The sequence below is a fragment of the Saccopteryx bilineata genome, chromosome 8 (assembly GCF_036850765.1).
Source record: "Saccopteryx bilineata isolate mSacBil1 chromosome 8, mSacBil1_pri_phased_curated, whole genome shotgun sequence".
NCBI lineage: Eukaryota > Metazoa > Chordata > Mammalia > Chiroptera > Emballonuridae > Saccopteryx > Saccopteryx bilineata.
Genome location: NC_089497.1, coordinates 90,311,236 through 90,383,324, shown reverse-complemented (window position 1 = coordinate 90,383,324; position 72,089 = coordinate 90,311,236). Strand labels below are relative to the sequence as shown.

At 36.5% G+C, this 72,089-nt stretch overlaps 1 protein-coding gene across 1 annotated transcript; it reads right to left on the bottom strand.

The window, feature by feature from the left end:
• Window positions 1–25,543: 25,543 nt before the first annotated feature.
• SERPINI2 (serpin family I member 2) lies at window positions 25,544–63,820 on the bottom strand. Its single transcript, XM_066241076.1, has 9 exons — window positions 63,703–63,820; window positions 61,107–61,361; window positions 55,712–55,942; window positions 54,119–54,313; window positions 53,847–54,039; window positions 47,128–47,225; window positions 43,471–43,557; window positions 40,404–40,493; window positions 25,544–25,799 (listed from the first exon to the last, which is right to left on the bottom strand). The coding sequence occupies exons 2-9, from the start codon at window positions 61,351–61,353 to the stop codon at window positions 25,723–25,725; spliced, it is 1,218 nt and encodes a 405-aa protein (XP_066097173.1). The 5' UTR covers window positions 61,354–61,361; window positions 63,703–63,820; the 3' UTR covers window positions 25,544–25,722.
• Between the last annotated feature and the right edge of the window lie 8,269 nt (window positions 63,821–72,089).

Here is a 72,089-nt window from a genome sequence, read left to right as displayed (position 1 = left end):
GGGAATACAGGGAACATAACTCAACATGATAAAAGCAATCAATCTATGACAAACTCATGGCCAACATCATACTCAATGAGCAAAAATACAAGCAATCCCCTTAAGATCAGGAACACAAGGCAGGGGTGCCCCCTTTCACCACTCTTATTCAACATAGTCCTGGAAGTCCTAGCCACAGCAATCAGACAAGAAGAAGAAATAAAAGGCATCCATATTGGAAAATAAGAAGTAAAACTATCATTATTTGCTGATGATATAATACTGTACATAGAAAACCCTAAAGTCTCAGTCAAAAAACTACTGGACTTGATAAATGAATTCAGCAAGGTGGCCAGCTGTAAAATCAATATTCAGAAATCAGTGGCATTTTTCTACACCAACAATGAACTGCCTGAAAAAGAAAATAAGAAAACAATCTCCCTCACTATTGCAACAAAAAAATAAGGTACCAAGGAGTAAATTTAACCAAAGAGGTTAAATACTTGTACTCAAAAAATTATAAAACATTGTTAAAGAAAATCAAGGAAGATACAAACAAGTGGAAGCATATACTGTGTTCATGGATAGGAAGAATAAACATCATTAAAATGTCTATATTCCCCACAGCAATCTATAAATTCAATGCAATTCCTATTAAAATACCAATGACATACTTCAAAGATATAGAACAAATATTCCAAAAATTGATATGGAACCAAAAGAGAACACGAATAACCTCAGCAATCCTGAAAAAGAAGAATAAAGTGGGGGGTACCACACTTCTTGATATCAAGTTATACAACAAGGCCATTGTACTCAAAACAGCTTGGTACTGGCATAAGAACAGGCATATAGATCAATGGAACAGAACAGAGAACCCAGAAATAAACCCACAGCTTTATGGACAATTGATATTTGAGAAAAGAGGTAAGAGCATACAATGGAGTAAAGACAGTTTCTTTAACAAATGGTGTTGGGAAAATTGGTCAAGTACTTGCAAAAAAATAAAATTGAATCATCAACTAACACTATTCACAAAAGTAAACTCAAAATGGATAAAAGACTTAAACGCAAGTTGTGAAACCATAAACATCTTGGAAGAAAGCATAGGCAGTAAGCTTTCCGATATCTCTCGTTGCAATATTTTTGCTGATTTATCTCCACGGGCTAGTGAAATAAAGGACAAGATGAACAAATGGGACTATATCAAACTAAAAAGCTTTTGCATAGCAAAAGACACTATTAACAAAATAAAAAGACAACCCACACAATGGGAGAATATATTCTCCAATACATCTGATAAGGGGTTAATAACCAAAATTTATAAAGAACTTGTAAAACTCAACACCAGGAGGGTAAACAGTCCAATTAAAAAATGGGCATAAGAAATGAATAGACACTTCTCCAAAAAGGACATACAGATGGCCAATAGGCATATGAAAAAAATATTCAACATCACTAATCATTAGAGAAATGCAAATTAAAACCACAATGAGATATCACCTCACACCTGTCAGAATGGTGTCATTAACAAAACAACACACAATAAGTGCTGACGAGGATGTGGAGAAAAGGGAATCCTTCTGCACTGCTGGTGGGAATGCAGACTGGTGCAGCCACTATGAAGAACTGTATGGGTTTCCTCAAAAAATTAAAAATGAAACTGCCCTTTGACCCAGCTATCCCACTTTTAGGAATATATTCTATGAATACCAAATCACTAATTCAAAAGCAGAAAAGTACCCTCATGTTTATTGCAGCATTGTTTACAATAACCAAGATCTGGAAACAGCCCAAGTGTCCATCAGTGGACGAGTGGATTAAAAAGTACATATACACAATGGAATACTATGTGGCTGTGAAAATGAAGAAAATCTTACCTTTCACGACAACATGAATGGACCTGGAAACTATTATGTTAAGTCATATAAGCCCCAGGCAGAGAAAGAAAAATACCATATGTCCTCACTCATTTGAGGAATCCAATGAACAATGTGAACTGAGCAACGAAACAGAGACAGAGGCAGGATCAAAGGGACAGGAGAGAATGTGGTCAGAGGGAAAGTAGAAGAGAAGATGGGATCAGAGAAGGAAAGAGATTAATGAAATTATATATATATAACACAGCATTATAGAGAACAGGACAGCAAATCCTGGAGGGAAGGGGGGAAGGCATTGGGGGGAGGGGGCATGGGGGGCCCAGGGAGAATAAGGGGGTGAGGGAGATATATTTGGTGGGGCACTTGAATCTATGTAAACACAAATTAAAATCATTAAAGAAAGAGTATATGAGTGGAAGTGATAAGTGCTATGTTTACCTCATTGGATTAAAATAAAATTGCTTGCCTTAATACCTGTTGTTTTCCCTTGCCTTGAGCCAGAAAATAGACATGTCTGCAATTCAGCTTTGATCATGCCCATGAAGTCATTGGCTAGGAACTGAGAGATCTTTTAAAGCCTCTGTATTTGAGACCTACTTTTCTTTTTATAACAGTTTAACCTTTACCTAACCAATACAGATGCTAATAAACCAGTGAGTTTTCTCCTCCGTGTTTGCATTTTTAACACAGGCAACATAGAGACCTAGTTATTTAATGACAAGGAGCACTTACTGCAAGGATTCTCAGCATTTCGGCACATCAACCATGCCTGTTACTCTCACAGCACTAATGACTTGGAAGGCTCCAGCTCTAGCATTTAGCACAGGTGTTAGGCAGTGATAAGTGCAGAGTAGATGCTTAAAATATTGGTAATAGGAAGGGTTTGCAGCCTTTAAAATTATGCCTCATAGGCAGCCATGTAACCCGTTTATACACAGGGTGAGCCCTGCAAAGGTTAGGCTGTATGAGCACTAACATTTGTGATAGCTGGATATAATGTCAAGCCTTTAATAAACCATATGGTTAATGCTTCAACATTTTGACCTGCCAGAAAATGAGACAGTTCATCAGAAGATCAGCAGTGAATAATATTGACTTTGCTGACATCTAAACTGTGCTTTAATATTAGGTGTCACAAAACTGCATGACTGTTGAGATACCTACAGGCTTAATAAAAAAATAAAAAAACATTGCAGGATTAATTTACCAGATGAGGGATAATAAGAAATTTGAATTTTTAGCACTAATGCTGCTACTTAGACTCTGTGTGATAGCAATCTTGGCTCTCCCTGGAGCATCATCAAAGCTTTGTTTGTGTATGTTAGGGCACACCTGGGCAGACACCAATCTCATTTAAGCATTATTCACTTAAAGGCACTGCTTAAGAGCATTTCTCAGGCTGCTCTACACACAATAATGAGCTTCAGTTGTATATATGGTCTGCGAAGTCTAGGTATCCATATAAGAACCCTTGAAAGTGATTTTTATTCTGGGCTGGATCATAATAGCAAAATGAGTCATGGAAGAAAGTACCCAATCTATATATTAGGTTTTGTAACCTAATATATGCCCAAGAAATACAAATAATACCTCACTGCTCATTTTCTGTTCCTCTTCACTAAGAAATCATAGTCAAGTGTAGAGAAAATGTCTATCAGGACTCGGGAGAGTGCTCAGATACAAGAATCCCAGAATAGGTGGTTTTAGTCTGCTATTTTCTGAGTCTTAAAGTGAACCCTGTCTCCTCCACTCTCCTTTGTCAGGCATTTCCTTAGATTCACCTTCTCTTGCTTTTGAAGACTGAATATAAAGGGATGAAATGTAGCTGTGTTTGGGAGAGACGTAAACGAGCTGCCCTGCCTGGCTTGACTCCAGTTTAAGCTGTTTTATCATAAGCCAGAGAATTTTGTTTCTGTCTCTTTCTGTCTGGTTCAGCCTATAAAACAAGTACTTTAGAGTTAGGGCAAAAAATCATATAATAGTAAAGTATTTGCATTGTTTCTGGAAACTTCTAACAATCTGGTTATGCTAACCTCGAACATTGGTGGATACCTGAAAAAGAGTAGAAATGATGGCCCACATACCATATGTCTAAGTATTATACAACAAGCCAAAAACTTAAAGAAAGTATGTCTATATCCTACTTCTATAAATAAACCTTTAAAATAACCAAAACTAGGTTTGAATGTAAAATTCTCAAATATGTTGGGTTTTTGTAACAAATTAGCAGTTTAGGGGAAACCAGACCTTTGTTCCTTGAAGGAAGTAACCACTTGTTTTTCTCACATCTATGCCTTTATCTCACTTTGAGAGGGGCTACGTTGCATACCCATTCCAACCTGTACCTCCATTTATGCCTCGGCAAACATCAGTTCTTTAGCCTTTTCTTGGATCTTGGGGTGAGCCCTCTGGTTGTACAATATTTCTTAGGGAGAAGAGACTTTAGGAATTCTCTACAAACCTTAGAAGTAGGCTTGGGGCTGTTTGGGAAGTGAATTCTAGGACTTTGGATATCCAAAACATGGTCAAGAAGAGAGAGGTGCTTTGGTTTTGCAGATTTTTAGATCCTTGAACAGAGGACATTGTCAGAGAAAATTGAAAAGATGAGACCCAGACTCACTCGCCTGAGTCTAAAGGTGACACTGCATCAGGGGCAGCAGTAGGCAGTCAGGAGATTTGGGAGCTGGGTTCTGGTCTTGTTTTCTGATATCATCACCTGACTTCAACCTTTGGGAAAGCATCTTTTTGAGTACATCAATTGTTAACTATGTCATATGATGGTATAAAGATTGATACCATTAAATCGGGTCTCTAGAATCTGTTAAATACTAGGAAAATATTATGTCTGGACACAGTCATGATAAGCATTGAAAATGGAGATTTTAAATGAACGTTTATAAAAAGCTTTATCACTGCAGCATATGTCACATGGCCCTAGTTACTACTAAATTAGCCCAATTAAGATCTGACTTTCCAGAGTCGAGTGTGAAGCTATTGAAATTATTTATCCCCTTTGAGTAAGTGAGTACTTACATAAAGACACAAGTAAAACAGTACTGGTAAGATATAGGCAAGCTTGAATACCACTTCAAATTCCTCCCATTAACTATGGGAACAAAATTCAGTGCATAACCAAAGAAGAGTTAGGGGTTCCATTTCTCAGCACTGTAGGCAGGACTGAAGGGGAGTGGACCACATTACCTCGGGACATTTTTTGGCAGTTCCAGGAAAGCCTCATTATCACATGTTAGACATTGGTGCATGGCCCATTAACTCAGGCTGTAGGAAAGGATAGCATTAGGTCTTTCAGTTTATGATTGCAATCTATTATATTTCCAACATCACCAACTGTGATGAGACATTCTGACAAAGAACATTCTGGACAGAATACTTTAAGAATTGATCCCAATGTTAAAAGTCAACTATATGTTTTCATTGCAGATCTACTCATATCCACAGTTAAGTTCTCAAGTTGCATCAGCCCCCCGTTTATTTATGTTTTGATTAATTTAGGTGAGCCTCAGATTCCCAAAGAAAGAAATGTCATTACAAGATGACATTGCTTAGGGAGCCTCAGGCTTCATAAAGAGTAGTCCAGGAGATTTTTACCAACACAGTTAACCTACAAGAATATGTAATGAGAATGTTTAAATCAGTCACCAAAGCTGCAGTAATTAAGTGCTGAAATCAAGATGGGCTGAGCGGTGGTTAAGGTAACTAAGTTATTGATAGATAAAAAAATCTATTGGCTATATTTACCTATCTAATTTCTAGTGAAAGGCAGTGTTTGTCCAATTCACAAGGCACTTATCAGAGAACTAATTTATTCCTTAGTGAGTATTAGCTTCTAAATACCTCTCCTAGGAAATAGAGGTTGATTAGGGCTAGGCATAACCCAAATTGAGTCAATGAGATTATTTAAGCATTTGAAATGGGAATTTGATGATGCTAACTAGCCTCTGATGGTGTCTTGGCTTATAAACATGGAAACTTACATAGGTTATATTTAACCATATCCATGAAGCAGCAAAGATACCAATCTACAGAGATAAATAAATTTATTAGGATCCTAGAGAGAAGCAAAGATGAAAAACCATAGCATTCAAAAAAGAAGGATTGCAATTTAATAACATCTTGAAGACTTAACGTTAGTTACTTTCAGGTTACAGTCCTTCCTAAAACTTGATCGCAGTCTCTCTCCATAATAAAAATATCTCTGTGTCATCAAATAAATCATCTTTCCTGTTTCAGCATGAGGGTTTCTGTACTCAGAGAAGCTTGACAAAATACTACTTAACTTTATCATTTACCCTGTAAAAATCTCTGCAAACACTGAGAAAATAAAAATGAGTCTCACATTTCTCCTAATGCATGTTCTCTAAAAAATTAGTTGTATGATTTTCTCAAGGGAAAATACGCACACACACACACACACACACACACACACATATATATGTGTAAATATATACTAATTTTTTAAAATTATCATTGATTCTCTGTGGTCCTTCTTGTGTCTATATTCTACTTTATAGTCATACTTTGTAGTCCACCTGTCCTGTAGTCATGCAAAGGATTTTATAGCTATTCTCTTTTCTTTTCTGGTGTGAATAAAAAGTTTTGGGGGGAAGGCGTAGAGGCCACTGTAGTATTTAAAATAGTTGTTTGCATTGTGCAAGTATCTCTGACTGTGATGTGCCTGTTTCACAGAGTAATGCAGTTTTGGTTTCCCAGATTTATGCTTCTATCCTCCCTCCCGTTACTCATCTAGATTTTATGTGTGTATAATATTTGACTGTCTCATGTCAAAATGGTATATATATATATATATATATATATGCACATATATATATGCACATATGTATAGACATAGAGGTTCACAAACTTTTTGGTCTAAAAATATATTTTCACACTTGCAAATCACTGGGCACACAGAAAAGCTAGACATTTATCACATTAGAAAGTAAAACAGTAATTAATACATATTTATATTAATTCACTTTAACATGTCAATAATAAACTTATTTCATGTTAATATATTTTTATTTTACAAAGCTATTTTCTAAATTTTAAAAAGTCACAGTGAAAAATAGCAGTTCTTTATATTTTCATATCTTTTTATATCATATTTAATAGAAAACAGCAATAGACTCATATCTGTCTTTGAATTTAATTTGTTGCAATAACACAGTCTATGGAAACTCCACTGTACACTTATGAGAGACTGAAGGTAAATGGGCAATTAACTTCATAATATTATTATAAAAATGTTTGAATTAATAGCGTCTCAGGCCCTAGAAGTACTATTTAATTTTTATTATTTGTTTATTTATTAATTTATTTCTTTTTCTTACCACATCTAAAAATGTTTAATGATAATTTCTTAATATCATTAATAAGCCAAAATAACATTGAAACTTCCTTCATTTTCTCATACATTATTTCTTACAGCTTATTTATTTATTCATTTATTTTTCTAATTAATTTTTATTTATTGTGTTTATATGGAATCAACTGTCCCACTGAATACAACTTCTTCACACCCCACCTTCATGTCCCCCCACACACCCCTTGCCCCTCTCCCCTCAACACCCTCCCCCATTCCCTCTAGGATTTGCCATCTTGCTATCTATATCTCTGTATTGTGTCTATATAATTTCACGAATCCCTTTACCTTCTCTGATCCCATCCTCCCTCCCTCGTACTGCTGCCCCTCTGGTCCCTGTGATCTCTCCTCTGCCTCTATTTAGTTTCTCAGTTCACTTTCTTCATTAGATTTCACATATAAGTGAGATCATATGATATTTGTCTTTCTCTGCCTGGCTTATTTCACTTAACATAATAGTCTCCAGGTCCATCTATGTTGTCGCAAAAAGTAAGATTTCCTTCTTTTTCAAGGCCGCATAGTATTCCATTGTGTATATGTACCACTGCTTTTTAATCCACTCATCCACTGACAGACACTTGGACTATTTCCATATCTTGGCTATTGTAAACAATGCTGCCATAAACATGGGGGTGCATTTCTTCTTTTGAATCAGTTATCTGGTGTTCTTAAGATATATTCCTAAAAGTGGGATAGCTGGGTCAAAAAGTAGTTCCATTTTTAATTTTTTGAGGAAACACCATACATGTCTCCATAGTAGGTGCACCAGTCTGCATTCCCACCAGCAGTGCAGGAGGATTTCCTTTTCTCCACACCCTCGCCAGCACTTATTGTGTGTTGTTTTGTTAATGACACCATTCTGACAGGTGTGAGGTGGTATCTCATTGTAGTTTTAATTTGCATTTCTCTAATGATTAGTGATGTTGAGTAATTTTTCATATGCCTATTGGCCATCTGTATGTCCTCTTTGGAGAAGTGTCTGTTCAGTTCTTTTTCTCATTTTTTAATTGGATTGTTTACTTTCCTGGTGTTGAGTTTTAGAACTTCTTTAAAAATATTTGTTTTTAACCCTTTATCAGCTGTATTGGTGAATATGTTCCCCATTGTGTGGGTTGTCTTTTTATTTTATTCATAGTGTCTTTTGCTATGCAAAAGCTTTTTAGTTTGATATAGTCCCATTTGTTCATCTTGTCCTTTATTTCACTTGCCAGTGGAGATAAATCAGCAAAGATATTGCTATGAGAGATGTCGGAAAGTTTATTTCCTATGTTTCCATCAAAGATGTTTATGGTTTCACGACTTGCATTTAAGTCTTTTATCCATTTTGAGTTTATTTTTGTGTACGGTATAGTTTCATTTTTTTGCAAGTACCTGACCAATTTTCCCAACACCATTTGTTAAAGAGACTGTCTTTACTCCATTGTATGTTCTTTCCTCCTTTGTCAAATATCAATTGGCCATAATGCTGTGGGTTTATTTCTGGGTTCTCTGTTCTGTTCCATTGATCTATATGTCTGTTTTTTTGCCAGTACCAAGCTATTTTGAGTACAATATAGCCTTGTGGTATACTTTGATATCAGGAAGTGTGATAAATCCCACTTGATTGTGATGTATGATTTTTTTTATATATTTCTGTATTCAGTTTTCTAATATTTTGTTGAGAATTTTAGCATCTAGGTTCATCAGAGATATTGGCCTATAGTTTTCTTTCTTTGTAGTGTCTTTACCTGGTTTTGGAATGAGGGTTACTCTTGTCTCATAAAAAGAGTTTGGAAATCTTCCCTCCTCTTGAATTTTTTGAAATAGCTTGAGAAGGATAGGTGTTAGTTCTTCTTTGAATATTTGGTAAAATTCTTCTATGAAGCCATCTGGCCCAGGACTTTTGTTTATTGGGTGTCTTTTTATAACTGTTGCAATTGCTTTGTTGTGATTAATCTGTTTAGGTTTTCTGACTTTTCCAGATTGATTTTCAGAAGATTATATATTTTAATTAATTTATGCATTTCCACTTGGTTGTCCAGTTTTTTGGCATAAAGATCTTCATGGTATTTTTTACAATTTTTTATATTTCTGCTATGTCAGTTGTTACTTCTCCACTTTCATTTTTATTATACTTATTTGAGTTCTCTCTCTTTTTCTCTTGGTGAGTCTGGTTAAAGGTTCTTCACTTTTATTTACCTTTTCAAAGAATCAGCTCTTGTTTTTGTTGATCTTCTGTATTGTTTTTTAGCTTCTATGTCACTTACTTCCACTCTGATCTTTATTATTTCCTTCCTTCTACTCCCTTTGGGCTTTATTTGTTGTTCTTTCTTTAGTTCTTTTTTTTTTTTTTTTTTTTGTATTTTTCCGAAGCTGGAAATGGGGAGAGACAGTCAGACAGACTCCCGCATGCGCCCGACCGGGATCCACCCAGCACTCCCACCAGGGGGTGACGCTCTGCCCACCAGGGGGCGATGCTCTGCCCATCCGGGGGTCACTCTGTCATGACCAGAGCCACTCAATACCTGGGGCAGAGGCCAAGGAGCCATCCCCAGTGCCCAGGCCATCTTTGCTCCAATGGAGCCTCGCTGCAGGGGGGGGGGGAGAAACAGAGAGGAAGGAGAGGGGGAGGGGTGGAGAAGCAGATGGGCGCTTCTTCTATGTGCCCTGGCCGGGAATCAAACCCGGGACCCCTTGCACGCCAGGCCGACGCTCTACCACTGAGACAACCGGCCAGGGCCTCTTTAGTTCTTTTAATTACAGGGTTCAGTTGTTTATTTAAGATTTTTCTTGCTTCTTAAGGTATGCCTGTAGTGCTATGAACTTCCCTCTCAGGACTGCTTTTGCTGTGTCCCATAGATTTTAAGTTGGTATGTGTTCATTTTCATTTGTTTCAAGAAAATTTTTTATTTCCTCCTTGATCTCCTTGTTAACCCATTCATCATTTATTAACATTCTAATTAGCCTCCAAGTGTTTGAATGTTTTTCAGTTTTCATATTGTAGATGATTTCTAATTTGATGCCATTGAGATCAAAGAAGATGCTTGATATGATTTTAATTTTCTTAAATTTGTTGAGACTTGTTTTATGTCCTAGCATGTGATCTATCCTAGAGAATGAACCATGAGCACTTGAAAAAAATGTATATTCTGCTGCTTTGGAATGAAAGGTTCTGACGATATTAAATCCAATTGATCTAGTGTCATTAAAGGCAACTGTTTCTTTGTTAATTTTCTGTCTGGAGGATCTATCCCATGATGCTAATGGGGAATTAAAGTTTCTTACTATTATAGTATTGCTGTTGATCTCACCCTTTATGTCCATAAAAATCTGCTTTATATATTTAGGTGCTCTAATATTAGGTGCATAGATATTTACAGTGGTTATATTTTCTTGTTGGATTGCTCCCTTTATCATTATATAGTAACCTTCTTTATCCCTTACTATAGCCTTTGTTTTAAAGTCTATTTTTTTCTGATATAAGTATTGCTACCCCAGCTTTTTTTTTTCATTTCCATTTGCATAAAATATTTTTATCCTTCGCTTCACTTTCAGTCTATGTGTATCTTTTGTTTTGAGGTGGGTCTCTTGTAGATAGCATATGTACGGGTCCTGTTTTTTTACTCATACAGTTACCCTATGTCTTTTGATTGGAGCATTTAATCCATTTACATTTAAGGTTATTATTGATATGTATTTATTTATTGCCATTTTATTCATTAAATCTACTTTCCTCTTTTTCTGGATTTTTCCCCTTTGTTCTGTTTACAACATGTCCTTTAACATTTCTTACAGTATTGGTTTGGTTTTAATAAATTCCTAATTTTTTTTTTCTGAGAAGCTTTTTATTTCTTCTTCTATTTTAAACAATAGCCTTGCTGGATAAAGAAGTCTTGGTTGTATATTCTTGTTTTGCATTACTTTGAGTATTTCTTGCCAATCCCTTTTGGCCTCAAGTGTTTCAGTTGAGAAGTCAGATGTCATCTTTATGGGGGTTCCTCTGTAGGTAATTAAATGCTTTTCTCTTGCAGCTTTTAGTATTCTTTCTTTGTCTCTTAAGTTTGACACTTTAATTATGATGTTTCTTGCTGTAGGCCTCCTTGGGTTTCTCTTTAATGGAATTTTCTGTGCTTCTTGAACTTGTATGACTTTTTCCTTCCTCAGTTTAGGGAAATTTTCAGCTATGATATATTCAATTTGGTTCTCTATTTCTTGTTCATTTTCCTCTGCGTCAGGAACCCCCATGATGCAGGTGTTGTTTCTTTTCATGTTGTTACAGAGCTCTCTTAGAATTTCTTTCACTTTTTGAATCACCTTTATTTTTGGTGCTCTGCATCTGTGCTTTCATTTATCTTGTCCTCTAAATAGCTATTTTGGTCCTCTGCTTCATCCAGCCTGCTGTTTATTCCCTCTAGTGCAGTCTTCATTTCTGATATTGTATTTGTCATTTCTGACTGATTCTTTTTTATGATCAGTGTCCTTTTTGATGCTTGCTATTTCCTTATTTAGGTGCTCATTATATCCATCTATTATTGCTCTAAAATCCTTGAGCATCCTGAAAATCATTGTTTAAGACTCTGCATCTGGTAGTTTGGTTACTTCTATCTCATTCAGTTCTTTTTCTGGGGATTTCACTTGTTGATTCATTTGGATTGCATTTCTCTGTCTTCCCATTTTGTCTGTGTATAGACTTCTCCTTTGGGTGTGCTGTTTGTGTAGCTAGCTGAGTCTAGGGTTGGTGTTGTTTGCCTCCAGCTTCTAGTATTGTTGTTTCTAGATTATCTTAGGTTGGCATCAGGTGTTGTTTGTAATCCAATGTGAGCTACTTGTCTGCTATCACTGTTTTTTTTTTTGCTGTTTGTGTGGGAGTTTTCTGTGCCTTAGTTGGGTCAGGTGTGAGGAGTCCCTCCTTAATATATCACTCTAACAAAGGTTGTTAGGTACTGAACTGTGGCTCTCTGCATCTGTCCACTGGATATGTCAGCCCTCTACCTTCCTGATAGGAACATGGTGAAGATCATTGGGGGTCACTGCTTATGACTGGCCCTTAGAAACCTTCTTGGAGCTATAAGTGATCCAGAATTTGTGGCTGCTTCTGCTGTGCCAGGTGCCATTGTAAATATCAGCTGCACTCCTAAGCTGGCTTTTATCTACTCTTGGCCTGGGTAAAGGCTGCTTAAAAGTTCAAGTTCCCCTTAGCCCTACTTTCTGCCACCTTTTACTGATGGCTGCTTATTGGGCTCAGCACAGTAATTCAGGGATTAGGAAGGGTAGTGGATATGGCTTGCCCCTTTGCCTCATATGTCATTCTATCCAAACTTTTTTCTTCAGCCTTCAGAAGGGTGTGGCCACAGAAGTCCAGTGGTTGCGGCTTCTGAGATGCAGAGGTTTGGTCTGCTCACCAGCCCCCTGCTGCAGCTGATGCTGCAGGCACTCAGGTGTGCACAGATGTTGCTGCCACAGACATGGGGACACTACTGTCACAACCATGGGCTCACATGTGCCACCACCACCGCCACCACGGTGGCACTTGGCCACCACCACTGGGCCTGTCCACACTCTGGTGTGTACTCAGCAGTGTGTGGGGGAGCAGAGTCACCCAGACTTCAGCACTCAAAACCTGTGTCCCTGATGTGCCCCTGCTTCTGAGTGACTCTTTGCTCTGACTGGAGCGGGAGAGCCTCCATTGAGCATGGTAATTGCTTCCCTTCATTGATTCTGCTTTTCCCAGGGAAAATAGCCACTTTCATGTTGGGAAATAACTCAACTCCAGGGTGGCCATCTCCCAAAGTGTCTCTCCCTAGGCCTCCTAGTTTACACTTTCTTCTCACAACTCCATTCCTCTCAACTCTGCTCTGCCACTGAAGCAGAATCATAGACACAGAGAAAAGACTATAAAATGCTCTGGGGAAATTTAAGCTAGATCCAAAAAATCTTATATATTAATTTATATAGTGGATTAATTTATTATATTTTCATCATCATGTAACTAAATGAATAAATTAGTAACTAATTTACTTAAATGCTTTAACTAATTAACATTAATATTTCCTTTGAACATACCCACAGATAGAAATAGACTATTCTAATATTTTAATTTTGATATATAAATATTTTAATTCTAACCTGCTGGCATAATACTCATGTAAAAAATTAAATATACTAGCCCAAGCTAATTACATACGTCTACAAATCTCTAAAAGGAGAATGTATGCTGTGGTTGGTATGTTTAAAAAAGCTCCAACACTCCAGTTTCCAAATTATCTTTCTTTAATAATCTCTAGATAATTTGATCAAATAAAATTTCCTCTCTTTCCAACTTTTGAGAATGCACCAGACTAGAATTCACTTAATTAAATTCTATCTGTTCTTAGATTATTAGTTCCAAGCCAAAATCAATATTTACGAAGATATTAAAAGTTGTCTTCTTGTTCTTTTCTCTACTATGGGCATACACAACACTTCAGGGTGAGGTTAAGGGTAGAGAAATCAACTTAAGAAGAAAGGTGCCTGGATTGCAGTGAATCACTGCAGAAGGCACTGGGGGAATAGGTATCTGTTTTCACTTTTGAGTTCTAGTTTTTTGCTGCTTTCTTTCCAAGAGTGACAGCAGGGTCAAGACAAAATGAGAAAATGTGGATATAAAATTAAATATGTAACTAGTTTATTGACTTCCCCAATCAGCAGGAAAAGCAATTGGTCAGCAGTTTCCAGAACTACTTTTAAGACTTAACCCAGTATATAGCTGAATTTTCTGTCTTTGTCCTTTAAAAGTTCAAGCTGATCTGCAGGTAATTTTATCATTGCTAAAATGACACTCAAGTTTCTGTATGGGCATGGAAAAAAATCTGAATTATAGCAACATAGTAACAGTGTTAACAATGCTCAACATCTGATGAGACTGCTATGTGTGAAGGAGCAGAAAATATAATCTATAAATAAAAGGAAAATCAATTAATAAAAATAAACCCTACAATAATAATGACAATAGATCTAGCTGACAAAGATTTGAAATAGCTATTGTAAATATTAAGGATTTAAAGGAAAATTCAATTACAATTTAGAGAAAAGTGGAAAAACCTTTTTAAAATAAAATTTCTAGAGATAAAAAATATAGTATCTAAATGAAAGTGTTACTGGATAGAATTCAATGAAATTAGATCCTATAAAAGAAAAGATTACTGAACTTGAAGATATAATGAAAACTATGCAAAGTAGTGCATAGAAAAAAGCATAAACAAAGCTATAGTGTTCTGTGGAGTAATGCAACATGGTCTAGCATATATGTACTTGAAGTCCAGAAGAGTAGGGAAGGATTAAATTGAATGGTGTTGAATATTGGCTACAGTCTTGTTTTTATTCTTCATGTAATGGGAAGTGTTCATCTTTAAAATTTATTCACCTCCTTTCATTTGAATCTTTAGTGACTCTTTTTTAATTCCTTTTATTTATTTACTGATTTTTAGTAAGAAAGGAAAGGAGAAAAAGAGAGAGAGAGAAACAAGAATATCAATCTGTTCCTGTATGTGTCCTGACTGGGGATCAAACCAGCAACCTCTGAGCTTCAGGACAATGCTCTAACCCAGGAGTAGTCAATCTTTTTATACCTACTGCCCACTTCTGTGTCTCTGTTAGTAGTAAAATTTTCTAACTGCCCACCAGTTCCACAGTAATGGTGATTTATAAAGTAGGGAAGTAACTTTACTTTATAAAATTTATAAAGCAGAGTTACAGCAAGTTAAAGTATATAATAATAATTACTTACCAAGTACTTTATGTTGGATTTTTGCTAAGTTTGGCAGAATAAATTTTTATAAAACAACATACTCTAGTTAAATCTATCTTTTTATTTATACTTTGCTTGCTCCGCTACCGCCCACCATGAAAGCTGGAATGCCCACTAGTGGGCAGTAGGGACCAGGTTGACTACCACTGCTCTAACCAAACAAGCTATCCATCCTGGGAAGGATAATATTTTCTCATAGGCCTCTTTCTTCTTTTTTATTTAATTTATTGTGTTTACATCGATCCTAGTATCGCCCCAATTGCATCCCCCCTCCCCTGTATTCCTCTCAACATATTCCTTGCCCCCCTCCCAGCAGCACCATTCCCCCTTCCCTTCAGGTTTAATTTCATTCTTCAGTTCACGTTTTTCCTTGGATTCCTCAAATGAGTGAGGTCATATGATACTTTTTTTTCTTTGCCTGGCTTACTTCATTTAGCATGATAGTTTCTAGGTCCATCCATGTTGTTGCAAAAGGTAAGATTTCCCTCTTCCTCACAGCTGTGTAGTATTCCATTGTGTACATGTACCACTGCTTTTTAATCCACTCGTCCATTGATGGACACTTGGGCTGTTTCCAGATCTCGCCATTGTGAAGAATGCTTTCATAGGCCTCTTTCTTTATTGAGTCTTACATACTAATGTCTTCTTTTATTTTATTGATTTCCAGATCATTCTGGGTCCAGCAAAGGGACTATTATGGAAGGGAATCTGTCTAGCCTATTTCAGTGGTTCTCTTAGTGTGTTTCTGACCAGCAGCCTCAGCACCACCTGGAAACATGTTAAAAATGCAAATACTTAGAACCCTGCCCAGACTTAAAAAATTAGAAACTTAGGAGGTAGAGCCCAATAATCTGTGTTTTACCAAGCCCTCCAGGTGATTCTGATACTCATCAAATATGGAAACTTTGTGACTGAAAGATGAAGTCTGGAGTAGAAGAACCAGAGTTCAAATACTAATTTTACCATTTATACTCCATGTGTGTCCTTGAAAAACGTTTATTAACACTTTGGTTCCAATTTTCTCATAAAAAGCATGACACAGATGTGAGGATTACATAAAATGGTAATGTATTACTCAGAGATAGTAAGATCTCTATAAATATAAGCTATTAATTACAAAATAAGCACTTAATTGCCAGAAATTTTTACCTATATTTTCATGGCTGAAGGAATATGAATGATGTGATAAAAGGCATGATAAACCAAATAACTCAAACCTAATACATGTACATGATCCAAAAGAAGCTTTGTTCTGGTGTTCACAAAGGTCTGCTGGGAGCTTCTCAGGCTAGCTTTTCATTTTCATTTCCTGTGGAGCATTGTGCACATGCTTTAAATATCACTAGCAAGGCTACATCTTTACCCCTTCAGAGTAAACATAATTTTAAATACTATTCAAAATTCTGTTTAAGCCTGACCAGTGGTGATGCAGTGGTTAGAGTATTGACCTGGGATGCTGAGGTCCCGGGTTTAAAACCTCAAGGTCACCAACTTGGGTGCAGGATCACACCAGCTTAAGCATGGGATCGTTGACATGATCCTATGGTCACTGACTTTAGCCCAAAGATCACAGACTTGAGCTGAAGGTCAGTGGCTTGAGCTAGGGGGTTGCTGGCTTGGCTGAAGCACTCTAGTCAAGGGACATATGAGAAAGCATCTATTCAGGACAAATCTTTAAAGAGGACATCTTCACTCTCCACATGCCCACCTCTACTACATACATGCATACACACACACACACACACACACACACACACACACACACACACACACCAGGAGGCAAAGTGTTAGTCAAATAAGTTTGTAAAATGTGATTTTTGTGTTTGCTCGCTTATAGTTTGCATTGGGGACTGGGCAGCACGAGGTATGTGGTCTGTGACATTGCAAATTACCTTCCTGCTTGGGAGGGGCTATTATTTTGCTAGTGTTTGCTGGAAGAGAGGTTTTCATGACAGAAATTTTTGAAAACAGAGAGCAGAAGGAGAAAGAGAAAGAAGCCGTGTTTGCAGAGTGAGAGAGAGAGAGAATGCTGAGTGCTAAAAAGAAGTCAGTTTTGCAGAAAAAGAAGCCATGTTGTCAAGGAAAGACAAGGTGTGCAAATGGGGAACCAGAGGTGATGGGCTGTGCAACCTCCACTGAAATGGGTGGAGACTTTGATTCTAGGAGAAACTGGAGAAGATTCTCCTGGCTGTAAAACCAGAGAATTGTTTTCCCTGTGTGTTTGCTCATTGGCCGGTGCAAGACTTTAATAAAGGAATGACCCACCATTTTCTGGCTCCACTATTTTATTACTGTCTGTCCAAATTCAATGGTAACCTTCATGTGAATTACCATGATGGCTGTGACTACTGGCCTTACATCTGGCATAGTCTGTGGCAGGATTTGTATTAGATCAGTATGGAGCCTCCACCACCCTTGAGGGATGAGGTAGAGGACTGGTTGCTCTTTTGGTTCCCCATGGATGTCCTTTTGGGGACCATGGGCTGGCTGTTTTTTACATCCCTGCAAAAGGAAACCAAGAGAGCTATGGTAGAGGCTACTCAAGGCCTGCAAACCAAGCAGCAGAAGGAGTTGGATTGGCTACAGGAGAAACAGATACAGATTTAGAACTGGAGCAAACACTGGAGAAGAAGGCCGCATGGGTTTATGAGTTGCAGTTTGCCCTGGAAGTTTAACATTGGCAGAAGCAGTTTTTGGAGAAACAACTGTGGATTCAGCTTCACGAGAGCCAGTAGCCACAGGAGCCTAAGATGGAGCCCTGCTGGTGGAGTGGCTCTGAATCAGCGAAAGCAGGTGTTTTTGAAGCTGCCATCTGCAAACTCCAGAAGATAAAAGCCCAGATGCAAAAAATACCTACTAAGCCTCTGGTAGGTCCTCTGCAATTGCAGAACACAGGGGCGGATGGCTCTGAAGCAAAGGTGGAAATGTTGGCCGCCATTGCCATGTGCGCCTCCTTGGGGCAGCATCCTCAGAGCTGCTGTGATGGCAGTGATGAGGAAGGAGGCCTGAGGACCCACGTGCATGGATGACTTTTGGAGCGGACCAGAGATGGCACCACCTCCCTTGTTGGATGAACATGCAGCTTTGGAATAAGATGAGAGACCCTGGTGGGGCCAGGACTCTGATGGCCCTCCTGCACTGGACAGCTTTTCATCCAGATGAAGAGATGTTCCAAGGACATTTTGCGCTTTGGGCAAAGTGCTCAGAGAGACATTGTGAAGGGTACCTTTGTAATTGTTGAAATTGTATGACCTGTATTATTGTGGTAATTTGTGTGATGTACCTCATTCTTTGCGCGGGAATGACTGTGGTATGAATTGTAAAGTAAACAAAAGAGATGGAATGTTGGTCAAATAAGCTTGTAAAATATGATTTTTATGTTTTCTCACTTATAGTTTGTATTGGGGGTTGGGCAGCACCAGGTATATGTGGTCTGTGAAATTGCAAATTACCTTCCTGCTTGGGAGAGGCCACTGTTTTGCTAATATTTGCTGGAGGAGAGGTTTTCATACCAAAAAGTTTTGAAAAGAGAGAGAAGGAAAAAGAAGCCATGTTTGCAGAATGAGAGAGAGAATGCAAAATCCTGAGGAAGAAGCCAGTTTGCAGAGTGAGAGAAGGTGTGCAGATGGGGAACCAGATCTAAGGGGCTTTACGAACTCCACTGAGACTGGTGAGACCTTTGATTCTAGGAGGAACTGGAGAAGTTTCTGCTGATTGTGGAACTGGAGAATGTGTCAGTGGTATTGGGAGCTCTGAATGAGTGAAAGGGAAGTGTTTTCCTTGTGTGTTTGCTTGTTGGCTGATGCAACACTTTAATAAAGGAATAGCCCACCATTTTTTGGCTCCACTGTTTCTTTACCATCTGCCTGAATTCTATGAGAATTTGCATGTGAATGGCCACGGTGGCTGTGACTACTGGCCATAAATAAAGGGTAAAAGGTGATTTTTTTATAATGAAGAGTCTCAATCAAGAGAACTGTGTGGCAGCCAGAAAAACACCTCATTAGTGGATTTTCTTGATTTTACATTCTTCTCTCTCTTTTTCAAAAAATACATTTTTATCATGAAGTTGAGCAATGTGCATAGAACATCATTCCTGAACTTGTTTCACAGAATTAGGCATATTGAAATAGCATACCAGAACTTTTTCTTAACAGGTGTCAAGCACCAGGATGAAAAAACATCTACTGCAGGCTAATGCACAGAAAACATGTATTAAGAACATAGTTATTTTATTTTGGTGAGACTAGATACTCAGTTTTTATGGCTTAATATCATGTAGTATATATCTTACACAGAGCAGAATGTAGTATAGAAAACTCTGGTCAATGATAGTAAGGTAGAGAATAGGATGAATGTAATCCATTCAGGCATACAGGGACCCAGGTTGGTGAAGCCTCTGCCATCCTCCAGATGCCTTGAAGGCTTCCATGGTCATCCTTAATGTAGAAATATGGCCAAGAGAGTGAACAATAGAGAAAGAAAAGTAAACAAAGTTGCTTTCTAACCACTGTAACCAGAAGTAACACAGCATTTCTGTTCATATTTCATCTTGTAAGAACAGGCCAAGTACTCTACCAAGTTCAGGAGAGATGTAAAATATAGTCTCTGTGTGGGTACTATGTCAGTAAGCGCATGGTTTACTTTCCAAGTTATTATAGGCAACAATTTCTCCAAATATTTCCACAGCTTAACAATCTTTCCTGCCTTCTAGCCTGCTATAATTGTGTTATTATTATTGTTGCTGTACAACTTAAAATTATGCTACATGATTTGTATTTTGCTATAAAAGCACATGTTAAAGGTACAAAACTAACATTCACTCTTGTCACTAACAAACCCCTAAAATTCTAGTGAAAATATAACTCCTGCTCACATCATACTCCAATGCCAGTATGTACTCCTGTTTGGCTTTGATCCAAGCAGCAGAGAGGATCTGTGATGCACAGTGATAAAGGAATCCAGACTACGAGTGGCTCTGTCATCATTTAGGGTTTCTGGGATCACTTTGAGAACACTTGGAGATGAATACTGTTTCTTTCTTTTTTTTTCTGAAGTGAGAAGCAGGTAGGCAGAGAGACAGACCCCCACATGAGCCCAACTGGGATCCATCCAGCATGCCCACTAGGGGGCGATGCTCTGCCCATCTGGGGTGTTGCTCCCTTGTAACTGGAGCCATTCTAGCACCTGAAGTGGAGGCCATGGAGCCATCTTGAGTTCCCGGGCTAACTTTGCTCCAATGGAGCCTTGGCTGCAGGAGGGGAACAGAGAGATAAAGAGAAAACAGAAGGGGAAGGGGGAAGAAGCAGATGGACGCTTCTCCTGTGTGCCCTGACTAGGAATCAAACACAGGACATTCACACACTGGGCCAACACTCTAGCACTGAGCCAACTGGTCAGGGCCAGGACACTGTTTCTTATCATTTGAACTCATAAGTGACAACATTCACATTCTTTTGATGAGACCAATTTATGAGGCTTCATTTAGATAATGTATCTCCCCATGTAAAGGATTCACCTTAATTTGGGGGCCCAAATTAAAAAAAAAAAAAGTATTACATAAAGATATTGAACTCAAGTTTTATTCATCATAAAATCCATACAACTCCTCATCACTGTAAAAACTCCCCTCTATTAACTTGTCCTCATCTGTGTCTGATGACAAATCACTGTCTTCATAGACTGCCTCGTCCTCAGTTCCAAATATGACATTTTAAATGCCACACTTATTAAATGACTTGACAACAATCTCAATCTTGACATTATCCCAGGATCTTTTCACCCAGGTACAAACTTCTCCTATAGTTGGTTTCTTCATTCTTTCTGCTGGTGTCAAATTGTCCCCAGAAGATTTTATCCATTGATTCCATTCATCTCTCATGGCAGCTTTTGGAGCTGAGATGTCAAGCCTCCAGGTATGATGGCAAGTTTTTGTTTTTTTGTTTTTTCACTCTGCAGCAATCTTATTTGTGTTTTTGTTCTGTGTGTCCTGAACTGATCAAGCATCAATAGGGCAGGTTTGCATTAGAGCCCACCCAAACTCCTTCTCCAAACTTTCTAAACCAGATTTTCATCCCATCCTGATCCATCCAACCCTTGTCATGAACATGAACAATCACTCCTCGAGGAATGTTTTCTTTTGGCTTACTTTTGCATTTGAAAATCAGCATAGGAAGCAGCTTGGTCCCATTGGCACAACAAGCTAGAACAACCATATAATGGCTCTTTTCATGTCCACTTGTCTTCACAGTTAACAGTTTTCACACCCTTCTTATCAATAGTTCTGTTACTTGGGACATCAAATTGAAGGGGGACTTCATCCATATTTGCAATCTGTTCAAACTCAAACTGATGTGTCTTCCACATTGAGTGACAAAACAATGAAATTCAAGGACCTTCTGCTCATAGCTTTCAGACATCTTTTGGGTAAGTCTGGTGCATGTATGCATGCTTAGTCCATTCTGTTTCATGAACTGAAGCACCAGTTATATCCTCCTTTGAAATCAGTAACTTCTTTTTCATCAGCAGTTCTTCTTGCCTCATGCTGAACCCTCTTTGTGGACACAGGAATTCCAATTGCCCTTTGCTCTTCAATCCATATCTTCAGTTCCCTCTCTAAATCAGGCCATTTTGCTGACTTGACTCTCATGGCCATCTTCTGTGTGGCATTTTCAATAGAGTTTCTCCTTCCCATAGCCAGTCTCAGATTGATTTCTCAATTGGAGGCCGACCAAACTTGCAACCAGCAGCATAATTTCCATTCACTTTTGCAAACTGGATCACTTTTTACTTGAATTCAGCACTGTATTAAAATCTTTTCAGAACCATCTCTGAGTACAATATGTCAAAATGTAACCTACCGTAATATACCGGTAACAAGTGAGAAACAATGAGCACAAAGACAAGTGCAAAAAAAACAAGAAATGTAAGTAAAAAATCTATAACCACTGTATAAGATCCACTCAGGTTTTAGACCCCAAGTTTCTCAAACAAGGGTGCTTCTTATACATGAGGAAATTCAGTAAATGCAACAGTGGTTGAAATGCAGACTCTGGCCAGGTCTCCACTGCCCAACAGGAAGTCTACATTGTGGAAACCACAGTAAAAAAAAAAAATCTTCTGGTATCTCCATAACAGTAGTATTGATTTATATATACTTTGTTTTTTAAAATTTAATCTCAAACTTATTAAAAGATCACTGTAAATAGTTAAAGATTATATATAAAATGGGCCAAGATCCTAGTGAGAAGTATCTCCTCAATTTTTTTTGTTTTCTTTTATGCAAAAGAAAAAAAAAGTTGCTTATAGACAATAATGATTCAAGTTACATTATTCTAAAAATGTGTATATGTTGAGAAGTACAAAGTTTATAAACAGTATTTTGGAATACTCTAAATAGGATTTATCCAACCCTTCACTATACAGGTGAGAAAATTAAAGCCCCAGAGAACTGAGGTGACAAGTCAAAAATGAATGTTTGACAATGAAAAATATCACATCTTTTCCTTTTTTAACATACCATCAGGGAGGTCACTTGAGGTATCAAAAGGGGAACTAAATTTTTGAACCCTTGGATTGCAGGCTTCAGATACAGAGCTTATCTCATAAGAAGCCAGGAGAAAAGGGGGGAATGTCAAAAATAAAACTCGTACAAGCAAACAAATCAGTGGGCTCAATTTCCTACACCATGTGTAGAGTCAGTCTTGGGTCCACAGCTCAGGAAAACACCTCTTGATACCATGCTTCAATGATTTGAGGCCATGGTGTGAGAAAATATCTTATTTTTAGAGGTCCGAAGCACTAACTTCTACTAAAATTTGCCTAAACTAGTTTCTGTATCTTTCAAAGTTTCCAAATCTTTATTGTCTAATTCAGGAGAATTCTATAAACTTCATGCCCAAAAAAGTAATTGTTTATTGTCCCAGTCCTTGGACCTCTCTAGTGCCATGGCCTGATGTAGCAGACTTCTCTAAAACATACTATGAATTTTAATCATATGAAGTCAGTAAAATCCAATATCAAATTTTCCCCCCAAATACTAGTGCTACAATGGAGATTTTGCTTCAACGAGGGAAAAAAATATGTGTGATGTAGTAGACTTTTATAAGGGGTTTTAATTTTACAATGTTTTTTTTTTCACAAAATTTTGTACTATTGTGTATCATTAAATTTTTATATAGTTTGGCAAAGAAAATTATTTATACTTATTTTATTTTATAATAGATACATATTTTATAAAGTCACTTCAAACACTTTTATCCTTTATGATATGGAGCTATTATAACTACTGAGTTCATTGCAGCTAAAAGTGAAGACTAAAGTTTTAAACTTGGAAGTGCTTTGGCTACCACATCTCCATAAGGTAGCAGTGGAGATTTCCAGCATAAATCCATATAAGAATGCTACCTTCTCTTCTATAAGGTATTAAACTTACTCCTTTTTTAAGGCAAGTAACACCTACCAGACAGAAAGCATGACATTAGCAGAGAAGAACAACAGCCAAAGTCACCCTGCAATTGAAAGTCAGGCTTCAAAGTAAGAAACTTAAGACAGACATTTAGCATATCTTATTGTAGAAAAGCAAATACATTAGAAATGCATTAAAAATGTACTTAAAGTAAAACTTGGGCTGTCACATTACATTATCTTATTTTATAAAACCTTTTTAGTTACTCAACCTGTTTTATTAGTCATTATTATAGTCATTATTTTCACCATTTGAAGTTAACTTGTTTTTGTATTTGTTCATTGGTTTACTGGGTTTTTTTTTGCCACCAGTAAAATGTGAGCCTCTTGAGGGCAGTTTTGCTCACTGATGAACTCACTGATGACAGTTTTGCTCTAGATACTCCTGTATCTAGAACGGTGCTTGGGTCATGGTGGAAGCTCAGTTTTGATGTGAGGAAGGAAGGAAGGAAGGAAGGAAGGAAGGAAGGAAGGAAGGAAGGAAGGAAGGAAGGAAGGGAGGGAGGGAGGGAGGGAGGGAGGGAGGGAGGGAGGGAGGGAGGGAGGGAGGGAGGGGGGAGGAAGGAAGGAAGGAAGGAAGGAAGGAAGGAAGGAAGGAAGGAAGGAAGGAAGGAAGGAAAGAAGGAAGGATCTCCAGAGCTAACTTGTAACACATGGAAGAAAATCATAAGAACTTGGGCAATCCCAGGAAAATAAGAGTCTGAACCAGGCCTGAATAAAACTACAATACTCTTAACTCAGCTGATTAATCTCTTCCTCCTGAACAGAGCAAGCATATTTTAAAATCAGTTCTATGGTAAAGAACATATTTATAGTATATCATTAACATATAAGTTAGCATTTACTCTGCAATATAACACAGTAAGCTTGAGTTGATAGTCTGGGAAAATGAACATTGCTTTCATTATATTATGGTTTTGAGCAGTCACAACTAATTTTACAATTGTTTTTATAATATCTTGAATATCGTTCTAGGTTTCCCTGTATAGAGACATCTAGACTAAGGGAACTAGGCTCCATAGTGTTTCTGGGGAGACCTGTATACTACATTGAAGGGCTTACATAGAAGGAATTATAACTCAGTGACTATGGTCATAAGCTTCTAGTCAAGGGTTCATACATTGAAATATGGTAAGATAATTATATTTATTTGCTATATATTCTTCACAGATTTATATAACATCTTTGAATCTCAGTTTCTTCATCAGAAAAATGGGTAAAATATTTCATCAGAGTTTTAATACATTAACATAATATAAATTGTTTACTTTAGTGTCTGATTTATAATTAGGGCTCAACAATGGAAGGCCATTATCATTAAACTCTCTGCCAATAACTGCAAAGAAAAACAAACAAAAAAGACACTGTCCATTATTAACATGTAAATAGAAAAAAACTGTGAAACATGTTATATCAAGTCATTGGAATGTAGTATTATCTTGGATACTTCCATGTGACATTTTAGGGTATTAAGAGGAAGGTTTCTTCAACTTAATCTTTATAGATTACAACCTTCATTCTAACACTTTCTTAGCTCAGTGTTGTAAAATCTTGGAAGGTCAGTTTTCTGAATCATGCTAATTTAGCTGACACTTACATGTATAAGAAAGCTTTATAAAAGTCCTCATCTTTTCTACTTTCTAGATATGTTTAAGGCATAAATAAGAACAAAAAAAATTGATATGTTCCAAAAGGTATTAAAACAAGGCACATATTAAATGTAACAGACAGAATACCAATTTAAGATTAGCAAAAACAAAACAAAATAATATAAAACTCAAAAGCCTATCTATTGTCTTAGATACTAGGTCTCTGTATCTTAATTAACACCCCAGAGAGGCACACACAACACCCACTCCATCTGACCCCTCTCCCTATGTTCTGGGTGGTGCTGTTATACCTGGGAGTCAACTAATCCAGTCTTTTAGCACTATAGATACTTCATATCTAAGACAGAAATTCTATATCTAAAGTATCCTAGACAGGATTGTTCAACATATAAATAATAATATTAATGCAAGTTTATGGCTTTTATTACATATAGACTTTATAAAACACATAAAAAATAGAAACAGTGAATAAATTTTTATTTATTAATAATTTCATTTATTCATTATTACAGGTCTATGTTTACAAATATTAACATAGGCACAATTTAAAGCAGAAGATATATAGAATATCTTTTTAGATCATGGTATTTTGTCAATCAATCTTTTTCCAGTAATCATTTTATATTCTGTGCATTTCTTTCACAATGAATCAAAATCTCTTCCTGTCATGTTTTGGGTGTCAGGATTTGTTACCCGTCCTATAAACAAAAATGAATCTAGGAAAGGAAAAAGAATATTTTATGACTTTCTGGAGAAAAAAATAAAAGTTGGCAATAATTAGTTTTTCTTAATATTTTAACAAATCATTTAGTCTTTGTTCTCTATAAGATAAATAAGCAATATCTAACAGTAAAGCCATCTCCTTTGTCTAAAATACATAATTATATCATCATTAATTATTTTCTTGTAATTTATAAAGTAACTTAACACCCACAACAGCTTGTCATTAAAAAAAATTATATTAGTCTTGTTTTTTGTATAGAAAAGTTAAACTAAAGTGACTGAGAGGTGTTCTAAATATAGAGAGTCTGTCAGGCAAGCACAGCCTAATAAAATAATGATGAGCAGGGTAGAGTTTTAAATGTAAGGTATCAGCAGTCCTCTTTTCACACATGTAACATAAACCTTTAGGGTTAAAAAAGCACAGCTTCGCCCTGGCCGGTTGGCTCAGCGGTAGAGCGTTAACCTAGCGTGCGGAGGACCCGGGTTCAATTCCCGGCCAAGGCACACAGGAGAAGCGCCCATTTGCTTCTCCACCCCTCTGCCGCGCCATCCTCTCTGTCTCTCTCTTCTCCTCCCGCATCCAAGGCTCCATTGGAGCAAAGATGGCCTGGGCGTTGGGGATGGCTCTGTGGCCTCTGCCTCAGGCGCTAGAGTGGCTCTGGTCGCAACATGGCGATGCCCAGGATGGGCAGAGCATCGCCCCCTGGTGGGCAGAGCATTGCCCCATGGTGGGCGTGCCAGGTGGATCCCAGTCCGGCGCATGCGGGAGTCTGTCTGACTGTCTCTCCCTGTTTCCAGCTTCAGAAAAATGAAAAAAAAAAAAAAAAGCACAGCTTCTCAGATCTTCAGCTCTGAGGCTCTGAGTCAAAACTCAATGCTTCAGACAATATTTTCATATCTCTAGTGTTTTGAAAACCTCATGGAGTTGATATAGTAACAGAATAAATGCGAACACCTATTTCCAATCATCCTGTGTTTGCAAGTGGAAAAGAACAAAGAACTACAGGACAAAACAGAAACAAATGATGTGTCAAAATCCATTCTCCTTTCTTTCAATACAGGTGAAGGGAATGAGTTGAGTGTATCCATTTCAAGTGTTTCTTTAAGTTCTTTATAGTCAGATGTAATAAAGGTTAATTTCAAAAGTGGTAAAGTAAGTTTTACATCATTTTAAAACTGATGAAAAGTGTTTTTAAATGTTTTTTGAATAAGAATGGGAGAGCCCTTTTTCATTAACTCTTTACTGTTCAGTCTAAAGACTGACACAGCCCTGGCCAGTTGGCTCAGCGGTAGAGCGTCGGCCTGGCGTGCGGGGGACCCAGGTTCGATTCCCGGCCAGGGCACATAGGAGAACTGCCCATTTGCTTCTCTACACCCACCCCCTCCTTCCTCTCTGTCTCTCTCTTCCCCTCCCGCAGCCAAGGCTCCATTGGAGCAAAGATGGCCTGGGCGCTGGGGATGGCTCCTTGGCCTCTGCCCCAGGTGCTAGAGTGGCTCTGGTCGCAGCAGAGTGTTGCCCCAGAGGGGCAGAGCATCACCCCCTGGTGGGCAGAGCTTCGCCCCTGGTGGGCGTGCCGGGTGGATCCCGTCGGGCGCATGCGGGAGTCTGTCTGACTGTCTCTCCCCGTTTCCAGCTTCAGAAAAATACAAAAAAACAAACAAACAAAAAAAACAAATAAAAACTGACACACTCTTAAATGAGCCAGAAACATGGAAATAGACATAATCTCAAGCAAGCTTTTTGTTCTTTTTATGAATAATTATATTCAATAATACCTTTGTGAAAAATTATAACCAATAATAGTAAAAAAATATCAAAATAGTTTTGCAAAAAGAAAAAAACTAATATTTCTATTTTTTAGACAGATAGGGATGCATAATTAACTTTTCTCAGGATATTTAGTTACAATAGGAATTATCAGTGACTCTTGTGTTCTAATAATTCTATGGCATCAACATTTTTATCAGAATTATTTGTTCAAGAAATTTTTTAGGCCCTGGCCGCTTGGCTCAGTGGTAGACCATCAGCCTGGCATGCAGAATTCCTGGGTTCGATTCCCGGCCAGGGCACACAGGAGAAGCACCCATCTGCTTCTCCACCCCTCCCCCTCTCCTTCCTCTCTGTCTCTCTCTTCCCCTCCCGCAGCAGAGGATCCATTGGAGCAAAGATGGCCTGGGCGCTGGGGATGGCTCCTTGGCCTCTGCCCCAGGCGCTAGAGTGGCTCTGGTCGCAAAAGAGCAATGCCCGGAGGGGCAGAGCATCACCCCCTGGTGGGAACAGCGTCGCCCCCTGGTGGGCGTGCCGGGTGGATCCCGGTCGGGCGCATGCGGGAGTCTGACTGTCTCTCCCCATTTCCAGCTTCAGAGAAATACAAAAAAAAAAAAAAAAAAAAAGAAGAAGACATTTTTTAGGTAACTTTTATAGAAATTTATAACTGAAAACAATAGTTTAAAATGTTAAAGACTCAGAAGTATAGGACATTATATAAAAAGCCATTTGTCACAGCCTTTCCAATCTGTTTATTTGACTAAGAAAAACCACATTTTTAATTAAGTCTTCATGCAGTCACCAACCTACTCACAAATTAATTGGAAAGATTAGTGAAATCTTCTTTGACGTAATAGCAATGGATTTAGTGGCCAGATGAAGTGTAAATCACTACTCTTTCCATTTTTCTTTTCATGCCCCTTTCTTCAAGAGGTGTCTCCATATTTAACTATTATATATATTTATACAAAATCCATATAAAATGGGCGCACGATTTGGGCCTGCTATGCCCCGTGTCAGCCACGTGCGGCTAGCATATTTAAAAAATTTTCTCCTTCAATAAAACTCTTCAAAATTAAAAAAAAAAAAAATCCATTGTAAGGCCAGGAGCCGCCATCGTGACCATTCACATGCAGGTTCCCATTGGATTCGGGCAGACGATAAAGAAATGGCGGAGTCAGAGGATGGGGGGCCATCCTATTTATTGGTGTCTCACCAAGACTGGCAAACCACAAAAGAAGACAAGGGAAAAGCAGAAAACCAGCTCTTCCCATGAAGGGCAAGGGATCAGGGGAGCCCCTGCAATTATGATAGCAGGAACTGTGTGTCTGAGCTCCTGGTCTGTCCCACTTTATAGTGTAGAAAACCAAAATCCCTTAATCCAATATACAAACAAGGAAGTCTCCGATACAAAGTCAATTATCCAAGGCATAATTGGATTCCTCATGAGAGTGCACCACCCAGATCATACAATCAGTCAAGGGTGTGGGGAAAAGCTTAGTCCCAAAACCAAACCTCAGGCTACAACAACCTGGCCTGCTTATAGCCTGTCCCCCACACCCAATATAAGTCACAAGCAAGCAAACATATATATCATGTTTACAAACTTATTTGACCAACAACCATATAAAATGGAAACAAGTTTTGCTTACTTATATTAAAATACAATAGCATGGAGTGACGTCACGGAAATGACGCCGTGAGCAGCGCGTCCGACAGATCTCCCCAAAATCTCAACAAATTTATCAACTAGAAACAGAAAAATTTATCCTCAGAGCATTCCGGAGTTCCACACACACACTGAAAGCAAAAGGACTGTTGCTGAGGAGAGAGTACACCTGTGGTGAGTCAACCCACACGTGCAGCTGCCCGCCCACACTTGGGGACAGCAGCCTGGGCACTGGCGGCCGCCCCAGCATACCCTGAGAAACCGCGTGCGCGCCCCGTGCCGTGGTCCCCGGCCACTGGTGTGCGGAGAAACCCGTGCGCGCGCCCCCTGCCGCGGTCCCTGTCCACTGGCGTGCTGAGAAACCGCGCCCGCGCCCCGTGCCGCGGTCGCTGTCCACTGGCGTGCTGAGAAACTGCATGTGCCCCATGCCGCGGTCCCCGGCCACTGGTGTGCCAAGAAACCGGGCGCGCGTTCGCGCATCCCAAGCCGAGATCCGGGAGGGGCGCCAAGGCTGTCTTTCCTAGTCAGGAGATTCTCTCCGTGGGCAGGGCAACTCACCCAGCCATTCAAGCTAACAATCAAGTGCTGGGGGGAGGGGCGCGCAGACAGCTTGAAATACTTTCTGGAGCACAGCTGCGGATCCAATCACTGAAATTAGCTTAACCCACGAAATCTACGCACCCACGGGGCTCTAATTGATAAGATCTCTTCCAGTTCAGCGATCCAAGACAAGAGGCGTGATATTTTTCAGTGCCTTTCGCTAAAGGGGCAGGGGCAACTTCTGATTGACAGAGCCTCCATATTCAGGGATATACCTAACAAGAGGGACTTGGCAGATATTAAGATCCATAAAGAAAACAGCGACTAGTGCTTCTTCTTCCCAGCCAAAACAGGCTACCAAGTGTGGAAAGCCTGGGTTGAGTGGTCCAAGTGAATGGTAGGCGCTGAACAGTCACCTTGACAACAATTGACTCCCAGCCCCACCTGATTACGCTAGAGGCTCTGACTGCCAGAGCCTTACCCAGAGCCTTGCGCTGAATGAGGATAGAGTGGGGATTTCCCAGATCTTTGAGCCCTCTTACTCCCCAGACAGAAGCAGTGGCAGCCTCATAGCTGGATCACCAGGCTGCTAATTCAGGAAGGGGAGACTAGGAAAGAGACTCCAGGAAAGCAAACTCTCTCATTGTTGGACTTTGCAAACGCCAACAAGCCTTGACTACCAGCAAGACTAAAACCAATTATATGACATTGCCATAGAATACCATCAACTGCAAATTCCTACCTAAGAGTGACACAGGGGCAGAACCTGGGGTATAAAGTCACCGATCAGGAAGAGGGGGAGAAAAGAAAAACGGAAGAAGTTAACCTCTCAAAATCAAGAAAAATCCACAGACTTTATAACTTGTTCCACTAATTCTTTGTTGTTGTTGTTTCTTTCTTCTATCTTATTGCCTTTATTATTATTTCTATTTCTTCCACCTCGGTCCTTTTACTCTCTGCCCATCTTATGCTACCCTCTTCTTGAACTACACTACCCATGAGTGTTACATTTTATTTCTTTTCTTCATCCTAACTCTCCTTTAGGGTTACACTCCAAAACCCTTAACTCTCACTCTCTCCCCTCTTGTTTTTTTTTCCTTTCCTTTTTTTCTTCCTTCGTTTCTCTCTTACTCTTATTTTTTCCCTTCTATTCATTTCTTCTTTTCTCCTTTTACTTTTCCTCCCATTTAAGCCTCAATCACGAACAAATTATTTAATTTGGGACTCAAGTTTTTGTGGGGTTTTTTTTGTTGTTGTTGTTCTTTTTTTTGCTTCTTCTGCTTTTGTTCTTGGTTTTCCTCTATTTGTTTGTTTTTGTGGCATTTTGGGCACTTTTTACATTGCTTTTTAACTCACTAGCATTCCTCCCAACCCAAAGTCTCCATTGTATTTAGTCTTCGCTCCACTTAATACAACAGATTTTTACTTATTATTTTTATTTTTATTTTTTTCTTTTTTAATTATTGTTTTTTCTCTCCTTTTTTCTGTTTCCCTCTCATCCCTCTCATTATATCTCTTAGTCGACCATCACTTACAAGCAAATCATTTTATGCTTGTCTAAGATTTTCTCCCCCCCCTTTTTTTTTTTTTTTGTATTTACTAGGTCCCTACTCTCTTTTTTGCCCCTTGAACTCTTCACCCCAAATCAGGCCCTCCATTATAGGCAGTTTTTGTTCCATTTAGCAAAATATAATTCACAGGTCATCACAATATTTCCCTAAGGAGGTGAGAGGAGGGGAAGAGAAGAAACAAAAAAGGGGGAAATAATAAATTATTACTTTTTTTTGTGGAGTGTTTTCCTTTTTTCTTTTTTTTTTCCTTTTTATTTTTTATTAATTCCAATTAACACTATCATCAAGACCACCTTCAGATGCCAATAATAAAAAGGAAATCGAACATTATGGATACAAAAGACAGAGAGGTAACACAAATAGATGTGGAAAAATCTATGGAGAAAAGATTTAACATATTGGAAGCCTTGGAGCCAAATGACAGAGAATTTAAAATAGAAATCTTAAAAATACTCAGAGATATACAAGAAAACACAGCAAGGCAATTTAGGGAAATCAGAAAACAACTCAACGATCAAAAAGAACATATTACCAAGGAAATTGAAACTATAAAAACAAATCAAACAGAAATGAAATATTCAATTCAAGAGCTGAAAAATGAGGTAACAAGCTTAGCTAATAGAACAGTCCAGATAGAAGACAGGATCAGTGAAATAGAAGAAAGCAACTTGAGGCACAAGAGAGAGAAGAAGAAAGAGACTCAAAAATAATAAAAAACGAGAAAGCCCTACAGGAACTGTCTGACTCCATCAGAAAGAATAACATAAGAATAATAGGTATATCAGAGGGAGAAGAGAAAGAAAATGGAATGGAGAATATACTCAAACAAATAATAGATGAGAACTTTCCAAGCCTGTGGAAAGAATTAAAGCCTCAAATTCAAGAAGCAAACAGAACACCAAGTTTTCTTAACCACAACAAACCCACTCCAAGGCACATCATAATGAAGATGACACAAACCAATGACAAAGAAAAAATTCTCAAGGCAGCCAGGGAAAAGAAGAATACAACATATAAAGGAAGACCTATTAGATTATCATCAGATTTATCAGCAGAAACTCTACAAGCTAGAAGAGAGTGGACCCCAATATTTAAAGCCCTGAAAGAGAGGAACTTTCAGCCAAGAATACTATACCCATCAAAGCTATCCTTCAAGTAAGAAGGAGGTATAAAAATATTCACAAATACAGAAAAGATGAGAGAATTTATCATCAGAAAGCCCCCAGGAAATACTAAAGGGGGTTTTCCAACCAGATTCAAAGAACAAAAGAAAACAAAACCACAAGTAACAGCTCCACCAAGAAAACAATAAAACCAAACTTAAACTGTGACAACAAAAGAAAAAAAAAGGGAAGAAAGGGTGAAGATTAACAGTAGCAAAGGACGATGAAGCCCAGAAATACTTACAAGAAAGGGTACTACAATGAACATGGTAGGTACCCTTTTCATTACTTAATGGTAACCACCCTTGAAAAAACCACCACAAAAACACTTGACTTAAAAAAGGTAGCAACAGAGGAAAGAAGTATGGAATACAAACAAACAAAAACAAATGATAGAAAAACAAAAGAGAAGAATCAAACAAGATACAAAACTAACAGAAAGCAATTTATAAAATGGCAATAGGGAACCCACAAGTTTCAATAATTACACTAAATGTAAATGGATTAAACTTACCAATAAGAAGACACAGAGTAGCAGAATGGATTAAAAAAGAAAATCCAACTATATGCTGCCTACAAGAAACTCTTCTAAGCAACAAGGATAAAAACAAATTCAAAGTGAAAGGCTGGAAAACAATACTCCAAGCAAACAACACCCAAAAAAAAGCAGGTGTAGCAATACTCATATCTAATAATGCTGACTACAAGACAGAAAAAGTACTCAGAGACAAAAATGGCCATTTCATAATGATTAAGGGGACACTGAATCAAGAAGACATTACAATCCTTAATATATATGCACCAAACCAAGGAGCACCAAAATATATATGACAGCTACTTATTGAGTTTAAAACAAAAACTGACAAAAATACAATCATACTTGGAGACCTCAATACACTGCTGACGGCTCTAGATCGGTCATCCAAACAGAGAATCAATAAAGATATAGTGGCCTTAAATGAAATACTAGAACAACTGGATATGATAGACATCTACAGGACACTTCATCCCAAAGCGACAGAGTATACATTTTTCTCTAGTGTACATGGAACATTCTCAAGAATTGACCATATATTGGGCCACAAAGACAATATCAGCAAATTTAAAAAAATTGAAATTGTGCCAAGCATATTCTCTGATCATAAAGCCTTGAAACTAGAATTCAACTGTAAAAAAGAGGGGGAAAAACCCACAAAATTGTGGAAACTAAACAACATATTTCTAAAAAATGAATGGGTCAAAGAAGAAATAAGCACAGAGATCAAAAGATATATACAGACAAATGAAAATGAAAATACGACATATCAGAATCTCTGGGATGCAGCAAAAGCAGTAATAAGAGGAAAGTTCATATCACTTCAGGCCTATATGAACAAGCAAGAGAGAGCCGAAGTAAACCACTTAACTTCACACCTTAAGGAACTAGAAAAAGAAGAACAAAGACAACCCAAAACCAGCTGAAGAAAGGAGATAATAAAAATCAGAGCAGAAAAAACGAAATTGGCCTGATCTGTGGTGGCGCAGTGGATAAAGCGTCGACCTGGAAATGCTGAGGTCGCCGGTTCGAAACCCTGGGCTTGCCTGGTCAAGGCACATATGGGAGATGATGCTTCCAGCTCCTCCCCCCTATCTCTCTCTCTCTCTCTCTGTCTCTCTCTCCCTCTCTCTCTCCTCTCTAAAATGAATAAATTTAAAAAAAAAAATTAAAAAAAAAAAAAAAAATAAACGAAATAGAGAACAGAAAAACTATAGAAAGAATCAATAAAACAAGGAGCTGGTTCTTTGAAAAGATCAACAAAATTGACAAACCCTTGGCAAGACTCACCAAGGAAAAAAGACACAGGACTCAAATAAATAAAATCCAAAATGAAAGAGGAGAGATCACCACAGACATCATAGATATACAAAGAATTATTGTAGAATACTATGAAAAACTATATGCCACCAAATACAATAATCTAGAAGAAATGGATAAATTCCTAGAACAATACAACCTTCCTAGACTGAGTCATGAAGAAGCAGAAAGCCTAAACAGACCAATCAGCAGGGAGGAAATAGAAAAAACTATTAAAAACCTCCCCAAAAATAAAAGTCCAGGCCCAGACGGTTATACTAGTGAATTCTATCAAACATTCAAAGAAGACTTGGTTCCTATTCTACTCAAAGTCTTCCAAAAAATTGAAGAAGAAGCAATACTTCCAAACACATTTTATGAGGCCAACATAACCCTCATACCAAAACCTGGCAAGGATGGCACAAAGAAAGAAAACTATAGACCAATATTTCTAATGAATACAGATGCTAAAATACTAAACAAAATACTGGCAAATCGAATACAACAACATATTAAAAAAATAATACATCATGATCAAGTGGGATTCATCCCAGAATCTCAAGGATGGTTCAACATACATAAAACAGTTAACGTAATACACCATATGAACAAAACAAAGAAAAAAAACCACACGATCTTATCAATAGATGCAGAAAAGGCTTTCGATAAAATACAACACAATTTTATGTTTAAGACTCTCAACAAAATGGGTATAGAAGGAAAATATCTCAACATAATAAAGGCCATATATGATAAACCATCAGCCAACATCATATTAAATGGCCTAAAACTGAGGACTTTCCACCTTAAATCAGGAACACGACAGGGGTGTCCACTCTCTCCACTCTTATTTAACGTGGTGCTAGAAGTTCTGGCCAGAGCAATCAGACAAGACAAAGAAATAAAAGGCATCCATATCAGAAAAGAAGAAGTAAAGGTATCACTTTTTGCAGATGATATGATCCTATACATCGAAAACCCAAAGGACTCCACAAAAAGATTATTAGAAACAATAAACCAATACAGTAAGGTCGCAGGATACAAAATTAACGTACAGAAGTCCATAGCCTTTCTATATGCCAACAATAAAATATTAGCAAATGAATTCAAAAAAATAATCCCCTTCACGATTGCAACAAAAAAAATAAAATACCTAGGAATAAACATAACAAAGAATGTAAAGGACCTATATAAAGAAAACTACAAGGCATTGCTAAGAGAAATAGAAAAAGACACAATGAGATGGAAAAATATTCCTTGTTCTTGGATAGAAAGAATAAATATAATTAAAATGGCCATATTACCCAAAGTAATATATAAATTTAATGCAATTCCCATCAAAATTCCTATGACATTTTTTAAAGAAATGGAACAAAAAATCATCAGATTTATATGGAACTATTAAAAACCCCGAATAGCCAAAGCAATCCTAAGGAAAAAGAATGAAGCTGGGGGCAGTACAATACCTGACTTTAAACTATATTATAGGGCCACAATAATCAAAACTGCATGGTATTGGCAGAAAAATAGACACTCAGACCAATGGAACAGAATAGAAAGCCCAGAAATAAAACCGCATATATATGGTCAAATAATCTTTGATAAAGGGGCCAACAACACAAAATGGAGAAAAGAAGCCTCTTCAACAAATGGTGTTGGGAAAACTGGAAAGCCACATACAAAAGAATGAAACTCTACTACAGCCTGTCCCCGTGTACTAAAATTAATTCAAAATGGATCAAAGACCTAAATATAAGACCTGAAACAATAAAGTACATAGAAGAAGACATAGGTACTAAAATCATGGATCTGGGTGTTTTTTTTTTATTTTTTTATTTTATTTTTTTTGCATTTTTCTGAAGCTGGAAACAGGGAGAGACAGTCAGACAGACTCCCGCATGCGCCCGACCGGGATCCACCCGGCACGCCCACCATGGGGCGACGCTCTGCCCACCAGGGGGCGATGCTCTGCCCATCCTGGGCGTCTCCATGTTGCGACCATCCTGGGGGTCGCCATGTTGCGACCAGAGCCACTCTAGCGCCTGGGGCAGAGGCCACAGAGCCATCCCCAGCGCCCCGGCCATCTTTGCTCCAATGGAGCCTTGGCTGCGGGAGGGGAAGAGAGAGACAGAGAGGAAAGCGCAGCGGAGGGGTGGAGAAGCAAATGGGCGTTTCTCCTATGTGCCCTGGCCTGGAATCGAACCCGGGTCCTCCGCACGCTAGGCCGACGCTCTACCGCTGAGCCAAATGAATCTGGGTTTTAAAGAACATTTTATGAACTTGACTCCAATGGCAAGAGAAGTGAAGGCAAAGATAAATGAAAGGGACTACATCAGAATTAAAAGTTTTTGCTCAGCAAGAGAAACTGATATCAAAATAAACAGACAGCCAACTAAATGGGAACTGATATTTTCAAACGACAGCTCAGATAAGGGCCTAATATCCAAAATTTACAAAGAACTCATAAAACTCAACAACAAACAAACAAACAATCCAATAAAAAAATGGGAAGAGGACATGAACAGACACTTCTCCCAGGAAGAAATACAAATGGCCAACAGATATATGAAAAGATGCTCAGCTTCATTAGTTATTAGAGAAATGCAGATCAAGACTACAATGAGATACCACCTCACCCCTGTTAGATTAGCTATTATCAACAAGACAGGTAATAACAAATGTTGGAGAGGCTGTGGAGAAAAAGGAACCCTCATACACTGTTGGTGGGAATGTAAAGTAGTACAACCACTATGGAGGAAAGTATGGTGGTTCCTCAAAAAACTGCAAATAGAACTACCTTATGACCCAGCAATCCCTCTACTGGGTATATACCCCAAAACCTCAGAAACATTGATACGTAAAGACACATGTAGCCCCATGGTCATAGCAGCACTGTTCACAGTGGCCAAGACATGGAAACAACCAAAAAGCCCTTCAATAGAAGATTGGATAAAGAAGATGTGGCACATATACACTATGGAATACTACTCAGCCATAAGAAATGATGACATTAGATCATTTATAGCAAAATAGTGGGATCTTGATAACATTATACGGAGTGAAATAAGTAAATCAGAAAAAAACAAGAACTACATGATTCCATACATTGGTGGAACATAAAAACGAGACTAAGAGACATGGACAAGAGTGTGGTGGTTACCAGGGGTGGGGGGAGGGAGGACGCAGGAGGGAGGGAGGGAGAGATTTAGGGGGAGGGGGAGGGGCACAGAGAAAACTAGATAGAGGGTGACAGAGGACAATCTGACTCTGTGCGAGGGGTATGCAACATAATTTAATGAGAAGATAACCTAGACATGTTTTCTTTGAATATATGTACCCTGAATTATTAATGTCATCCCATTAACATTAATAAAAATTTATTTAAAAATAAATACAATAGCATATTCAAAGCTAATGGCTTAAAAGAAACTGTTTCTTAATAAATTTGCTGCAATCTGTTTTTTCTTTTAACCCAAGAACTGACAGAGTTCTAAACACATTTTTGATGTGTGTGTGGTCATGTCAGTTTCAAAATCACAATTCACTACTTTCTCAGAAATGGCACATTTCATGTAGCAGCTTTCATAATTTTCTTCATCAAGTCTCTAAAATTGGCCTGTATTTTCAATCCCTCAGCCTAAAAAATAATAATAAACTCCCTTATTTCCTTTTACTAAGTTGAACTTAGTAAAAGCTTTGAAAGATTATACTAATATATAAAACTCACCTGATAGAAAAATACAAATAATTTATGGATTTTGCATAAGAAAATTGTTTGACTCAAAACAGTTTTTAATTCTAGACAAAAATTGGTTGTATTAAATCTAAAATCGGCCCTGGCTGGTTGGCTCAATGGTAGAGCATCAGCCCGGCATGTGGATATCCCAAATTCAATTCCCAGTCAGGGCACACAGGAGAAGCACCTATCTGCTTCTCCATCCCTTCCCCTCCCCTTCTTTCTCTCTCTCTCTTTCCATCTCTCCCAGCCATGGCTAGATTGGTGCCAGGAAGTAGGCCTTGCGCGCTGAGGATGGCACCATAGCCTTGCCTCAGGCACTAAAATGGCTCAGGGTTGCCATTGAGCAAGAGCATTGCCCCCTGGTGGACTTCCAGGGTAGATCCCAGTCAGGTGCATATAGGAGTCTGTCTCTCTACCTCCCCTCCTCTTACTAAAAATAAAATAAAATAAATAAAAATTATTTATTCTCGTAATTCAGAAATTGTCAGATGAATATATTTTTGTAGAGCATTAAGCTACTTAGTAGCCAAATATAAAATGCAAAATTACCATCTTTATTAATTAAAATAATATCTTGAGTTCATTTGTGAGATAAAAGTAAATAAACCTCTGAATATGTATTGTCTTAAGATAATAGCTCATTCTACATTTTATATGGCAATAATTTACAACCCCTGATAAATGAGTGACCATTCATTTTAAATAATATTTTAAGGAACTACCCTAGTTTAGAAAGTTCCATTACAACTGAGGTCATATAATAGTAAAAATTGTCTTTAAGTTCTGATAATGAAGCCCTATCACAAATAAATAATTAAGTACTTTATTTTGGGTTTTGAATGTCACTACTGTTTAACTGATGGCCTTAGTCATCATCTTGGAAAATATGAGAATCAAACATCACTATTCTATATGCTGCTATTTTCTTGTTCATCAATGCCCAATGTAGCTTCATTCCTTTCAGTTCTTCACACTCAATAATTGCATACAAATTAGAGTTACCCAAAATTTAAAGATGTGTGGATCAAATGACATACTCAGAATATCTTTTAACACTGACACATCTACCCCTGGAACTGAAGCTGTGTTCCTGCAATTTCAGCAAATCTAAAGCTGTTCCACTGTTCCTAAGGTATAACTTTTAGATGGGTCACTCAGCATTAGATTCATGGATCCTAAAAAAAGAGACTGGCATATCTTTAGAGGAACCAAATTCTGAAATTAACCATTTTTCTTTTCCATGTAAACCAACTTATACAGAGAAACTTTTTCATTTTCCTTTATTTATTCAGTTATTCACTTAATAATTATATTTATTGATTTGTTCATAGTAAACACTAAGTGCCAGACACAGTATTATAGGCTTCATATATCCACCATTTAACTATATCAGATGAGTGCTAATATCATGTTCATATAGGAAATAGGGAAACTATGACCTAGGAAGTATAAGTGATTATGTTACAACTATTAGTTAATTGATCTGGGACTTGAGCCCAGTCCTGACACCCAAGTCCATACTCTCCATCTCTGGGGATACTGATATTATATGCAAGGCATTCTGCCAAATACTGGACTGGATAGAGAAGTGAGTAAAAAATGATTTCTGCTCTCCTTTGGTTTATAACCTTCACATGTTCATTATGATTTTTGGAGTCCTAAATATAAAGAAAGTTCTCTGCTGTATGACATTCTTGACTTCTCTTTTTTTCATAAGAGAAAGTGCAGAAATATCTACCCAGACAATCTGCTTTCCACATATTGACATTGTATCAGATGCCAACTCAACCTTTTGTACCTAACTGTATTATCTTTCATCAAATGACGACATTGAGATTTGAAATTATTATATGTTTGGTCCCTCCCTCCCACACACGGCTTATACCTAGTCACTAATTCTTTTGGAATCTACCTCTGAAACCTTTCACAAATCTACAATTCCCAATTTCTACTTCTGTTGTAGCATCAGAGAGAGTTGACTTCAAAGATAAACAGGTCTTATTCTCTCTCTGCCAAACAAATTACATAACCTCTGTCAAAACGTCTATGTCTTTATTAGTCAAATATCTAACAGCTTTAGACATAGAGATTTATAATGGTTAATACATATAATAGCTATATTGGCAGCTATTATTACCACTGCCTTATTTTAGGCACCTGACATCGCTTAATATAGAGTGCCTGGTACAAAACAGGCACTCAACAAATATCCATTGAAAGAATAAGTGATTCAGATATTTAGGTTGCAATTAGTAGCTAGGAATAAATCCATTTAACCTAAGCAGTTTCTCCAGGGAATTCTAAAAAATGTACCTGTTGGGTTATTCTTCATAATAAACAGAAATGGATGATTTGCTATAAATTGGTTTCGAGCCAAGCTCATGATCACAGGGATATGTACTCCTATAAAACAGAGACAATAGTTATTTAGATCTTCACATTAAAAGTAAAGAAAGTCTTTAAAAAATCAGTGAAGAAAATATACCCGTAATACTTTTTGTAGACAGGAAAGGTCATCTTGTTTGAGGAGTTAACATGTGGAAAAATTACCATTTTCTAAATGCAGAAAAGTTCGAAATAAATTTAAAAATCAAAGAGCAGAAGAATAAATATTGGCTCATTTATGAACTAATTCTAACTTCACATTTATGTTCAGTGAAGAAGAAAGGCAGATACTAGATTCAATTTAGTGAAAGCAGTCAATATGTTTCATCTTTTAAATAGCAATTTTCTGCTCACTTTTTATTTATATTATATGATTTACTCTTAAAATACTTCAACATTAATTCTTATGCAGATATGTTTGCCACTTTATTTCTATTCTCCAGGCTTACAGTAATCATATCTAAGATTAAACTTATTTTTTAACTTACCTTTTCAAAATAATTCTGTGAGCTCCAAGCTTTTAGGATGTGTGCTGTTAATGTGTTTGAGGTTTTATTATGAGATTAGAAGAAGAGATTTACTGTCTTAACACTTATTTACTATCAAAACTTATACCTTGCTGCTCTATTGTGTCATTTGTCAATATTTAGAAAGGATAAATTTAAATTATTGATTTTTTTCTCTCTAGATTAAATATTTGCACACTTAACTCAGATGTTTTCATTATTAATAATACAATGATTTTGTACAATTTTAGACCCATAAAAACAATTTAAAAAAATTTAACGTGTGTTCAGAATTGAAAAACAATTATAGGAAAATAAAAAACCTGTCTTCTATACTTCTTGTTTGGCGTGTGCAAATTAAACTGACAAAAACAGATTAACAGAAGACCCAGTTTATTTTTACCCACACAGGAGCCTCACAGAAAAGACGTGAATACACAAAGAAGTGGTTAGCCTTGAACACTTGTATCCCATACTTACAAAGGGTAGTGAATTGAGGAGAAGTAAGCAGACAAAAGAATGGTTTGGACTTCCAGGGTGGTAAGTTGCGGAGTGGTAAGTATATGGGGGAAATTAGTGGTGGGTAAGGCTTATTCTGTAAGATTTGTTATGCAGTCTCATTACATGGCCAACATGGCTCCAGTGATAAAGGTGCAATTTCTGCCCTGCTTTTAGAGAGAAAAGGGCAGGCAGAAATCTCTTTTTATATCTCTTGTTTCTCAGTTGCCTTTAGCTCAAAATAGCATTTCTGTGAAATGGCTTATTTTGGGGTGGTACATTCTGCTCCCCGTCACAATAAAACATAAACTTAGCAACTTAAAATGCAGAGCATTGTCCTATCTGGATTATCAGGGCTATGTTGCCCAAATTACCAATAAATACAGGCTCATGTCTTAATTAAAGAGATAATCAGAAAAACATAGTTAGTATTACTCCATTTTCATTCAGGTGAATACTTGAACTTTTTTGTTCTTAAGCAATCCCTGATCAGATGCCTGAAAGTTAAAATACTGACACTGGCTACTCTGGGGTGTGACACATCAGGGTCACTGATGATCCCTTTATAGTTGTTGCAGCCTCTTAGAGAACTCTAGACTTAAAGTGAGAGCCAGTGGCCAATAGCACAGAGTGATCTAAACATAGAGTTAAGAAACTGTCTCAGTCCAAACTCAGCTGCTAATTAATAGTCTGACCTCAGCAAGCCATTTCATATTTTTGGGCCTGTTTTATCACCAATATAATAAGAGGATCAGAAAATGACCTGTAAAAACTCTTTTGGTTCTATGTAAAAGCAGATGTAAAATATGTTTTCATGGGGATAACCTCATACCAATGCAATTTCTCCAAGAATTGAAATATTGCATCACCTCCAATGTAAGTTTCCTGAGTACAGTAATGTAAAATCCTTCAGGAGATAACTAAATGGAAGTGTGTCACACCCAATGTGTGTCAAATCCAATGGCATTACATTACAAATTAATCAAGAAATTTACATGTATATAAACTTCATTTATCAATAAGACAATTTAAATAGTACATATCTTTTACCTATTGGTTACAATCCAAGTACTCTAAAGAAAAGATTAAAATAGGCCTGTGAGGGATTCGTTAAAGGTACCTTTTCATTTCGAATTGAATTTAAGACATTTCTTTAATTATTTTTAAGTATCTCTTATGTGTGCCATAGTTACTATTCAAATTTCATTGGTTCGAGGAAATAGAGCGTAGAGGAGTAGTTCTCAAACTGGAGTATGCACACAGATCACCTGCAGACCTTGCGTTTCTCTGATTCAGTAGGTGTGAAGTTGGGCCTGAGGGCCTCCAGGTCTAACAAGTTCCCGAGCATTGCTGCTGCTGCAGGTCCAGGGACTACACTTGCAGAGGCAGACGGAGGCTGCCAGCCACCCTGTAGCACCAGATCTCAGCCTGAGGCAGGTTAGAAACAATCAGGGAAACTGTAGAAAATGCTGGAGCCTGGACCTTATCTCCAGACAGATAGGTTTAATTATTTTGGGCTCTGTGCTGGGCACAGGCTTTTGAAAAGCTTTCCAGGTGATTCTAATGTGCAGGTGAGTTTAAGAACCACTGCCACGGAGATGACGAAGATCAGTGACAAAGCACTAACTTGGTGTGATGGAAGAATGAAACAATACAACTATAGAATGAGCATTTCTGAACAATAATGATTTTATAGTTGAGCCCAAAGTTTTCTCCACACATCTTTTCTGCTAATTGACAGGTATTCCAACATGCAAATAAGCATAGAACAGTAGATGTGCCTCAACTTCTAATCAAATTCCTTCCCTTCCTTTTGTATTAAGCTCGAGCTGCAGAGATGCACAAGCATTTTATACAACCAATTTCCTTTTTCTTCCTATGAAGTACTAGACAGCAGGAGTAAGAAGTGCAGAGTACTGCCGAATGCTGGCATCTTAATGTGCACTGCCCCCAAATTCCCTGGCAGCTCGCTGGGAAGCCATTCATCTCACCAGTGGATGCTGCAGCTTCGCTGCCATCTTCACTTATCTCAAAGGAAACTTGCTGCATGACTTGGGAAACATACACCTCAGATGAGTCTGTTGGAAAATATGAAAGTGTGTTTAGGAGTTAAAATTCAGAGCTATTGCTTGTTGGGTCCCAGGTTAATTACATTTTGAAATGAACAAAAAGAATGAACAGATTCTTTCCAAGTTAGGTTAATTTGCTAGAGATAAAGGTGATTTAGTTTTAGCTTTTGCAGAAATAACATAGAGACAGATACAGTGAGACCAAGCTTAGCCCAGATATAAAAGGTAAAGACAGAAGGATATAAGCCTCAAATCAGATATCCCATTAAGTGAAATATTTGCATGAACAGGGATTTTTGCTCCCTTTAGTCATGGTCTACAGACAAGATGAAAGAGGCTTTACAGATTTGAATTAATCCCACTTTATGTATTCAACCTCAAAGCCAACTTGCTTTTAAATTCTGTATTCAGTTTTGATCTGAGTTTAAAACAGATTTTACTTCCTTTAAGACTGGTGAGACTGTGGAAACCTTTTGTGGTATGTTACAAAATCACTTCAGAGCTACGCTTTAAAACTTGTCCAATTATTCAGTGTAAGATAGTGCGGTAGAACGCTTTGTTCTAGTGTGGATACAAGTGGAGCAAGAACCGCCTCTTCTCTCCTCCCTGGGACTGATGTATTTGTGAAGCGTTTCTGATACAGCGACCTACGAGGAGAGGCTCTTTGAGAAGGGGAAAGAGGAACCAGAAGGGGAAAGAGGGCCATCAGCCCTCCCTGCTCGGACAGTGTTCTGCAGTGAGACAACTGAAATGCGATCCTGCATCCAGCAGTGACAAGAGAATGGAGGAGAGGAAGATGGGCCTTGAAACTTTAAGAGAAAGAAGGAAAAGGAGCTTTGTGTCTCTTGAGAGAGAAAGCTGATGTGATGCAGGTGGACTCCACCAAAACTACCCAATGTAAAAGGATGCCTAAAGAAACCTTCGTACAGGGCCCAGCTTGGAAAGCTAGCTCTCTGAGAAGAAAATCCCTGTCAACATAGACACACATCATCAAAGATACATTTGCAAAAGAAATGGCTTCCCATCCCATCTCACTAAGAATAAACTCTAAATCACTTATGGTAATTGTATCTGGCCCTGATTGCTTTTATCCTTACCTGCCCTCCTGTCCTCATCAGTAGCTCCAAGTACAGTCAAGCACCAAGGTTGAGCCTAACTGTCCTTTGCTTAGAACTCCTTCCACAGAACTCTCCCTGATCAGTTTCCTTGTTCAGGTGTCAGCAAAAGCATCACTTCCTAACAGCAGTCTTCCCTCACTCTGTAATTCTGACACACAAACGGAGAAAAGGGGGCAGATGAACTAAAATGCAGAAGGTCCTTAAGGTGTGGCAAAAAGGCACTTTCTTTCTCAGGATTTGCCTGGAATACCACAGGATTTACACAGACCACACAAAGTAGATAACCAGGGTCCCATACCAAGAACAAAGACCAAAAACGAATTAGAGGAGGAGTAGAGAATTCCACCCATTTTCACAATGTCACCAGACCAAGTGACTGACTGTTAGACTGAACAGCTTGGTCTTGTGCATTCCCTTCTGTCACAGAGTGGGCCCAGTCCTGGGAAAAGAACAGGACGCAAGAGGTATTGGCCAAAACAAGAAATCTGGACTCTATAAACTCACTGGTTTCTCCATCTTTGTAACAATTTTTTCCCTTAATTTTCTATAAAAATTCCACATATGTCTTTGTCAAATTAAAAAGATAAAAAAAAACCTTCCCAAATTCTGCTGGAAGATGTGCAAGTAACACTAATGTGCCATTGCCCCACCTGCCTTTTGTAATTCAACATTAATTGAGTGATGCAGCACACTGTTAGTGCCAGATGTTGAACAAAGTGATTTACATACAGTCTTTTATTTATTTATTTCCCTAAGATAATTATCTCATTTAACATATTTGTATGATTGGGCTCAGAAAGGCTAAATATTTTATTAAGGATGACATAAAAAGTAATAGCAGTTAGAAGTCAAATCTTCATCACAAAATTTTCAAAATCACTTTCTGAAAACATTTCCTCTAAACTTGTGAAATACATGAGTATAAATTAGTACTTCTTTTGTGAAAATGTCCCATAGAACTAGTGGTGGGCTGGTGCACAGTAGCCTTTACTGAAAGTTTCTTGCACAAATGAAAGGTAAGAATAGCACAGAATTTCCTAATGACCAGGGCTAGTGTCAGCCTTGGCTGTGGTTATTCTATATTTCAAGCAATAAGACAGAACCAATATAGTTGAAATAAATCATATATGTAATTTAGGAGAAAAAGAACTGAAAATGTTGGTCATTAATTCCTTGTTCACAGCTATCCTCTTGCACAAATTCTTTTATGAAACATTTTAGAGGTATTTCCTTAGCAACTCTGCCTGAAAAGAGATTTTATATAAATCACAAATTGCTGGGAATTTGTAGAATGAGTGGCTGTTTGAAATGACGGAGGTACAGCAAGTAAGTTTTCAAAAGCCAGAAAGAAGTTTAAGATGAAGTGCTTGAAAAATGGCTTGGTTTATTTCAGGTAGATGAGATGGCTGTGTTCCAGGGCACAGGCAGACAGCATCTTGCTGCAGTATTTAATGTTGATTGTCTCATTTCTGATGCTGATGAAGCTGTCAGAGAAGTTAGATCTATCTGTCACTGTAAGAACAGTAACTAAATCATGTGTGAAAGTGACAGTCTACATCTATGTCACCCCAACCAACTCCTCCACCAAGAAAGTTCATTCTGTTCATTTATCTGCATAATTGATGAGTGAATAAATTTATGAATACTTCTTCAAAGCCCAGATATTTTTATAGCAATAGACAAAATTTTCACGTGATGATACAGAAATCCACCAGGTAGATAGGTTTGTATTATTAAGACTCTTTTTATAAAATAGAAGACTGAATTTAAATGAAAGTAAATAAGTTGGAATTAATTTTCCTTCTTTATCCATTTTTTTTTTAATTGTGTAAGTTTGAACTAAAGAGCACTGCCAGAATAAAAAACATTCAAAGACTGTCTTGGACTTTGTTGTGCAAGTGAGCATCCTAAGCCTGCACAATTTCCCAGGTGCAAGTTAGCATAAGAATTCCATTGCCCCAGTTCTGTTGTCAGTCGCAAACTAAATCTACAAACTGTGGCATTGCATTTTCTAGATTGTGCTCATCATGCAGCATGTTGTGAATGCCTATTTCGTGGGCTCTGATATTACTGAATTAATATTTGCAAATTGGCTTATGAGAATTTTATTAGCTCTGCTTAAATGAGAGACTCAAAGTTGTATTTCCTGTTGTTCAAATAAAAAAATCCAAAATAGGGCCGAAATAAAAACCCCTATAATACTTTACCCACATAGTTTCATTACAGGCATGTTTGGAAGGCTTATCTAACATTCTAAAATGTTTTCTGACTTTCATCAAGGAAAAGTAGTTAAATGCAAAATAGAGTGCTTGTTTATAGGCAGCTCAACATGACTATGACATTTATTTGCATATATATTTTCTGGGACTGAATGCTCTTTCCATTTTTAAGAGTAGTCAGTTAAGGTAGTTACTAAGAAAACATATTAACATGATAATATAAGACTTATTTATCACAGTACCTGTTATTCCAGAAAGGTCACAGCCACCACTAAATATTCCAGTTATGTTCAAAGAATACAAAGCTTCTTTAAAGTCTAATTTTTGTTCTACTTTAAATCTGTTATAAAAAGAAGAAGAAATGTCTTGAAACACTGTACACAGTTGCCACCAATTCTTTTTAATCTATTAAGTGGGTGACTTGGAAGAAATTATATTGTGAAATCTTTTGTTTTCATTACCACAGTTATATTTCCTCACATTTCCACACACCATACTTGCCCAGCTCCACTAAGCCATTCTAAGTTACTAAGAACTTCTTTTCCAGGTTGACGGGAAGGAGGAAGAAAATACTCTATTTTCTGAAGTAACAACTACCCAGCTAAACAGGGTGAGAGTTTGAAGATTTCAACTGCTTGACTCCTTCCCCAGAAGTGTAAAGGTTTCCCTCCAGCAACTGTACACACTCAGTGATTGTCAAACCCTCTAAGACTGTTCCTGGCAGATGTTGAAGATGTTATGAGAAGGGAACAGGAGTTGACAATCCTTGATGGAAATTGTTGGCTACTCAGGTACAGAGAGGCGTTAATAACCTACTATCCTTGCCTTCCATCGTCATAATTAATGTGACTTCCCTCAGATTATGGGCACACCTCCTAGCTTTCCAAAAGTTCAGTAAAGGGGTTAAAACATTGAAAGGGAAGTAAATATCTTATAAATGATATAAAGTATAAAAATTATACAAGATAAAATAAAATATGTCCAGTACTTCTGATGCTGGGCTGCACCTGAGGAAGCCAAGGGAGGCCTCAATCCTCTAAAAGAAAAAGTATTCAAGAGCATGACAGAAAAATTTAGCAAAGCACAGTAAATTTATAAAAGCAATAGTATGTACTTGAGGAGTGAGAACAGGGATCTCAGAGAAAGAGACACATGGTTGCAGTCTGGGTGGCAACTGTTTTATTAATCATGGGCAGGGGTGGGGATGACTGCCCACATGGCTCATACTTGTCTCTCCTATCCAGATGTGTTTTCTTTTTGGTCCTGTCAGTTACAGGAAACTGAGGACGGCAACTCTGGGGGAATAGGTGGTCATTGAAGGTCTTGTCTGTAATGTTCTAGCCAAGATGGAGAAGAAGGGATAGAGCATGAGGTCTTTGTTCCCTATTCTGACATTTCCTGCCTCACTTCCAAAAGGGGGCCATAAATTAGGACTTCAGATTTATCTCCCCTCTCCAGGCTTCTCTGAAGAAAGAATTTACACAGAGACTCTCAAAGATTCTCTTAGATTCTGAGCTATAATTCCAAGTCAACAGCAATCACTGAACCTCACTTCGCCATTTCAATAGTAATAATAATTAATAATAATAATAAAAGCTAATGTTTGCTGACTTTATAGATGCTTAAAGCATCAATTTGAATTTAAAAACCAGATTGGGACCCTGGCCACTTGGCTCAGTGGTAGAGCATCAGCCTGGTGTATGGATGCAGGTTCAATTCCCGGCCAGGTCACACAGGAGAAGCACCCAAATGCTTCTCTGCCCTTCTCCCTTTCCCTTCTCTCTATCTCTCTCTCTTCCCCTCCCGCAGCCCAGGCTCCTTTGGAGCAAAGTTGGCCCGTACGCTGAGGACAGCTCCATGGCCTCTGCCTCAGGTGCTAGAATAACTCTGGTTGCAAAGGAAGTAATGCTCCAGATGGGCAGAGCACCGCCCCCTAGTGGTCATGCCGGGTGGATCCCAGTCAGGTACATGTGGGAGTCTGTCTCTTTGCCTCCCTGCTTCTCATTTAAAAAATAATTGAAAAAAATTGAAAAATAATAATAAAAAAACAAAACAACAACCCAGGTTGGAACCTTTGTTTATGAAAGAAGAGTGTAAAGTTCTCAAACAGGGAGCTATGAATATTCTTACATTAGCCAAATTCCTAGGGAAATCCTGCCCAAGCTGCTCTGTCTGTGCCCTCGTGGGCATTTGGCCTTGTATTCTAAGGTTTGGATATAAACACAACTGTTCAAGCACAGAATTGTGCTTTGCCAGCAGGTCGGCTGACATCTGGGGTTAGAAATTAGCTTGGGCAATCGGTCTGATTAGATCATTGTTTTAATTGCCAAATAACGAACAATGAGAGTCTTAATTATAATTTTTCAAAAGAATGAACATGCTGTGGCAGAAATGTACTGGGCCTAAATCATTTCTAGCAAAATATTATGCACTTTTGAAAGATGTCAATGCATTCAAAACCTTAGTTAACTGGGAATGAGCACAACAGAAACATTAAAATCCACCAATAATAAAAATAGCTTTTTTAATGCCAACTGTTTTCAACTTCTTCATCTGAACTTCCAGCTAAGAAAGATAATATGCAGGATAATGAGTTTGAGGGTTTGTTTTGTTTTGTTTTATTTTGTTTCATTACCGCACACTATTTTTAAACTGAACAGAGTTTAAGCTTCCAACAGGTGAAGAATAAATGTCTTATCTCTAAATGGAATATTTTTAGTATAACAAGAGTAATACAAAATTTATTACAACTTATAATAATGCCTAATTATCACCAGAGTCACTTAAGTAACAGTCCTGCTTATAAAATAGTCTAATGAAACCTAGAGCAATAGAAACCCATTTAACCACTTAACAAACTTTAATCTACAACAAATTTTTAATTATCTATAATTATTAGAGCCAGTAGGAAGAAGTACTTCCATGTGTTAGGCACTTTATAGTTTTTAATCTTCAAAAAACCCTTAGGAAGTTAGCATTTTCATTCTCATTATTACTGCTATTAATATATTAAAGAGTAGAGTTTTGAGGAAGTTGATTTTCAGGCTCAAGATCAGGATAGGAGACAAAAGCAGGATTCAAACTCAGGTTCAATCCAAGACAAAGCTAATGTTACCTCTCATTTCTTTCTACTAAGAATATAACTCAGCTTCATATTCTATTTATCTCTCTCTCTGCATATATTTATATACATACATATACTGTATATAGTATTGATTATGAATCACTCCCAAATTTTGTGTCATTATATTTATTCAAAATTTACATCATTTTCCCTTTTACTTGATCTTCCTCTAAAATTGTCAAAAGAATATACCTAAAATAAAGGAACCAACAAAAGACTGGATAGTCAATTAACAACTAAATAATTGAAAAATAAATGTTTCAGCATATATGAACATTATCTGTTTGCTTACAAAACAGAAATTGACCACCTATGCTTACAAGGGTCTTACACATATAAAAGCTACAAAAAATGAGAAAGAGAATTCAGAATTACTATTCTGAGATGGATCCACACCTTTCTGCAGGCCCTGCTGCAGATTCCTCCCTTTTCCTGTATACACAGGACTCTTATTTGTTGAACAAAGTCTTGGTTGGGTCTCTCTTGGTGTCCCTACTCTTATTATTTGAAAACCCAGTTTTGATACATTGGATTTGAGTCATTCTTGGAATGCTCAGTCTTAGAACCAACAAAACCAAGTTTTAAAACTGCACACATTGGTGAACCTGGACTATTAGGTTAGTACATAATAGTTTCTGTTCACTTCTAACCAACTACCTGTGTGTACGTGTGTGTGCACACATGTATGTATGTGTGTGTCTGTGTGAAATAGTCTATTAGCCTCAGAGTTGAATTAAAAATGCTTTCTGAGATGCTCATCTTCATTAGTTATTAGAGAAATGCAAATCAAAACTACAATGATATACTACCTCACACCTGTTAGATTAGCTATTATCAATAAGACAGGTAATAAGTGCTGGAGAGGTTGTGGAGAAAAAGGAACCCTCATTCGCTGTTGGTGGGAATGTAAAGTAGTACAGCCATTATGAAAGAAAGTATGGTGGTTCCTCAAAAAACTGCAAATAGAACTGCCTTATGACCCAGCAATCCCTCTACTGGGTATATACCCCCAAAACTCAGAAACATTGATACATAAAGACACATGCAACCTCATGTTCATTGCAGCATTGAATAGAAGACTGAATAAAGAAGATGTGTCACATATACACTATGGAATACTACTTAGCCATAAGAAATGATGACATCGGATCATTTATAACAAAATGGTTGGATCTTGATAGCATTATAGAGTGAAATAAGTAAATCAGAAAAAAATAAGAACTGCATGATTCCATACATAGGTGGGACATAAAAACAAGACTAAGAGACATGGACAAGAGTGTGGTTATGAGGGGGGGAGGGAGAGGGGAAGAAGGAGGGGGAGGGGCACAAAGAAAACCTGATAGGAGGTGACAGAGGACAATCTGATTTTGAGTGATGGATATGCAACATAATTGAATGACAAGATAACCTGGACATGTTTTCTTTGAACATATGTACCCTGATTTATTGATGTCACCCTATTAAAATTAATAAAAATTTATTTTAAAAAATGCTTTCTGTAACATATAAAACATACCTGGACACTGTTTAATATAAACTTGGGATTCCAATGTGTATCTGTGTCTAATAGGCCAAAGCAAATAGACATTTTGTAATCACCTCTGCAGCTGGTCATAAATGTATCTGTTCTCATACCCAGCCTCATTTTCCCTGGGTTCACTTTCCCTTACAACATATAGTTCACACTCACCCCATTTGAGAGGGTCATATTTCAGTTCACAACAGTTGTTCTTAGAATTAAAAGAGTAGTCTGTGTCCACACTATGGGAGGAGTTGTATGACAGTTTAAGAGGCTGATAATATGGCCAAACAGTTTGAAAAAGTTGTTCAAATTGCAGGATTTGTAACTATGAAACATTTCTGTGGGGATTTCTAAATGTTGAGGGAATTCCGGTAAAAACCCATGACTCCTGTTGTCAATGGAGTTTATGACTTACACATTATTCTCCAGGCATTTTCTATCTAGGTTACTGTAGCTGGGGGCACTTTGGGTGTAGGCATTATTATCCCCATTTTATGTTAATTAAATCACTTAAAATAGTCAAATGATTCTCCTAAAACCCCATCATTAGTCCACAGCATAGATAGTTTTTAAATTCAAGGTTTTTGTTGTTGTTGTTTTCCTCAAACAATGATCTTTCTAAAGGTAGAAAAATGAGAGAGAAAGAAATAAATTTGAAAAAAAAAGTTAATTCCAAAAGTTATTACTTAAAAGTAAACTATCCATCCTGTACACCATTATATTTCCCTATTTGGCACATAAAAAAAGCTAAAAAAAAATACTCTTTGAAAGACTGAATAATCTCTGGGTAGAAATGTCTAGATGAAGGGAAATTGTAAAAGAGGTTGGAGAGAGAAATTTAGATTTTAGATACTTGAATAATAAAGGACAAAAAGTAGAAACAAAAAGAGAAGAAATTTGAAGATAAAGCTCTGGTAAATGTTATTTGGGAACAGAAAGAAAAAGGGTAAGTCAGGGAGCAGGGAAATTTTACAGGAAGAAAAAAATAGAGAGAGTAGTACCACAGTGATTAAGGAAAGATTTTCAAAAAAACAGGATGGTTAATAATACTTGAATAAAGAGCCTAGAGTTAGGATGAGAAAATCATAGGCTACCTCTTTCTCCAGGACATCAAGGAAGGTAGAAGAAGAAATGATTAACAAACCTTTAAACATATTTTGAGGTGAAGAATAAAGAGGTGAGTTTGCTTGATGATATGTGTTCTTTAAGGAACAGGAAGTTGAGACATCTTGCTTGTAAGAGGAATCAATATAAAGTAGTGAGTGCATGGAGAATAGAGGTAAACTTTGGGTGTGGTGTGGGTGTTAGAAAAGAAAGTTCTTTGAAGATAAACATTGAATCCCAAGCCCCACCTTTAGTAAGGCCAGAGGTGACTGCTTTCATGATTTTGCTAAATAAAATCAGTAGTTGAGAATCCTGAATGGCTTTTTGAGTGGACTTTGGATTGAGTGTGGCTTATGAGAGCATTAGAGAGGGACAAAGACAAAGTGACAAAAACACATAAAATGTTTGGTGAGAGAATGGTTGAACTGTCTGACTGGATCTTGGCTAAGTAGCAAAGAAGGTAAAAACCAAGAGTTTAAGAGACCAAGGATCAGAAAGAGGGTGCACAAATCATCTAAGCTTTGATAAGTTTGAAGAAAAATTTAGAAATAAAAGGACATAATATAATCTATTAGACATTTGTCTTTTTAAAAATTTAGATAGAATGTAAATTGAGTTACTTGGGTACATCTTACTATCTGAAAACTCTCTGGTCTCTTAGAAGCATGACATTAAGAAATTAGTGTTTATAATTATTGCTTATTAAGATACATCTTTGAAACTTCCATTCTGTATTGAGTATCTGAAACTAACCTTAGGAGTCTAGATATAATTCAATGACTGGGAAAGTATGAGTTGTCAATGATAATTTAACATATCTTTCAATTATATGGTATCTTAAGTGTTTGGAGGTTTTATTTTTCTTAAACATAATAGAAGATAAGTATTTTAAATTTTAATTAAGGAAAAATTAGGAAAATAATTTTGTATAATAATATCTTTTAATCCTACCATTATAGTTGGAACAGTTACATTTCTTCATTTCTTTGCAAGAATACTGAGCACTTAAATTCAACCCTCTCATGGCAAAGCACTACTGGCATTGTTCAGACCTGTCTTTATATCCATAATGAAGTAATACTTTCGAATTCATTTTTCTTTTCATTTTTGTCTATAGACCTTTCAAGCATTTGTCATTGTTCAACTGGCTATAAAAATTCTTCCATTAAGTGAAAACATAAGAACCAGAATAATAAAACATTACCAACCTAGGGAGGCTTATTTCCACTTCCTCTTCTTGCATCTCGGAGAACCATTTCAAGATTTGATGAGCAGTAACTTGTTTTTCCATTTCGTCCATGCTCACCTTTTCTTCAGGAAGTATAATGATTAAACTAAACTCATCACCTTTATAAGGTAATTCCAAAACCTGGTAGTTCATGGAGGATTCAGAAAAATAACCTGGAATAGAGGAAATAAAACATTAAATATACTTGACAATTCCCACTGTCATGCTTTAGAATGCGATTTCTCATATTACCATATTTTGCTCTCAAAATAGCCTTCATCATTGGAATTTTGACTGTTGCACCATCTTTCTTAGTAAAGCTCATCAGCTTTGTGTCTTCTTTTCTAAATTTTTGTTTCCAATCCCCCTTGAAATATATAGCATTCACCAGGACAAGCCGAGTCAGCGGACCAAATTCTTCCCCTGAAAACATGCTTTTAATTTTTCCTGTGAAGGGGGTGGAACAGGACAGCAGAAAAAAACATGCAACAGCTCTTAGTAGAAATGCTTTAATAGAAGTAAAACAACAATTTACTTTGCAAATTGCTTATAAACAAGGCGTTTTGTCACCTAAAAATGACAGTTTTGAGAGTAAAAGGGAGCACTATTAAATGCTTTATTTAAAAATGGGCACAAATGGGATTTTACTAGGAAACAGGAGATACAAGATTGTTTTAGGCAAATTTGAACTGACCTGGTGATAAACTCTCTTTAGTAAGATCATTTCTATAAATTGTTTTTCAGACAAAAAGAACAAAAACTAAATATCTCTTCCTGCATATTTATTGGCATTTTTCAAATTTTGTTTCCAGGTTCTCCAGTAGGTCCATCAGAATTAATACATTAATGGAACACTCAGTCTTCCGCTTTTGCAGCTACAGCCACTAATTGTTGTAAGAGACAAGTACGGAGCTGCTAGTATCATTTTCTTCTCAAAATCCAGTCTCCTATTTCTATGACCAATGAGTATTTCAAAGTTATAAAACAGAAACATGATTGGGTTCATGGAGCTGCCTAGAGATGTTCTTCTTTTGTTCCTATTAGTAGGATTACCCTGTGAACATGGCTCACAACACCCCACAGTTTCAGACTATGTTTCCTTATGAGATTTTCCATAAAGAATACAGTAGCATCTAACACCCTCACAATTTTTTTGTAGCAGAATGAATAATCAAAGAGACAGACTGCTATTAATCGAAGACTTGTCAACTCATATATGTTATTATTAAACTTTCTAATCATCTTGAAATGTTAATAATATCCTAATTTTAAATAAGCCATACCTTAGAACTTGTAAAAATTTGAACTCATCTGTATGACTTTAAGCTGTGTTCTTTCTACTCTGCCATTCCATACTCCCTTTGCAATTTTTGATAGCTTGTATTTACTTTAAGTTAAGATTACCTTGTTCATAATAGGACTATCAAAATCTATTATTAAACATTAACACATCCAACTCAGGTGTGTTATATATTTATAGTTTATGTGGGAAAAAAAGCATTTGGGATTGACAAATCTAATGATCTAATATTTAGCTGGCCAAAGATATTATTCCTGCTGCCACACTTCTAAAATTCATACCTTAACAAAAATTATTAAAATTCTTTTATTAAGAATTCCACAAATAGATATTTCTCAAAAATAAAGGATCTGTGTACTTTTCAAAGTAGTTCACAATTTCTCTCAGTTTTGTAATTAGTATTAATTTGAATAGCAGGAAAGAGAAATAAAAGATTTATTCCCCTGAACCAATTTAGTAGGAAAATATTCACCCATTTATTTTAGGATATTAAAAATCATTAATACAATGTCAAATAATGATTGTATGAAAAAGGGAAACTTTACCATCTGTTTTGCTTTCTACCCAGGCACTTATTGTCTCTGCACAAGCCTTTGCATCCTGAAAATCTACGAGTTTTATGGCACTCTGAAAAAATTTCTTGTTGCCATGGAGATACTGTTCTTTCACAGTGAATCCTTCTTGAAGGTAGAGGGCATTGGCAAGATTAAATGTAAATTCCTGTTTTTTCTCTGAGATGGCAGAGAAAAATGACTTCAACGCAGTAAATTCTTCTCCTAAAAAATAGTTATAATGTATACCGACATATTGAAAACAACAGTTTTTCAGCTTTCCTTCTAAGAAATCTGATTCATATCACCACTTTTTATACCCTTAGATATAACTAATAATCCTTTCTAATTTAGTATAAGTACTTTAAGCATTTATCTCCCATAAAATATGCATTTTCTAGAAAAATCAGTTCATATATAGGGGGGAAAAAGTCCATGTCAATTTGAAATTTGTGTAAAAGAAGAATATATATTTAAACAGTGTGACGAGAACTCCTTTATAGTAAAATTTAGCTTATTCCTAGTCGTTGGAAATTTACCTTTAGAATCTCATTTTTTGCATCACATGCAATATTTATAAAAGTAAAATGCTAACGGAGGCTGTTAGGGGATATGACAGTGATTAGTAATTCTTTTCAATAATACTTATGTTTGAGCTAAAGAAAGAATTACTCTGTTATGAGCAACTGTACCTGTCCACGATTTGAAGTTTACTAGGCAACTCCTGTAATCATTTGTATAGATGTGTGAGACTCAGAACTGCTTATTTTCTCAGGATCATAAGTCTATATATTTTGGCTGTCTACATGCACAATACAAATTTTTGAGCACCCAACTATAACTACTAGCCAACTGAATCCATCAGAGTTAACTAAGAATCCCTGTTGGCCAACTATTCATTTATTGTTGGATAATTCTGACCATAGTGTTGTCAGTAATGTATATGTGCCTATAAGAGAAGTCTATGATCTTTGCTCAGTGGCTTCCCATTTATTATCAAAGGCTACCAACATTTTTCATTCCCTCCGGCTTAATCCCGGAACTCAATCATTTAGCCTGGGAAGTATATTTCAAATCAAAGGTTTATTCAAGGCCTTCATTTCATTTTCAGTTAAATACTAAAAATACAACCTTTCTAACTTTAAAGTTCACTATATGCAATTAATTTCTGTTGAGGAGACATAAATGGTTTATCATTGTAAGATGCTCATTGAATAAAGAGATTTTAAAAAGTATTACTGAGAGAAACATACTTGATGTCTGCTGAATATAGGATGTTGTATGTGTGTGTTTGTGTACTTATGAGTGTGTGTTAACACTGTATCAGCCCAGAGAATATTTGTGCAAATAGAACAGATGCCTTCACTGAAGTGCATTAAGCCCATGGCCTCGCGCCTCATCCAGCCGAGTGGAGGCTACACTGTATTTTGGTCCCCATCTGCCTCTTTGTCCTGGCACTCTTGTGTGGGTACAGGCTACACAACCATACAGGAGGCTTAGGAAGGTGTATTTGATTATATTTCAAACTATAATTCTCTATTCATGGAACATGGACACAGATAGAAAAGATTTTAGGTACAAAAGTTTTATTTGAAGAATTTGAGTAATCCTTTAAAAACCCTGGAATATTTTACATACAGAAGGGAAGAAAGTGAATCTATTTTACTGAAAGTGATTTCAGATGGTAATCACTGCTTGCTATTTAAAGCCAAGAAAAAGGTCTCAATAGCTGGGAGAATACAAAGAGACTTCCTGAGTGAAGAAGGGATGAGAGCTTCTCCAAAAGAATTAATTAAGGTCAGAAATAAAGTGGCAATATTGGAAACCAGTTTTCAGGAACTTGTAATTTATGAAAATCCTTAAAGGAAAGGGGGAAAAAAGAGGGGGGGAATAGTTGCAACTCATTTGTCAGAGCAAATAGATTTATGTCATACACTTAAGATCTAAGACTGTGTGACAAACAATCAGCTACCCTTTGATAAATCACTGGTCTCAGAAGTCAATAAAAAATGTCACCAAGTAACACAAGTTTGGAGGAGAATATAAAATTACCTGCCTTATAAATTTGATTTAATTTACAGATTAATAACCTCTTTTAGAATCGATCAAAAAGAAAACATATACATGGTTCCTAATAAGCCATGAAAATAAGGTCACTTAATTTCTTAAAATAGAGCCTTGGAAACCCTACAAGTCATGGGGTGAATATGACTTTTGGTTCAATTATATCAGCCTTTCAGAAAATGTTCTAAAATTCAGTATATATTTACTTCTCTTGCTATGAAGGGCCCCAAGATCAATTGTGCATGCAATAGGAGACATCCAAAGATAAAAATAAAGATGGTCATAGAATTATAAATATTTTTTCCAGAAGTTCCATATAAATTATCTCCTCCAAGCTCCTCTTTTTATAGTGAGGAATCTAACATCAAGAGAGAGACCATAGCTTGAGAGGTGCCAAATCCCAAGGTCATTTGATTTCAGAGCTGAATCAGGAACTCATGCCCAGGTCCCTTTCTATAACTCTCTTCTAATAAAGAAGCATTTTTATGTTAGTCTTTGATTAGCAAGCAAAATTATTTGAGGCAAAAACTAATAATAATAATAATAATAAAAATTTTAAAAATTAAAAAAGGAAGCATTATCAGGTTTGATAAATTATGAACAGATGTTTTGGTAATGGGGGAAGGATTGAGGACACTGAGAGCCTCAGTGGGGTAGGGTGCCAGGAGCTGTGTGCCCATCTGTAGACTAATCCGGGTGTTAAAGTGACACAATTGGCAATGGAGTGCATCTTTTGTGAATTAAAGGGAAGGCCAGGACTATGATGAATCAATGAGACACTTACATGGGGCATAAAATTTAAGGAGATGCCAAGGAATTCAGAAATCAAGACAAATAATATTTTACTGTAATATACATTTTAAAAACCAGAATTTAAATAAATTCATGATTAGCAAAATATAAAGCTTTAAATAAAGAGACAGGATCATTATTACTGACTTTTCCCTGTACCTTGGGTCCCACTGTGGCTGCCAGACACTCCCTTCCTGTCCCTCTCCCTCTGCCCTCAGGGACATTTTGCTTTTCTTTCTCCAGACCCCCTGACATTTTATCCATCTCCTTTGTGCTCACTGTTCCCCTCCTTAACTCTGTGTCCCCTTTTTCTTTCTTCTTTAATTTCTCCCCATTTTTATTTTTCATTTTTTAAATCTTTTTTGACTGTCCTTCCTTCCTTCATCCCTCCCTCCTTTCCTTCCTTCCTTCCTTCCTTCCTTCCTTCCTTCCTTCCTTCCTTCCTTCCTTCCGTCCTTCCTTCCTCCCTCCCTCCCTCCCTCCCTCCCTCCCTCCCTCCTTCTTTCTTTCTTTCTTTCTTTCTTTCTTTCTTTCTTTCTTTCTTTCTTTCTTTTTCTTTCTTTCTAGTTTTTTTCCATCTGTGCTTCCCCCTTAACAAAGTAGAACACAAAACAAGTTTGTTACATATTGTTATATGTGTTACATTAATGTTTAATTGTTCATGTATACTTTTTCAAGGAAAATATTAAAGTGTTCATTATTGTTCTTATGACCTATAACCCTCACTGAATCAGTTTTGAAATTATTTCTGGGCAAGTTACTTAGTATTTCTTTTCCTTAGTGCCTTCATCTGTGCATCAGTGTTATGTCTTCCTCACAGAGTATTTGTAAAAATTAAATGAGATCATGTATCAGTACATAAAACAGTGTCTGCTACCATATATATATATATATATATATATATATATATATATATATATATGATAGTGTCATAATTATTACTATAATTATTACATTCAGATTCCAGAGTTGTTAAGACATCTGATTTCTCTATAGAATTAATTCTATTTAAAATAATTTAGATTTCAGAGGCTCTAATTTGTTCATTTATCATGGAGTCAATTTTACATATCTTCATAAGTGTTCTGTTAATTTTCAAAACAGTATTATGTGATTTAAATGTTTCTGGGACTGTGTAGTGGGATTTGATGAAATTAAAACAGACAGTCAAGACTGAATCTGGAACATAGTGGCTTTCTTTTACATTATTCACAAAGGAAAACTCTTGCAATTAACTTCACACTCTCACCAACTTCTTTTTACATAAAATTATTTTTTTTAAATGACTTACATAAAACCTTATAGAGAAGAAAAATAAATTTTTTAAACATGACTACTCTGTGCTAAGGCATAAACATAATGAAAGTAGTTATAATAAATAAATCCCCAAATCAAAAACCTGAATGTTTCCTCTGATGTTCAGGATATTGTACCTGATAGAGATGTAAAAGTTTGAACTTAGCCTGACCTGTGGTGGTGCAGTGGATAAAGCGTCAACCTGGAACACTGAGGTCGCCAGTTCAAAACCCCGGATTGCAAATGTGTATCAAGGCACATAGGGGAAGCCACATCTATGAAATTGATGCTTCCCACTTCTCCCCTGCCTTCTCTCTTTCTCTCCTCTCTCTAAAATTAATAAATAAAATCTAATAAAAAAGAAACACTTTTTTAAAGTTTAAACTTAGATTTACTAGAGAAATTGTGAGTACGGAATAGCCAGGGAAATGAACAATTACCCCTTCAAATGGGTTGCCAGCACTGAAGTTTCTATATGCTATTTCAGATACACCTTTGGAAGATTCCAAAACAACAACCACTTACACACACACACAGAATTTCTTTTTCAAATTTTTTTAAAAACTAGTAACTATGTAAGCTTTTAAAATGTATACATTAATGCTTCTCTTGGTCTCGTTTAAGTGGAGAAATTAAATCTTATTTAGAAAACTAATTTACAAAGCTAATGAACAGAGATAAACAAAGATTTCTGTGTAATGATGCTCACTGAAGTATTTTAATAGAAGTATTGGAAACAACCTCATGAAAAAAGGTTAAGTAAGTAATGATATTTCATTAAGAAATAATAAGGCAACAATTTAAAATTATATTCTGAAACTGTCACATGATATGAAAAATGATCACAACATAGTAAGTGATAGTGAAAGAATATGAATGTGTATATATGTACATATGGATATATATATACAGCATATGCAAACATACACATATATACAAAACTTAATTTCAATTACTAAAAAATCCAAAACAGATCAGAATAAAATATACGGATATACTCACAATTTTATATCTGTATAGAATTAATTTCTTAATAAATTATTTTGGTAGCATTTTCATTAAAAACAATTATAAATGAATGGATATTATTTACATTACAACTCTTGATTTTATAATAATTATATACTTTTGCAATAGTTTCCAAAGGTTTTATATCCCTGAACTTCTCTCTAATATATTTTTTTAAAATTTGGCCAGATCTCATCCAGTTTAAATAATCATATGTTAAAAATCTTACCAGTTGTGTTTTCCTGAAATTTTAAAGTTTGTCTTATCTGCTCTTGTGCTTTTCCTTTTGCTCCCAGATGCACCATTGCAAGAACCAAAGTTGTTCCAAGTGGGGAAAATATAATGTTGTTCTTGTGAGATGAACTAATAGCTTTATAAAGATCCACTGCAAATTTGGTATTTCTTTGAGCCAAGTGCCTTGAGGCTTGATTTCCAGAAAAAGTCACTAGAAGACTCCACAACAAAATCTTAAACATTTTGACCTCTGAGTATTAATTAAAAATGTATTAGTTTTCAGAGACATCAGAGTTTATCATATCACACTCAAAAGAAAACTTTCAACCTATTAGAATTTTCTGTCTTAATAGGACAAATTACCATAAAAATATTCTAATGTCAGTTTTTAGAATAAACATCATCTATTAAGACAGATAAACTATGTGCTAATGGTATTTTTATGTCCCTTCAAAATTAGTTCAAAATATATAGTAATTTCCTGAAATCAAAAGAGAAATTATAATTCTGGAGCATTATCAGTAGTAATATTATCTCTAAATAGCTATCTGATCCATTTTCTATCTTTTTCTATGATTTTAAATAAAATATATTCAATATCAAGGAAATACTCTGTCTAGACTACTCTAAAATTATTTACTGATTAATAAGTGAAATGGAATTTTAAAATAATTTGCACTCTCCAGTGTAGATTTGGACTTATAAGATTAGAAAGTTAATATATTATAAATCAATTAAATAATCTAACTTTTTAAACAGTAAAAGTTAAAAAATTTGTAGGGCAAAATACTCCACACCTACATGTACTTTTCCAAAGGGAGAAAAAAATCTCAGAAATTATAAAGAAATGAAACTACAAGCAAATATAAATGGTTCAACAATAACAAAAGAAAAAAATCAATTTTAAAAAAATCAAAGAAAAATCTGACAAATAACAAATATAAGAAAACTAGCTCAGTGGTAGAGCGTCAACCTGGTGTGTGGAAGTCCCAGGTTTGATTCCTGGCCAGGGCACACAGGAGAAGCACCCATCTGCTTCTCCATCCCTCCCCCTCTCCTTCCTCTCTATCTCTCTCTTCCCCTCCTACAGCCAGGGCTCCATTGGAGCAAAGTTGGCCCGGGTGCTGAAAACGGCTCCATGGCCTTCACCTCAGGGACCAGAATGGCTCTGGTTGTAAGGAAGCAGCAATACCCCAGATGGGCAGAGCATCACCCCCTAGTAGGCTTGCTGGATGGATCCCGGTCAGGCTCATGTGGGAGTCTGCCTTTCTGCCTCCCAGCTTCTCACTTAAGAAAAATACAAAAAAAATATCTATAACAGTCACAACAACATGAGTAACACCCTATTAAAGTGTTCTTCACTGAATTGCAGAAAATTCAACCCTGATTACATCTTAAGCAGAATGAGTTTTGCAATTTTACCAAAGACTTGGTGGAATACTAACTCTGAAGGCCTAATAAATTTTAGTAACATTAATTTTACCTTACAGATAATACATTTAGTAACCCTTAATAACTCCAAGTTGAATAGATTATTAAGAAGTAACTTTTCATTGTGGGTAAAGGTAAAAGCCTCCAGAATAATATGTTGCTAGCCTTAAATAATTAAATTACTATATTCCTAGAGTGCATTGCAGACCATTAGAGAGGTCATCATGACCCACAAATGAGTTAAAAAGTCATTAGGAATCACTGTTATATATAAAGATTACTAATACTCAAGTATTCTCTAAAACTTATATATTTGGATACTTTAAATTCTTTTCTAATATATAAAAATTTTATTTGCTTTGATACACAATTTACAAAGGGAAAAGATCTCAATGTTTAATCTAAAATAATTTTTAGAAAAGAATATTTTATTAATTTGAAAATATAGATACATACATCTCATCAGGTAAATTTTTATTAAAGATTAAATTAGCACATAAGGTAGTAAATAGCACTGCAACCATAGTAAAAGCAGGTGAGTAAGAGAACTTTAATGTGCAAAATAAATTTCTGTGTATCATTTTTTTATATATTCTCAATCTCAGAAAATGTCTGCCTAAAATATTGGTTTGTAGGTATATAGTCAAAATATTATCAGTATTTTAAGTCATCAAGTGGCAATTGATTAGGCACATCTTTATATTCTTGATTTGTATTAGAATAATAAACAATATTATGAAGGATGTATTTTTCTCTTAGAGTAGAATCTGGAAGTTATCCTCTCATTATTATTAACAATCTTAATAATTAAAGTGTACACTCTTTGAAGATCTATCTGTCCCAGAAAATTACTAGGTACTTAGTAGATTATATAATATTGATTTGAAATATTTACCTATCTCATTGGCTTTTGGATCATATCTCATTAACAGTCATACAGTACTGATGAACTAAACAATTAAATGAATAGTCTTATAAGAATTTAATAATCAAATTTATGACATCTTTTAAGAAGAATAAAATTAGTATATTAATTTGATAAATTTAAATACTATCTGCCAAAATGAATTGAAATGGAATTCTTACTTTACTAAACACTCATAGTCAGTAATATTGCATGCATACTTTATTCAAACACTATTAAATTTGAAGGTACTTACTCAAAATTTGCTTCTGATCATTCACCGTAATGTTATAAATAAAATATGCCTCCTGAGAAACACCAGTACATGGAACACCTGATTGGTCAAGGCCAAGTCTATTTATCTTGAATGTTGCTAGATTAATTATTCTAAAACCAAAACAGGTGTTCACCACATTTGTATGAAAGGACTAACATGATCAGGTTAATTATCAATGATGAAATATGCAAGAACTGAGAGAGAAAACAATACTAGAATTTTTTAAAAGATCATTAAGTTTATGTTATTATTCACTTATTATTTCACTTCTTTTATAATAAGTAGAAACGATTTGAAAAAACGTGCCAGTGCTTGTAGATTTTCTAGTAATTACTTTTTTTTGTTTCTCATAGGACTTCCACATCAGATTACCAATGTAGTCCATCATAAATATTTCAGAATGCCTCTGAGAAAAAGAATAAAGCTAAATCAAGTCCAAAATGAAGAGACAAATTACTGTTGCATTTACAGAGTTCTCAACAATTCATCAAGTTATACACTAGTCAAAGAAATTTCCTGTGGACAAAAAGCCCATTTTAATCCTTAGAGAAAATACTAGATATTATAAATATATAATCTTGATGTTGAACAAAACAAAAAGACCAAGTTATGATTATAGATATAACAAATTGTATCAAGATAATGCTATTAAACACAGGTAATTTGATAGTTAACATTGGTGTTACTTTTATGTGCTCTTAAAATTTAACATAATTCTTTTCTACAGATAGTTCATTAATAATATTTAATAAACCTACCTCTGACCAGGCAGTGGCGCAGTGGATAGAACGTCAGACTGGGATGCCGAGGACCCAGGTTCAAGACCCCAAAGTTGCCAGCTTGAGCACGGGCTCATCTGGTTTGAGCAAAAGTTCACCAGCTTGATCCCAAGGTCGCTGGCTTGAGCAAGGGGTCACTTGGTCTGCTGTAGCCCCTGGTCAAGACACATATGAGAAATCAATCAAACAACTAAGGAGCCCTTCCTATCTGTCTGTCCCTATCTGTCCCTCTCTCTGTCTCTGCTACACACACAAAATAATAATGATAATGATAATAATCAATAAATTGATGCATAATTGAAAGAATTTTGATCTCACTGTCGTAGTTCAGGTCAATCACATCAATGGCAATCAGTTATTAAATATATTACATTATTTATAAATGACCTCTGAGAAGAGAATGGAAAATTTATTTCAGTTACAATTAAACAAATATTTATTATTCATCACTAAATGCAATATTATTTCTGATAAAGCTATGAAAAAGAGGTAAAATTAGCATAGGTATCTTTAAAAGGATCCTGTTAACATCTTGCAGAGCCCTAGGGCTATAACTTAATAAGAAGCTTGAGAAGTTGGATGACTGGTATTGGTCATAATCTTCTAATTTACCACAGCTTTTAGTTGCCCATTCATTCATCTCTGTTTTCTAAATGTTGGGTTATAGCTTAATATTACTTACTTAGATATAAGCAAAAACATTTCCAGCTTTTAACTTAACATTGTAAGAGATAATTTCTAAAATCCTACTTATGCAACACAAGAACCCTTTTTTGTTCTCCTCTGCAATTTATAAATAATAAGTCTGAATGTCCAAGACTATCATTCAGTCAATGTTTTCCTACCCATGCAGTGACAGCATCAAACATCAATCACAAGTACACTTCGTTACTGAACTATTATTTCTACAAGGCTGGGATCATAATGTCATTTACCCGGGAACAGGCCATTATTTTCTCCGTCCAATAACACAGTCAGACACTCTGTCTTAGCAAGATTACTTAATGAAGTTTTTGTGTAAGGACCTTATACTAGAGCAGTTCAAGCAAACTGTATATTATCCTTTCTTTGGGGAAGTAAAAACAATGGCCATAAATTTCTCCCTCCTAGTTTAAAGTCCTTAAGTACACAATAAAAATACCACAATTGTCCACAAAATATTATTGCAAACCTTTGGAAATATTTTCACAAATCAGTTCTTTCTGTAAGTCTATTTTGCCCTTAGAGCATTAGAAAAAAATTAATTAACTAGAGCCAAAATGTCTTGATATAAATTTGAGCACCCTCATTGTACCTACTGTAAAAAAAAAAAAAAAAAAACACCTGGAGGCCCTGGCCGGTTGGCTCAGTGGTAGAGTGTCTGCCTGGTGTGCAGAAGTTCCGGGTTTGATTCCCGGCCAGGGCACACAGGAGAAGCACCCATCTGCTTCTCCACACCTCCCCCTCTCCTTCCTCTTTGTCTCTCTCTTCCCCTCCCGCGGCGAGGCTCCATTGCAGCAAAGATGGCCCGGGTGCTGGGGATGGCTCCTTGGCCTTTGCCTCAGGCGCTAGAGTGGCTCTGGTCACAACAGAGCAACACCCCGGAGGGGCAGAGCATCGCCCCCTGGTGGGCGAGCCGGGTGGATCCCGGTCGGGCGCATGCGGGAGTCTGTCTGTCTCTCCTCGTTTCCAGCTTCAGAAAAATATAAAATAAATAAATAAATAAAAACACCTGGAAATATATATAAAAATAATAGCAAGGGATTATAAAATCAATCTCATTATTTTTCTTAGCCTTTCTTAGCATTTTATGGTTTTTCTAAAGTAAAAATTTATTTAATTACAAAGTTTAAAGAAACAATTAGGTACTTTTGTCAATAAATAAAGGACTTCCATAGATTAATTTCAGGTATTTTATTCCTCTGTCAGTTTGCTCCATATATTTTGGGTGATAAGAGGAAAATGTTCTGAAAAGAGAACAGGTTAAATTATATGTAGTGTAAATCATCCTGAAAAGTATGACACATCCTATTTTAATGTGGCAATTTCTTTTTACTGTAGAAAAATGGATCTCAAATAATTAAACCTAAATGTTAATTTCAGAAATAGCTTCTAAAATCTTCAGTTCTATTAACATTTGATAGGTAACATCCTGCTACCTGCTTAGCACAATTGGATGCTATATAAATGAAGAGTAAGACAAAATTGTCTTTTTTTTTCCTTTTGTGTATGTTTTGTTCCTAAGTATTAGAAACAGTTATTTTAAAAGAGACTTTTCATACTTTTAAAATGTTTTCTTTTCACTAAATATACTTGGGAGACAACTCCTCTCAATTCCTTTCACAGAAAAATCATTGAATTAAGGATTAGAAACATAATAGCATATTGCCTTGAACATGTAGTAGGCTGTAGAGAGAAAGTCTGTTTATATGAACAAGACTATTTCAGACTAATCATTTGAAAATCATCCCTAGAGACAGAAAAAGTAAAACTTGTCTAGTAAAATAATTTCTAAATTATACTAGAAAAAGTTGAAGGCTCATTCAATCTTTGCTTAATAAACTACTGCATGTTTCTGCACCTTCACTTTAGAAAGCTGATGGCAGGAGAAATGTATTCTATTTATTTGTGAATATCTGGCATCCAAAACTGTCTTGTTGCATATGCAGTCAATAATTGGATGGGTGAATGGATGAGGGGCAAAAAGGCTTTGCAGAGTAATTTGTACCCATATTATAGCTCCTCAACATCTTAATATTCCTTTAAATTTCTGGAAATGTGGCTCAAATTTTACTCCACTGTACTGTCACCAGTATATGATTCATAAATTATATGCTCAAAGTTTGAAATAATAAATTGTCTAGTCAAATCTCCCAACCAGAGGAAGAATTCTCTGCAATATCCTTGGGAGAGAGTTATTCAGACTCTGCCTGAACATCTCAAGGAATCCTTTGTTCCAGGGCAATGTTTTCATTTTCAAAAAAAATTTACTTTGAAACTTACAAAAAGTACTGATTTAATACAAAGAACTTCCACCTCTCTCTCGTCTCTCTGTTTCCCCAATTGTTAACACTTTATAACATATGTGTGCTCTGATTATATAACTAACTAATCTCTATCTATCCATCTATCTCTATAATATATATGTGTGTATGTGGATAAAGATAAGCAAGTGTGTGTATATATGTATATATTTATATATATACATTATAATTTGTATTTTCTGAATCACTTGAGAGCAAGCTGCAAATACCATTTTCTATCATTCCTAAATAATCCATTCTGTTTACCTATCTGAAAACATGAGTTTACACTGATTGATATCTTTGATCCCAATCCAAAATCTCAAGATTCTTTCTAGTTTTCCTCCTTTCAAATTTCATAATTACCTTCTATAACAGTGAGATAACTGGCACTCACTATCCTCAATATATTTACTAATTTTATTCATTTATTAATTCAGTTCTTATTTGTTCAATGTAATTAATTTCCCAACCATGCTGGTCATTTCCTTCACTCACCCCTCCCCCCCACCTTCGTGCTCTCTAATCCCTCCTCCATCTCACTCCTCCCACACCCTAGCATCCAGTAAGCATATCTTTGGTGGATCTTCTAGGCACCTTCTTCCTTTCCTAATCACATAGTGGGCCTGCTGCCAACTACTCTGCCTCAAATGAGAAGTGACAATGGGAAGAAAAGAGAAAATGAGAAACTTCTCAGGTTTTGACAGGAATTAGGAAGCAATTCTAGAATCTGCCATCTTAAAATTATGCCCATCAGTTCTACTTCTTTTCTTCATGACAGCTTTGAAATCTTTGAGGATAGGCTCCCATGTGAAATCTATTCCTTCCATTTTTTTGTTCCTCTTAACACATTCTTGGGCTGTACTCACTGTGAAGACATGCTCAACATCTGTTAATTGATTCTTGCACATGTATTATTTTTCTATATCTTCCCCATATATGATTGTCACTCAATGAGAAGAAAAGCAATATACATGAAAGTCACATGCCTGACTCAGGATGCACTCAATTATAGATGGAATAAACAACTATCTTCTAAAATTTTTTCCCCTGCCATCCTCTTCACCATACTAAAACATTTTCTCTACTGATGCTGGAAATCCTGTTATTAGAGTTCATTTTACTGACTCTATCAGTAATAAGAAGTGAGTAAAGAGAATGATGAAGGGCAAAAACCATGGTTTTGGAGTAAAATAGATAGATCTGGGCTCCAGTCCCAACTATGCAATCAATAATTGGACACTCCTAGGCCCTGGCTGGTTGGCTCAGTGGTAGAGCATCAGCCTGGCATGCAGGAGTCCTGGGTTCAATTCCAGGCCAGGGCACACAGGAGAAGCGCCCATCTGCTTCTCCACCCCTCCCCCTCTCCTTCCTCTCTGTCTCTCTCTTCCCCTCTGGCAGCCAAGGCTCCATTGGAGCAAAGTTGGTCCGGGCGCTGAGGATGGTTCCATGGCCTCTGCCTCAGGCGCTAGGATGGCTCTGGATGCAACAGAGCAATGCCCCAGATGGGCAGAGCATTGCCCCCTGGTGGGCATGCCAGGTAGATCCTGGTCGGGCGCATCCGGGAATCTGTCTGACTGCCTGCCTGTTTCCAACTTCAGAAAAATACAAAAAAAATAATAATAATAATTGGACACTCCTATAATGAATCCAAATCTCAGAGTTTAACCTTAAAATAGATATATTTTATTTAATTATTTAGGGTTTAAATAATTTGAGGGAGGGGGTGGGGGGATGGGAAGCACACAAAGAAAACCATATAGAAGGTGATGAAAGACAATTTGACTTTGGGTGATGGGTATACAACATAATCAAATGTCAAAATAACCTGGAGATGTTTTCTCTGAACCTGTGTACCCTAATTGATCAATGTTACTCCATTAAAATTAATAATAATAAATAAATAAATAAATACAATGAATATCTGCAGCTACTGGACAGAGTAAACTCCTATATATTGTTAAATATTTTCTTTATTTTGTGTTATTGCCCTATTATTCTTAAAATACAAATATTTTTAATAGATACTTTAAAATATGAATGTATAATAAAGTTATGTAAAAGAATTTCTTAATTATTCCAACAGGGCAGAATTAATAAAATAGCATAAGAATATTGGTTGTAAGGAAGGAAGTCCCTCCCTCCTTTGAACCAAGAATCTTTAAGGACATTTTATGTTTTAGGCCAAGCATTCAGATGTTGAAAAGTGCCAAAAGCTACAGAATTAATATTAATATTTTAGGAAGTTTAAAGAACATTTTATTGGTTTGGGCTAGGCATGCAAAGAGAGATTTTGAAAATGATCTTTGTACTTGTGTGATTAGCATAAAACCAAGATGGCCGATGGCATTGTGTTGTAAATGCAGAAGAGGAAGGAGACTTGGATTTTCTGACCTCCCCACATACCTATGGGGGAAGGGTGAATAGCTAGCCAGGTACAGAAAGAAAAAGATTAAATTAAAATTTTTTCTTATACTGATGAACCATTTGCAGGCATTTGTCCCTATGGAAACTACCCCTCCCCTCCTGAAAGCATGTAGTTAATGTATGTATCTCTAAACAAAAGATATAAACTTATGCCGTGATGTCAGGTTTTCTCCCCTCCCATGTATAAGTAGGAGTATATAAACAGCCCCTGAACTGTTTTGGGGGGCTGCACAATTTGGGTCTGTTGCCCTGTGTCAGCCATATGCAGCCGGCATATTTAACAAATTTTCTCCTTTAATAAAACTTTTCAAAAACTTATTTGGACTTGATGCCTCTACGAACACCAGAATTATGGATTGGGTACTTTACAACACAGAGAGATTTTGTGAAAGACACCTTTGTAATTGTTGAAATTGTATGACTTGAACTGTTACTATACTGTACTTTATTCTCTGCATTGGAGTGCCTGTGGTGTAGTTGCCAAAGCAAGCAAAAGGGGTAGAATGTTGGCCAAATAAGTTTGTAAAATATGATTTTTATCCTTGTGTGTGATTTATAATGAGGGTTTGGCAACACCAGCTAAAATGGTCAGTGAAGTTACAGATTGTCTTCCTGCTTGGGAAGGGCTATTATTTTGCTAATGGAGAGGTTTTCATACTACAAGGTTTGAAAGAAAGAAGGAAGGAGAAATCAGATCCCCCCTCCTCTTCACCAAGGAGGAAGAGAAGCAATGAGGAATGCAGGGGGGAAGAAAGCCCACAGGAGATTATCTGAATAACCCCTTCCTTTCTCCTTTTCTTAAAAGTTTTTAAGAACTTAATGGGGTGATTTCCAAAGCTTAAGACCTCTTCCTATTCTGAATTCCTGTAATTGACATGTGTTCCTCTAGACAAAGAGATCACGAGCTCCTTACATGTGAACTTGAGTTCTGTAAAGGGTATATTAAGGTAAGAAATCTAATTTCCGAGAGCATGTGTCTTTTGAACCACTAGCCTTGCGTGCTCTGCCGGCTTTTCAATAAATTCTCTTTTCCTCTTATGAAGTTATCTGAGTGTCTATCCTCTGCTGGGTTGCTTTCCTGCAACAGTTGGATGATGATATTTATAAAGAAAAATGGTTTAAAAAAAGTGACGCATTGTGTTTCAGGAAAAAAATATTTTCTACTTGACCTTCCATATACAGTGAGTTTTTTATATAACCTCAAAATTTTTTTTCTTAAAGCTATTACCTCTTTTGTTGTACTATGCCACTCAATTATAGAGTATAACAAATTATAGAAGTAGAACTTACGCAGTAAATTTTAAATAAATACATATAAGAATGAGTATAAGTAAATAAGAACTAATAGAACAGCTGCTACTGACAAGATCTAATTGCATTATCAGTATCATTTTTTAAAAATACTAGAAAAGTATGCATAAGTGAGCATGGTTTTCTTAGTCAAGTTTGTAGATATTTATTGTTAGTACTTTTGTGTTTAATTTCAATATAAATTTTACAATAAAAAATTGACCTTTGTAGAAGCAATCAAAGGCATAAGTGGTCAGAATGCTTTGTTCTGAAATTGTACATTTTTTAAATAAAAATACTTGAGACTAGGCAATAGCAATTATACTGACTCATATTTAGTCCAATCTTTCTTTTATTGAAAATAGAAATTGAAAGGTGATTGCTAAAGAAATTGTCTGAAAACAAAACTTTCTGTAGATGAAGCATGAAGTAAAAGGAGGGAGAGGCAAAATATTTCAATTTTTTCTGCATTTTATGCACATACTTTATGTGTCAATGAAACACTTATTTTTCTTTCAGTTATAATTGCTTCTTATTTCTTTTTATCTTCTCTTTACTATTTGTATCTTGATATAATTGCTTGGCTTTTCTTTCACATTCCAGATAATCTTTGGGAAACAGGTTTTTCTCAACAAATACAATTTCAAAGCTAAAAATGGTGAAGAAAATGACATGTAAATTACATTTGCAAAGGGACATAATTAAATGAAATAGTGGGGAGAAAATATTCAAGTTTCATTTCACTTAAAAAATTGTATGTTTCTAAAACCCAGCTTTTGGGGACAAAATTCTCTCTTAAGCTTTTGCTATTCCTTTGACTTCAATATAAATTTAAAAGTAAAATTTTAACAGAGTTGGTTATATTAAT

What these genes read in the sequence shown, in the direction of transcription:
- SERPINI2 (XM_066241076.1), bottom strand. Translation starts at nt 61,353, where the DNA reads ATGTTTAAGATTTTGTTGTGGAGTCTTCTAGTGACTTTTTCTGGAAAT. An exon ending in ATTTCAGGAAAACACAACTG is followed by an intron (nt 55,943 to 61,106) that starts GTAAGATTTTTA and finishes ACTATTTTTTAG; the next exon opens with GAGAAGAATTTACTGCGTTG. An exon ending in TGACCTTTCTGGAATAACAG is followed by an intron (nt 43,558 to 47,127) that starts GTACTGTGATAA and finishes ATTTTCCAACAG; the next exon opens with ACTCATCTGAGGTGTATGTT.